We start from the raw sequence: 58,451 nt of genomic DNA on the forward strand, positions 1-58,451 counted from the left end.
CAAAAGGATCCCATAGTTCAGTTCTCTAATGATATCCCCTTTCTAATCGCAACGTATTTACCGACAGTTACACATATAGTTAGCCAAGACAAAATCAATGCCGTTACTCGCCGTTACTGAACAAATCTTTTTATATATTATGGAGTATGACCAAGCGAACTATATTTGATCATAATTGTGCATGGGATAAGCTTTTGTGTGGAATTGCACATTGGGTAAATAGCCTCCACAGCTTTGCTGAACTATACAGAAGATAAACCAGAAAAATATATTACTTTAAGCAAATGTATATAAATAGTACTTGGTCTCAGCATTCTGTTCTACTTTTCTGATTTTAAAAATGCTTACAGCAGATGAGAAGCGAACGTTCGTAGATAAATCGTATTAGAAACGTCGCTAGATCACAGAGCTATGAGCAGAAGCAAATCGGATCAGTATTATACACAAATAACAGACATGGGAAAAGAAACCTACGAAAAAAGATCTATGATTAGACGTTGACTGTGTTAGAATCACCGATAGATGAGTAAAGAGTAAAGGAGTAAAGGTGAAATGTCTGCCGTTGGACAACAATCGTATTCGAATCATTGACATATGATAAACGTGGGAGCAAATAAAATCCTTGTAAGCATCATCGAGGGATGATACACCTATAAGCAAAAACATATCGGATGAGTACGAGTGACGGCACACATAGGCGAAGACGAAAATTATACGAGAAGCATCGATTGGTGTAAAAGTAGGCACTCATCGTGTTAAAATCATCGAAAGATAAGACATAATGACAAACGCTCTGGTGAACACCACTCGAATCAGAATCATTGACAGATGGCAAGCATTGGAGCAAATGAGCATCGAGTCCAGAATTGTCGACAAACGACAGGAAATGCATCATCAACAGATGACAGACCTAAAAAAACAGAATTATCGACATATACAAGCCTACGAGAGCCTAAATTAAAGCAAAGATTGATGAAAAACTTGCGAGTGAACTTAAATCGTGTCGACAGATGCCAGATGGCAGCCATACAGGAGCAGAGGCCCATCGTATCAAAACAAAAGACATATGAAAGATATATGAGTGAAAGTAAATCGTAATCAGGATTATCGACAGAAGGCAGGTATAGAAGCAAAGGTACATCGTATCAGAATTAAAGACTTACGAGGATAAATCAAGGAATTGAAATTATCGACAGAGGATAAATGGATAAATACCGCCATAATCACCGACTATTGCCTGCATTCCATGCCCTGGAAACTGGGCAAATGCAAAATCTGGTATCTGTACTCGAAGTCAGTAGAAGCTTTAAATGGATCGGCTACTGAAAGCCAAAATCTACGAAATGAAATTTCACAAATAATTTCGTCTTTCTCGGATGGCGTTTTTCCTGTAAAAAACGTTTATTCATATGGGGAGCTCGAAATTCTTCTGCTCTTTTTTGAAAATACAAAAAAAAATTCCATTTTTTTTATTACACAACATTACGGATTGTGCAGCTTTCCTAAATCCCGAAACAGTTTTCAGCTTTGACCTTAGGTTACGACACTGTGCTCGACAAGCGTGTCAGTGAAACTGGATTGCTTCACACAATGCAATAATTTATCGTAGCTCTCATCGTTTTCAACAAATACTTTTCGCATAATTTAGTTTATTAGTTTATTTTTAGTCTTCTTTTCGGACCTTCTTTACGCTGCTCACTACTTTCGATTAATACTTTCATTGCGGAGGCAAACATCTGCAAACAGCATTTCTGAGATATTCGTTACAGAATCGTACATAGACGAAATATATATCACCATGTATATATATATGTACAATATACGAGGGAGGGGGCAAACAGCAATTCTCAGATATTCGTTACAAAATCACATATAGACGTAATATACATCTCCCTATATATATATATATGTATATATACGAGAGCTTGACTAAAAAAATCGCTATATTGTTGATTATATTACGCTTTTCCGCTATGGCATACAACGCACGCGGCGAATAGAGTTTCAAAATAAGCGATGTTCTCTTATGAACGCAATCACAATGAAATCAATGAAAAACAAAAAAAGAAATAAATAAATGAAAAGGAAGCCTTTCATTAACTATTTCAGCAGTTCGGCGGAACTAATTTTAAAGATTGTCTGTCTGTAAACATTATATGCTCAATTCGCGAAAACGAATACATTTTATTCATCGAAATGAAATCTAAGGCCAACACGTTTCTCCCCCCCTCCCCCCAATCCACCCCCGCCCTCAGCGCACTGTACTTAAAACGCATTATTTGTAGATTATTGGTAATTAAAAATTCGAAATTAATGGACTATAGACAATTTGTTTTCTTTATTATTTTAAGCAGAAAATAATAAATTAAAAAACGATTGATTATGTGGGAGAAAAGTAAGAAAGAATTCTAAAAATATGTCGATATATAAAACGAAGAAAAAGTAAAATTAGTGAAAATTAATTTTTATTTAGCTACGCGATTACCGCCCATATAAGCTCATATGTTTCTCTTTCCAACGGAAATTGAAAATTTTCAAAAAAAAAAAAAAAAGCAAAAATGAAGTTATATACGATTTAAAACGAATCTTTAAATGCCTACACACTTGTGTCCCGTTTACAAGGACAATAAAATGGAAATGCCTTTATACGATATGTAGATTGTTTATTGCAACTTGCACCTTTCCACTTTCTGGCGCATACGACATAGGGAACGTTTTATACATATCGTACATATCGTATATACCGATCATATACCGTATCAATGCAGATAAAATAACTTGAAAATGTACTTTTACGATATATAGCATATTGATATATATATATCTACGCCATATTGATCACACGTCGTATCATATGTATCGTACACGGTATATGTCGAGAATGCCTTGTATCATATATACGGCATTATACGCCCTACATATACGCCCTACAAATTTGCAGCTAAAGGTAACGATGGGACACTATCTACACGCTCCAGCAGATTGATATGGAAGTTTTTTTGGTTATTCAGGGGGACATCCGTCATCCGAAGGCAAAGAATCGCGATTCGCTACTCATTAGTCGTGGGTGCGTATCTCAAGTGCGGTAGAGTTCCTAAAAAAGCCGACAGCCTTGGATGCTGGTACTTTCGGACTTGAGTCTTTTATTAGAGAATTTATTTCTCTGCCTAAATAAATAGTAATAATAATAACATATAGGGAGATATTCCTCTTTTAGAAAAATGTAAAATTCTAATCTAAACTTCTTTACATTAAACGGTTTGCAAAATTGCGTTATTGTTGGGGTTCTTTGGTAGGTATGAACGAGCACAAGAGCTGATAGGGATAAGAAAAAAAAATGTTGAGACCAGGCATGATTTTTCGAGGAAAGCTTTAAAACCATAATCGTGTTTTCAGATAACATCGGGTATAGCCTGCCCCAATTCAAGCACTAATCAAGTTCTTCCTCATTCATATGCTATATATCCCGCTTATAATTCGTATCATAGATGGATATCATCATATGTTCAAAATTGTTGTTTGTTTAAACTCAACTCGTACGCATCACGAAAGTTTATATATCTTATATGTTGTATGTGCTGATGGTCAAAATAACACAATAACAATAATGTGTATACATTCCAAGAGACAAGTAAGCCGTCAAGCAGAGAAACGTAAATAGCTCGTTTAGTGACTATTGCTTCACAGACTATACCAATCAATCGATACGTATTACAGAAACTGTTTGCCACTGTTATTTGTATGTATTTTTTTTGTGTTCCATTCACCTAATGATTATTGTTCTAATATTCTGAGAAGGAGAACAACAGCAATTCATACTAAGCAGCGTTCGCAAACACACGTGAATTGGAATAAAAAAGAAAACAACCAAAAAAAAAAAAAAAAAAAGCGGGTGATATTAATTACAACAAAAGAAAATAATTATAACCAAAAAAAAAAGAAAAAAGAAAAAAAAAGGAAAATAGAAAAATTAAGAATAGAAAATGAATTTTTTCTTTTTTTCGCAGAAATTTTGAAAAACAAAAAAAATCGAAATAGAAACAAATCAAGCTTAAAGATTAACTAATTAAAGTTTTATTACTCTGCCTGTTATAATGTAATTAAATAACATAACATGTCATGTATTGGTTGGATGGTTTTACATTAGATGACAATTTAATTACAAGTTCATTAGCAACAATCGATAGTAATGATGAACAAAGTGATAATAATCGCCGTAAGTCTGGAGCATCTGCATCATCATCAACATCGATGGGAGTATTTCGTTCCACACATCGTCGCGATTACAGCAATAACAGCAATACCAACAGATTAACAAATACAACTAAAGCAAGTAAGTTGCTTAAGTGGGCATTTTTAAGAATTAATAATAAATGTTGCTTAAAAAAAAAATAAAAAAATACAGGTGCAAAGACTGCTCTTTTCCATTATAATTAACAAGTTTATTGCAACGCTTTAACTCAGTTGAAAATCAAATAAATGTTTAATTAAAATGCGCGAATATCGTTTCCGCTTACATTTCATTTTCCAAGAAATGCTTTTCAATTAAATGCAACATTTTACTCTGATTGGTGTTAAATATCCATTAAAAAATTAATAAAGTACGCAAAAAAAAAACAAAGCAAAGTTTCTTCTTTTTTTTTTTTTCCTTTTTTTGTAAATACTTGCACAAAATAAATATTTTCTTTATTTAATCAAAATGGTGTTTTATAACTTCAGAAAATAATAATATTGCGTATCGCGTATAAATTTTTTAAAGAAAATCGATACGATAATAAACGTAAAATATTTAACAAAGTTTCGCAAATATCTAAAAAAATACACTTTTTTAAGGTTAAGTTTTTCTTCTGCAATCGTCGAAAGGTAGTCAGCGTTCATTTACGTTAGTAACGACTATCAGATAAGGAAAAGAAGGAATTGCAGTTTAAAGTGTCTGTCTAGTGAGTGCCTGTAGTAAAATTTAATGCCTTTGACAAATGGGTTGTTTATGTGTGATCCGGTGCTCCCATGGTGTAAGGTAATCCCTATTAGCTAGTTACGTTGCTAACGACTATCAGATAAGGACAAGAAGGAATTGGAGATCAAAATGTTCGAAGAAAAAATTTTTCTCGTGGTTTAATATGAGCGTCTGTAGGAAAATTTAATGCCTTTGACAAACGGGTTATCTATGCGTGATCCGGTGCCCTTAGGAAGTAAGGTAACTTCTATTTACTATGGACCCGCCAAAGCAACTGGAGTACGAGATTGATTTAAAGTGTTTGGCCAATAAATCCATTCGGGGGAATGTCAACGCCTATCTTCATCTCTAATTATACGCCTTAGGAATTGTTGAAAACGACAGGCATCTCGATATTTCCCGAAGCTTTATACCCAGCAATCAGAAGTCCCTACCGCAACTATAAGATTGCCTCTCGTAGGAGTTTCTCTACGTAGAGATAGATAGTGCGTGGGCCACTGAGCTTAAAAAACTACAGGATTCTCTTCCTAAGGAGTTCCTCTACACACAGGTTGATAGTGGGTGGGCCCTTAACTCCCGTGAAGCTTAAACTTACACTATAAAGTCTTTAGCATTACTTTACGCGACAGCAGTCACACTTGCCTTTGGATTTACTATACAATTCCGTTTAGCCAAGTCTTTTCTTACCTATCTAGTCTATCTTTTCTTAAGGTATATATGCAAATACTATAAAGGCATTGCCATTACTTTACGTGATAGCAGCTTTTTGGTGGTAAACTATAATGTAAAAGTTGACTCTTCAGTTCCTTTAGCGGATCGATGTAAATAATTTATCAGTTTTTGAGGTTATGTTCGATTTCTCTCTCTTGACGACCAATGATTGTCAGAGTAGATTGCAATGCTGGTGCAGTGATTGTCTACGGGTCAGAACGAAGAGCAAATTGGTGATGGAGAACCCTAAGCTGAAGCTTCGCAAATAACGTCCGCAACAGAACTTGAGTTGGGGTTTTCTGCCAAGTTTACAAACATATTGTAAGGTTACATTTTACTCTTATTGAAGAATGCAAAACTGAGATATATGAATAGCTCGGTTTTCTTATTCATGCTCAAAACATAATTCAATAAGTTCGTGGGATGACGTTTGAATGTACAATGACAAACCCTTCAAAGGAAGTGTAGAAAAATTTCATGATATTTCGATCATTGGTTTACAAGTTGTAGTTAGCTTAGAGACGCCACCTTTGTGTCAATAAAGCATTGCTTTTTCATAGCGAAAAATACTGTTCAAGCAGAGTATCGGCTTAAAAAGCGTTATCGAGACAAATGGTTATCCGAAGCCGGAACTTGTTCCTGAGTGCCTAAGAAGAGTGAAGAAAATCGCTTTTGAAGATCGATAAGTAACGTTGCATGGGATAGTTAATACCTCAATGATATCAGAAGGCAGTATATTCAGTAATATCGACGAACGTTTGTCTTTGAGAAGATTTTCGGTCGAAGTGGATACCGCATCTCCGCCCTCTCGACTCAAAACAACAAGGTAACAACAGATCAAAGCGATATTTGGAGCTCTTTAATCGAACTATAGAAGACGTTTTCATGCGAAAAATTTCAATGGATCGACCACGGATTCAACATGATACTCCAGAGGCAAATCGGCAGCCAGCCGCATGAACTGCAATCGGTGGAAACCATCTAAAGCGGATAAAAAAGTAAAAGTGGAAAAGTGGGCGGGAATAATTTTTATCGACCATCTTGCGAAGCAACAAAGGATCTACACCGAATATTATATAGCATTATGCGTTTTAATGATGAAATTGCAAAAAATCCTATACACTTATTAAATGCTGTGTTAAACATTGTTTATGTGTGGGATTTCGGAAATGTCATCACAAACTTCAGGTTCGACCTCATTTACGATTTTCCTTTTTGTACTGTAATCAATACATATATATATATATATATATATTTTATTCTAGTCTGCAAAATTTTTCTACGCAATAAATAATCATCTGATTTAACGTTTGGCTAGATTGTGTTTTATACGTCTTGGAATGGAAATCCTTATGAAAAATATCCTGAAACTACAGGGATAATAACATCGAAAGGGTTGGAAACGATTGCTCAATTTTTTCGACTTTTGTTATCGACTTTTTGTTCACACGACATTTTCAGCATTGCATTTACGTTTTTGACGGATTGAATTGTTAACATCATAAACACTATCATTTGACCCGAACTTTCCAAATACATTGTGGGTAGTAACTTCTCGAAGGTCAATGTCGAAATTTCACAAAGATGCTTTATTTAGTTTTTCGTCTTTAATGAAATGAATGAATATAGAAAATCAACAACTATCCACCGTCCTCAACGTTCCCTGATTTTATAGATTCCGGATAAATGCAAGATTTCCAGCATTCTTTGCTACAAAACAAATGTCAATTTCGCATTGACTCACTCTTTCTATTTTTCGCTAACTCTCATCTTCCATCCATCCTCCCTTTTAATATGTCTTTTCCTCTACATATATATCTTCATACTAACGTTAAGCGTTTTTTAATAGTTTGAAAAATGAGCAGAAAAATATCCACGAAAACTAGGCACATGTCTACGAATGTTAAATGCATCTGGATTGAAAGTTAGCTATCCATCTTGTAAAAAGGGCGAAACTAAAGCACTTAACGATGGAAGATGGTTAATAGCGCAATTGTTGAATTGAATATTGCGCATACCAGAGAGAAGCGTAAGATTTCACTTCTTTCATATTAAAGCCGCATTAGAACTATTGCTGTGTCCGTATTAAAAAAAAGAAAACTTTGAAAATTTGAAATAATTTACATAAAGAAATCCAAAATTAGAAAAGTTAAAGCAGGTACATGATATGAGTGGCAAAAAAATAAGTTGCATGGTTCCTTATGGGTTTGTGATGTAATAAATTTAATAAATTGTATTTGAATTTGATATGCGTTATGATATGTATTGTCCCTTTTGAAGTTTTCAATTTATATATATACAAATGCCCGTTAAGGACCTATAGACGACATTCAATCCGTTCACTTCTTTAATTCTGAAAAGACTCAGTAAAAAAAAAATACCACCTTAACAAAATGGATGCACAATTTCAAAAAGATAATTTAAGAGCACGAGTAAACTCGTTATGGCAAATCACACAACCCACAATTTATCAATTACTTTTACATCAGTCTCTCTACATCTTTACCACGAATTTTCTATACTCTTGAGTGCAAATTTTTATCGGTTCATCTACCTTGAGATACGAGTAATGAGTAAAAACTCCATGCTTTGTTTATTTGTGTTCGAAAACATATGTGTTCCCAGTTTATGTAACATAATGGGCGTGATATTGTTCGCCGATACCAGACTGTTTGCAATAACTTCAATAGGTTTTTTTTCCAAATTTCAACCCTTTACCTTAACTTCTGGGATTGAGACAATGTTTACTTCACAAACTTGCCGAGACGGACAGACGGGAGAACAGGCATGCTTAGATGGATGCAATATTTAATTCTTACCAATAGCATATATAATTTGTATAATCCTTAAAATAACCTGATGCTGCTGCATTGCAAAACAACAAAATTTTAATATGTTATAATATTAGATGGGTGCGGCTGATATTCTTTATTTTTTTTTTTGCAGACACTGTACAATCATCTATTGAATATGCTTGCAAATTTGAATCGTTCTATCTGTTGTGGTTTATAAAAAACGATAGTTTTGGTAAAAGAAATGGTCTAAGGTTATGTTGTAATGTGGGTGTGTTTTTCGATCCATTTCACCAGTTTTCAATGCCAACCTGCAAACAGAAATGATCTCAGATTTATTTATTTTTGTGAATATGTGTACTACTCGACCATGCACAAACGCACATATGAACGGACGTACAAGCAGGCATATTTATATGGAATACGAGAGTGTATATGCTTTTTACCTTTCGGGCGTTACAAACATTTTCATAAAATTAACATATTGCCACCTTCCGGAGATGAGGATAACGATCCGAAAAATCGGGAAAGAAATACCATTTAGGCACCTGGAATAGATTCACACGGGTAAATCATACGAATTTAAATTTTTCCTACTTTTACTACAATTCTTTCTAATCACATTCAATTGCTTGTCAAATATTAGTATTGAGAAAATAAATGGGCTTAAAGATGTCCATTTGTTAAATTTTATAACATGCTGGCTCATAGCCATGTAGATAGGAATTATGACAAACTGGTCGATATGTTCACGTATTTCGTGGTAGCTGTGGTCAATACTCAGATGGTAAAGGCTTGGATACACAGGTACTAAGCGGCGCTAACTCTTTGTCGCCCCATTCCTTTTTCACTATCACTTATAGGGAGAATCCTTCAAGTAGTTAGTCAAGAATGAGATTACACTCGCAGATTAGGAAAATAATTCCGCCCTAAAAAAAGAAATTATATGTGAAAAAAGTAATAAATGAAAAGAAATAAAACAAGTAATAAAATTATCATCAGTAATGACCGAATCTTTTATACCCATCACCGTTATCCTAAGAAAGACAAAAAAAAGTAAAAGAACTAAGTTTTTATGTTCTACTATATGGAGTGGGCCCGGCTGCTTTCTTCTATTTCCAAAATAGGAGCTTTTGTCGCATAAGCGCGTAGGCGTTGTAGCCGTGTCCTCGGAAAAGTTGAAGTTACTTCCAAATTTTTTTGCAAATTTGTAGACGATGTCTCTAATTTCGCTAACGGAAGAATGCTCACCACAGATTCTATATAGTCGGGCACGCAGACATTTGGATGGACAGGCTTCTTTACTTGCATTCAAAATTTGAAACTGACTAAGAATTTATTTACTTTATGAAGTTTCTTAAGCTTCTCTCTATGCCTTATAAAGGTATTGGGAAAAAAATTAAAATTTGATACACCGTAAAATTGGATAGGCGTTATCAATTTTTTTCATTGTTGTACAGATCGTACAGAACTATCCATAGAACATGCGTTGTACTTTTATCTGCTATAGTTTATGAGTATCGAGCAAAAAAAAAAAATTTTTTTATTCTTTCTGAAAAAAAGAAATCTTTAGTTTACGTACTGCTGTGGGCTTGTGTTTTGGCTGATTTGACTCATTTTCAATAACGATCTACGTAAAAGAACTTTCAATGTTCCTGCCAAATTTGAAATCGATAGCTTCATTTCTTCAGGGGGCCAGGAGAAGAACACACCTTTTACAGACGGACAGACGGACGACCTTAAATCGATTTAGTATTTCAGGCTGATCAGGAATATATATACTTTATGGAGTCTCTTAGATTTTCTTTCGGGCGTTGCAAACATTTTGACAAAATGAATATACACCTCATCCTTCGGTAACGGATATAGAAAGAGTATCGTTCGAGATCACTTTTATCGTATCGCAGAAACTTCTAAATAGTACTTAGATATAGAATAGCCGGCGTTTTGTACACTACGACAGAATACCGGTTATGCTCTTTTGTGTTGCAAAGGGCTTAATAGTGTAGGTAAAAGGCGATTAGCCCCTTCTTCTCACAATTCATTGAGTATAAATTTCGAAAAGCTACTTAATGTTTAGGATTCTTATTCAGTCAGCTAAAACGTTTTCTCGTCCACAATTTATAACTGTAATAATTTACTATAAATAAATTTACTTTAAAAAAAAAGTTTATCCTTTTACTTGTTGTTTTTCTTTTCGTATCAAACATTATTTTGGATGCGAAGAGCAACTTGTTGCTCTTAGTTTGTCTACTTTTCTATATATAATTCATAAAACAAAAAAAAAAAAAAACAAAACACAATAGCAACAGCACCAACAAGAATAAGAGCTAACAATATTTGGTTTTTCTGCAATCCTCGAATATATACATTTTTGTAAACATAGGAAATTTTCACTTCACACATTTTTCATAAAATGTTTGGTTGAATGCCTATTTATTTATTATTTATTTTTTTTTTTTAGTTGTATTTCTTAACACATGCGTTACTAAAATGTAAGGCATGTTAAAACACAAAAATAAAAACAAGCAACAACGTTATGGTGAGCCAAGGTTGTACATCACCTTACAGTTAATCATGCGATTGAAATATTTTCAATAGCGCACGTCGTTGCGCCAAAATTCTAAGTTGAATAGAAGCACAAAAGGCGGACAGATAGACAGACAGGCTTACACTGATTCAGAATATGGTTCTGTATCCACCAGAAAATTGTTCTGAATCGATCGATATAATAAAAGGTGGATCTACTTGCAGTCTTCAGTGGGCCAAAACTTTACTTCACCTTCGCAGTTATCCATGTAATGGAAATATTTTCAATAGCGTTCGCTTTTGTACCAAAATTCTAGGTTGAATGTAAGAAAAAAAGGCGGACAGATAGACAGACAAGCTTGCATTGATTCAGAAAATGGTTCTGTATCCACCAGAAAATTCTTCTGAATCGATCGATATAATAAAAGCTGGATCCACTTGAAATCCTCAATTGGCCAAAACTCTACTTCATCCTACACTTATCCACGTAATGGAAATATTTTCAATAGCCCTCGTCGTTGCGCCAAAATTCTAGATGGAATATAAGAATAAAACGCGGACAGACAGACAGACTAGCTTAAATTGATTCAGGAAGTGATTGTCTATTCACCACAAAATTATTCTGAATCTGTAATGGAAATAATTTCAATAGAGCTCGTTCTTGCGTCAAAATAAGAAAAACGGGGACCAAAAATGGACAGACAAGCTTACATTGATTCAGAAAATGGTTCTGTATCCACTGAATGATGGCTCAGAATCGATCGACGAAAAAAAAGGTGGATCTACTTCAAGTCCTTGCGGGTATTGCATACATTCGCAGAAATTTAATAAATCTCTCGTCCCAAAAGTATTGTAGGGTATCATGAAAATGTATACATTTTCCTTGGCATAATAACGAGAAAATTCTATAAGCATTGCGAAAATGCGTAAAATGAAGAATTTTTTCAAATTTGCGAATTTGCCGGTTTTAGTTAAATGATCGAAGTGAACTTAAGCATAATAAAGATTCATTTTTGTAATGTTTTCTTTTTTTTTTTTTTGAAAACAAATTTCTGTACGTTTTTTTTAAAAGTTCACACAAATGCGATCACATTACCCCCATGTATGTAGTAAGCCAACCGTTGTATTTGAAAGTAGCATTAGTCCATTTTATGTTATATGGAAATATGTAACATTAATTGATTCTTAAGTGATCAAGAAATGATTGTGTGGAATTTCATCTTCCTATGTTCACTTTTGCGACTGTAACGATTAACAAAATGTACCTATTAAATGGGCGGGTTTTCGTAGAAATAAATCTATAACATAACAGCAGCAAAAGTAGGCGTGTCTCAGTGATACTAATGAATCGTGGAATTGTAGTTGTTCTTCTCGTCAATATGACTTGATATAGCTTTAACATGCGGAAAGTTGGGTGACATTAAATCTACCTATTGGGAAAAGTGCTATGAACTTTTTTCTTGCTCTTACAATAAACTAAACATCGGTATATTTTTATATCTTACGCGGACATATATAAGAAGGGCTTAAGATAGACCACCGATTCTTAATCAATTTCCGAATCGCTTCAAAGCTGTCCGCCTGTTCATCTGATGTCTGCCCATGTATTATAGTGTTCAAGTTGCAGGATGTATTCAACAGCCAGAAGAACTTAGTTTAGACTCAAGTTTTATTATATCGGTCAAATAAGAATTGTCTTCTGAATCTACGCTTTCCTGTCCGTCCGTTAATTTTCTGATGTTCAAGCTACAGGCCGCAAATTTTAATGAAATTTGGTAAACTGCCGTTTTTTGTCATATGGACCAACGCAATTGAAAATGGTTTGAGTCGGTCCACTTGTTCGACCACTCCCCATATAATGTTCTATTTTGAAAAGTCACTATGTAGAAAAAAATGGAATTTTCAAACTTTCTTGACAAAAGTAGCTGAGTAATAGCGTATTGGTATTCTGAATTGATGTGACAATTATGGATCGGCTGGGGCAATTCTGTGATTTCCCTCTCATACAACGAAATCTGAAGTTTACATGACAAATAGATCTAACTTTCAATGTTTCATGATGAAAATCAGATCATAATAGTAATTTAAGATAAAAAATTAACTGGACCATGTTTGCCTATTTTTTAAATACTTACAATTGTGTTACATACTGTGGCGTAAAGTATTTAATAGTCGGTCTAGACCGACTATAATGTTTTCACTAGTTATGTGTACCATCTAAAAACGAAGGTATGTTAAATCGATCGCTCCATCAAGAACTAAATACATTTTTGACCTGAGTCGATGGCGGTCGATGCATAAGCACTTATATATATTCTTCTAACATTGATTTAGACAAGACGTACACACATTTTTATTAATCAAGGCAAGATTTCGAAGCGATTTGTGTCATTTTCATTTGTTTGCCATTCTGTCTGTACTGTTCTGGCTTTCGAACGCTAAGACAGAGAGGAGCAATTTGTGATGCTATTTTGATGGCCATAAGTGCAGTTTGGAGATGAGTTTACTCGGTCAAGGTGGATAAAAATTTGAACGCAAGATTCATAACGCATATTAATCTAAAGATTGCTACCTAAGTATAACAAAAATTACTTTAACCTATCTGCCGACAGTCAGCTTAGGTAAAAAGAGAACCAAGTGGTAACGCAGACACACCAATTAGTGCATAGTTTCGCTCAAAGATAAGCAACCAAATTTTTTAGAAACTTTACTATGTTGAACATGCAATTAACCAAAACAATTTTAAATAAGGAAAAATTATTTTTAGTTCATTTATCAGCAAAGTTTAAGAATCAAAAGTCGTACAACACAAAGCCGTTCAGCACAGTCCACAGTCATCTATCGTTCAACCTAAGCCTAACCTATCGTTCATACTAAGCTTAGCTGGAACTTTCTTGTTAAAATTTTAAATGCCCACAAACAACAGGATACTTTATAAGGTGAAAGTATAGGTCATCAATGATCATATATGTGCCTGTGTACACATATATATATGTAAATCTAATTGGCTTGAGGTTCTGGATTGTCGGAATTACCCACTTTATCTGGGGGCTGAAAACTAACATATTGTGCAAGTGTGAAGCTTGGCACATAAGTTATTAGTTTAAGTTCACACACCCAGCTTCCGGTTAGGAAAACCTTGTTACCGATTGGTCCCAAAATGGATATAGTTTGTTTACTGTTTCCATTTCTTTTCAGATATAATGTCAAGCAAATTTTTCATAGAAGAATCGAATCCAAAAAGAGGCCAACGTTTACTTTATTTCAAATCATTATTAAATAATTTAAAATTTTAAAAATTACATCATTTTGCCATATAAGGGCCTACTTTTTATGGGAATCCTTCTGCACATACGGTTTGGTATAACTGCTTCCAATTACTGTTATAGACGAATTTTTAACAAGCATCACAAGAGCTTGATTTTTCAGAAACGATTAAATGTGAAGGGACTGAGAAAATGAGCAGATCCACCCGATTGAATTTTTTTGTATCATTTTACAGAACCGAAATATTACTCCTAAGGGATTTTTGTATAGAAATTTTGTAATTGAAATTTTTTTTTCATATAACGACTTTCTCAACATAAAGCGTTGTACGATGTATGATCGTAAAAGTGGTACCGTATCAAACCATTTTCAATAGATTCGGTTGTTGGACTTTGGATCCGTCCGTTAAAATTATTTTCTAAATTGCGACCAAAACTTTCGACAAAAATATCAGATAGGCAGATGGACAGACAAGAGTAAATCAATTCAGAAAATGATTCGGAATCGATTGGCATAAGGAAATAATATCCGCTTTAAGCCCTCCCGCAGGGTAAAACATACATCCACACAAGCTTAATACCTCTTATGCTACAAGCGCTATAGGGCACAATTATTAATATTTGGTTAATTGGTTTGCTTATTTTCCAACATAACCAGGTAAAAACGAAAAGAAATAAATTGAATCAAGTTTTGCATATATTAGACAAAAGTCTCAAGATCATAGCTGGCATATAACAAAATATTCAAAACTGGAGGCGATATAATTAAGTCAATCCCATCGTCATTGCCTCTCTAAAGCATATTTTTATGCTTTACACATAGATGAGACAAATCTAAGATATTGACTAATGGGTATACGAACTGTTTAGCTCGTACAATCGCTGAAATCACTGCGACACTAAAAGTGTCGAAGAAGACACGGCCAGGCCGACAAATGCGGCTAATTCGATATGAAATCTCTCATTATTTACACATTTCTGCAGTGTGTGGAGTACTCGATGCGGTTTTTTTATTATTATTTTTTTTATTTTAATTAGTTAAGCTTAAAAATGAAAATGGCAAATGCACATACATACGTATATATAAACATATATATATGTACACGCAGAGAGGGGTATGCGTTTTTATTTAATATGTGATACATTAACAACTGCATATTATTAATGCGAATATACTTTCGTTCTTCATAGAAAGAGAATGGAGTCTCTTGGATGCCAAAAAGGAAAAAAAAAAAAGTCAAGTTTTGTTTGTTTTATAACAATAATCTAAAACGAGCAGATGAAACGGTCTATGAAAAACATTCCTATTTGTTTGTATAATATAATTTTTTTTACGTGCGTGTGTTTATGTGTATTTGTGCACGCTTTTCTTCACATACTAAAATACCAGCTAGAGTTGCAACACTCTTAAGTATAATCGACGTACAGTAGCCAACCGTGTGCGTATGATATTAGAACGCTTGATTTTCTTAAGTATATTTATGTTTTTCTTTCGTTCAATATTGTGGAATTTATATGAAAATAATAATTTCTATCTAATCACTGTGCGATTGATTGAATAGTGTATTTAAAAAAAAAAAAAAAAAAAAAACAATTCATAATGAGTTCATTTTATGATAACGAGTAAGTGTTTATTGAAAATTTATTTCATATCACATAATAGTCATAACGTACTTATACGTTAACATGAACTTCCGGCTGTTTTTGTGGGAGAACATTTTTTTTTTTCTCTTTTTTTAAAACAGTTAAATTTTTACTTGAAAGGACTTAATTTTTAATATTGTATGTTTCATTGTGCCAGTTTTGAACACATTTTAAGATTTTTGCGTCTATGCATACATTTATTTACGCATGTAATAGCTTTTAAGGCCACTCCGGAAATCGACTGTAACAACTGTTTGAACGATCCGAAAGAAGTGTTGGCATGTACGTATACTATTCTAGGCGAGGAAATAGATTTGGAATAATAAATAGATTAAAAAAATGATACAAAAAAATTGGTTTTACTTTTTGAACACATTAGTAGTTAGGTTTAGGTTAACATAGATCGTATTTTTGACATTTGCTCGGTATTTATCCTAGCAACCATAGATTTTGAAACAGTAAGCAACACTAGGTAATAAAGAAAAATTCAAAACCAAATAGTTCTTATATACTTCCTGATCGCCTCAAACCAAAAAAACAAAAAAAAATTAAATGGAATTGGTCCTAGTTTTCGAGCACTTTAATAGCTAGGTTTAGATTAACCTAGATCGCATTTCTTACATTTGCTCGATATTTGTCTCAACAGCTGTAGATTTTTTGGACTGTAAGCAACACTTAGTAATAGTCAAAAATTCAAAGCTAAACATTTCTTGTATACCTTGTGATCGCCTCAAATCAGAAAAAAAGAGCCTAAGACGCACCACCATTTGCAGTTATGCATGTAACGAAAGCTGAAATTTGCGTTGACACATTAAGAGCATTTAAGATATACATATATATATTAATTTGTGTCGACATATTAAGAGCATGTAGACATACATATATATATATTAATATATAAAACACTTATACGAAATAAAAATTTTATAGACTGTTTTTCTGCTTGGAATTATGCTAAACATATGGATTATTGTACTTCGCATTGAAAAATGAAATGAACTTTCGAACATATTTTATGAGAGTATTAATCAATATGAAACGAATCTGTAATCCTATGTAAGCACCCATTGCGACCAATATTCCTACAACTAATGCTCCCAATTATTTTTCTGTTCCCGCACTTATCAAATATATAAACAGTTCTACCTTATGTTGAGGTCTCGCATTAGAGATCCTAGGCCGAAGGAGATAATAGGTAAGGTAGGGTAGAGAGTGACCCAGAACTTATGATTTGACCTTTCGGCAAATTGGTTTAGCTCGTCCCTTTGTTTTTTATAGGGACAAAGTACGTGTATATCCTTTAGTTGTAACAGTCTGCAGAGTGTCCGTGAGAAAAAAATTTAAAACCTTCACACATCTCCTGAACTACCTAATTTAGCAATGGCACGTGCGACCGTCTCTACATCCTGCGATCCCCTTCAATGAAAATTTAAGAGCAGCCCCAAAAATTATAAAGTCAGTAGTCCGATAACTAGAGAACCTTTCTACTGTTATATAAAAATGGCTGAACTGAAAACTAAATTTAATGCCAATATTTCGGAGGATCCAGATGACCAAGGAAATAAACTATTAAGCTGATGCGTAGTTGGACATGTATGCCTACCAAAGCTGCTACAACTGAAGCTCGGAATTGTTTTTCTTCTGTTCTCTCAGCTGCCCCGCATAAGTATCAAACGAAAATTGAAGTTTATACCGTGCATTTCGCATTGGGGAACTACTTTCCAACTCTAGCTGACGAATGTATACACACAGAAAAGCCGATAATTGAATTTCGTATCTCATTTTTTGGTTCTTCGCTTATCGTATATATGGGCAAGGGCTTCTTAAATGAATATGGAATTCCTTGAGACAAGGTCGATGATATAGAAGAAACGAACTTTGAATTTATAGATGCTTCCTCGTCGAAATTCCAACAGATGACGCTACCAAGTGTTTTGCCACATAAAACTGGAAATTGTCAAAATTTTACGAATCCATCCGAGATTGCTTTCGGTCACGGTTTATAAGAGAAAACGCTGAAGTTTATTCGTACAGTTTTTCTTTGAGTTTATTTCAAACGTAGTGTTGGGAAATAATAAGTAAATATCCATTAATATCAATTTTGTTGTTCTGATCGGTCTTTAGTCGTTTCTGTGGTATTGCTTAGACTATTGGAAACATCTACTAGGCATTGCGAACAGTTACTACTCATCTTTGCGATGTTGCTCAGAGTACCGTCATTAGTGCTGCTTGCGATTATCAGAGCCGCATTCTGTTATTCTGATCGATTATTAATCGTCTTTTTGATATTGCATAGAATTCGACTGTCACTTCCATGTTCTGACGTTGCGATCGGCCGTTTGTGTAGTTCAGAACAACGCTATTACAGCCGTATTCTGCCGTCATCATCTTGTCAAAATGCTTATGACTGTCTTGCGATTTATTCTGCCTCGGCAGTGTCGTAAAAGGAAAACAGTTCTCAAGGCACCTAACTTTCTTGTCTTCAGAAGAAGGAAAATGTTGACAAAACTCGCAAAAAGAAAGAGGAAATTTGGTTGGTATGACCTTCCTCCATCTTCTTGGCAATTTTTCAATTCTTTGCTTGCAAAATATGGTTGGTTTGGACTGGAAGAAATTTTCGACAGCCTACCTGGCTGGCTTTTCAGAATTAATTGTTTTCCATTCAGAAAAGATGGGGGTCTTTGAGGACAAGGTCCGGCGATCAAGGTGGTTGTGGTAAAACAGACCGTCCGAGCTCAAGAATTTTTTCTTGTGTCATCCTTGCTGTACGTGGTCACACGTTGTCGTGTAAAAGAAGGACGTTTTTGCGATTGATGAGTGCCGGACGCTTTTCATGATGCTTCTCTTGCACTCTTTGCATCTGCTGGATGCATTTATCCACAGTAATCGTTAAATTTGATTTTAAGAGTTCGTAATGAATTATGCCTCGACAATCACACTATACACACACTAAAATCTTTTTACTCGTAGGTAGTACATTTCTCATCGTCTGTTATAATTCTTTTTAAAAAAGGCTTCACATTTACCCGTGAGAAAAGACTTGTGGCGATTAACATGCGATATTCTTTATTCTGTTTATTGAGACTATGAGGTATCCATACTCCTAAATTGCTGATCTTCGTTAATTTCTCCACGGTTAATAGTCGATTGTAGGGTGTTAAATCTTTCTGCTATACCTCTTGTTGATTGGCGTGGATTTTACTCCAATATTGCCTTTAAAAGGTTATCGTCAACATCGGAATAGAGCAGAGATATAAGCCAATTTCTAAATGCCTGATCAGTTATCAGCCCTTCATCCTTTTTGACTCTTCATTTTCGAGGTTAAGAAAAACAGTTGAACGTAACACGCAACACAAAAAACAGTTGACACAAGCCTAACTGAATTCTCGTCTATATAGGCAAACATAAACCCGCTTGGTTCGGTGACTTATAGCGGGTGAATACAAACAATAGATTCTATCTACCTGTACCGGAAGTTACTTATAACTCGACCCAATAATTAAAAAGCAATCACCAAGTTAAAGATTTTATGTATGAACCTTAATCGACTCTATAGGAATGCAAAACATATTTCTTTACTTTCTTTCAAGCATCTTAAATGAAACAAATGTTGCTTTTACTTAATGTTTTGTCTGTTTATTAATATTATTACCTCGAAAGAAAAAAATGTGTTATAAGTCCAAGTCCTATGAACAGCAAAAAAAAAAAAGAAACAAAAAAAATGCAAAATACATAAATTTTATGAATTCATCGCCTTTGAAGAATTTTCATTGTTTACTACATTAAATTAAACAATAAAACACATATATCTACATTTTTATATTATTTGTTATTTTTTTACGTCACTGGGAAGGAAGTATTTTAAATATTATCTACTCTTGTTAAGATTTAATCAATAACTCGTTATGTTCCGCATATTCAATATGCATAGCGCTTAAAAACACAAACAATATGATGGAAATTTTTGCGTATATACACCCACGCTCGATATTCTCATCGATTAAATGTCATTGAACATCTTCTCTATAGGTTTGAAGAGTTTTTCTTTTGTTTTTTCTAATTTGAAATTTAATATATTTAATAGTGCGTTCTTACTTTAGATGTTTATATAATAAAACATATATGCAGCTTTTAGATAAAGGAAAACAAGTAAAATCATTATGACCGGGCAAGGCCGACCATTACATATCCTATCGCGTAATAAGGTCATTAATTTAATTTCATGCAACAAAAATTGTACACTAAAACATCAACTGCCGTGGCAAACTTAATTTACTCGTGAAAGATTTTATTATAGCCTATGGTGCAGGGTATACCCAGGGCTAAGTGCAGACGTATGTAGGCTGCAAAATGGTTTAAGATAGACCCACTTTTAATTATATTGATATAAGTCTGTCTGTTCGTCTGCTGCCTGTCCATGATTGTTTGCGTTCGACCTGCAAGATGTACGCCACACCCAGAAGAATTTGCTATAGGCCCAACTTTTACTATACCGTTCGATTAGGAATTGTTTTCTGAATCAATATACTCTTGCCTGTCCGTCCGTCCGTCAGTCTGTTCGTGTCGTCTTCCTGTGTTCAACCTATAGGTTGCAATTTTCGATATATATTAATGAAATTTTCTGCACCAACATTTTTTGGGCCAAGAACGAGTGTTATTGAAAATGGTTCGAATCGAACCACTTATTCAGCAACTCCGCACCTAAAGCTTTATTGTAAATAATCGCACGAAGTGGTGTAGGGTATTTAATGGTCAGCCGGGTCCCAGCACAGCGTTTTTACGCGTTTGTGATTCACTTCCACTTCCGCCGCAGTCAAATTTTCCATGCCAGAATTCTGTTTTTTAGTGATTTTTGTTAAGCAACATAAAAAAAAAAGTTTTTTTTTATGCACCTTCCTAAAAACTGACGAGGAGAGGTCCAGACGGTGCTTGGCGGATATGCTTTTAGCCTAAAACATCTCGAAAATTGCGACTTGTAATTTGAATACAAAGTACTTATCCAAAGATCATAAAGACAAACAGACATGCAATGGCTTTAAAATCGGTTGGTACATTGGTACAATAATAGGATTTTTTCCAAGTTCGTTTTGGTGTCGCATATGTCCCCACAAACTTGTAATACACACGCTTATTAATTTCTGTGTAAAAGCTGTGCTAACTTAGATCTTAGTGTTTATATTAGAAAAAAAAAAACTTCCCAAACTATAGAATTTGTCTTGTTTTCTTCTATTTCCGTCATGTCCAACCGTTTGCTGGAAACTCAACGCATAAAACATCAGAAACTAGCAAGAATTTTTTGTTTTTCTTAAATTTTCTGTACTTATTTTATTCTCCTCACAAAAAAAATTTCTTCTCCCCTTTTCAAATCAATATTTTGTCTTTTTGTTACCGCGTTGTCCAATTTATAAAACCTCAATGCACCACGTTCCCGTGAATTCGGTCTTTCTGCTTGCCTTTGTCTATACTTCGAAAACATTGTTCTCCAAGTCTCCTTTAAAGTATAGTAGGGTTAATTAAGCGTTTGCCTAGATAATGTACTCCGCAAATGTGGACATGGTAGTGGTCAGCAAGGATCATAGTTGAAGGGAGGAGAAGCTGTCGTCAACTCAGCCCAAGATTTCTTGTATTTGATCTGGAGGTTGATATTTTCGAATTTATACTTGCATCCGTATCATGTTATACTCTAACACTCATAAATATAGGGATAACTCGATCAATAGCTTTATTATGAATTTAGAATATCAGACGAGATAAAGAAGAGATTCAATTTTTTTTTTTTGAACGAATGATAAGAAATAACACGGAGCCGATTTAATTAGACCAGCGTAATAAGCAGCTAAAATAGGATTAGGGAGTAGTGTTTAAACACTTTTGACTATAGAAACAATGAACTGGAAACGGATTGTATTGTAAGTTATACATGAGAAGGCGAAAAAAGCGATTAAATAATGAAAATTCGAGGCAGAAGGTAGCGCGGTAAACAGCAAAGCCAGGGCGAACGGGTGAAAGTGCTGAAAAGAGCCGATGACTTGACTGATAAATCAATCTCTTACCTCCGAGGTAACTGGATATAAACCAAATCCATGTTCTACCGGCGCCACAAAGGCTCAAAGATGTTATCTTCAAATTCCTTACGCAATTGAGTTTTTTGCTGGATGCAATCGACCATGGGGTAGTACGCTAAATTTAGTTGCGGCATCAAAAAGAGATTCTGTTATGCTAAGAATTTTTAGTCGTTTCCCTAGTTTTAAGATTTCAAACTTTTGCTATCATTTATTTAATTTTGAAGATATTTAAAAATAGCTTCGCAAGATGTATATGGATTTCGTACGTCTTTGCGGTGACCCAATAAAAGACAGAACGTCTTCAGATACGATCTCCTTGTAAATACTTGGCTCACTCATAAATTGTCGCTTGTACTTTTCGCTTGTAGAAATCATTTTCGTACGTCATTTGAGTTTGCCTTGAACGAGTCAGATAAAAAGATAATTTTAAGTCAAAAATACTCTCTGAGGGAACGTCCAAGATGATCTGTCTGTAGGTTTGCATTGACATATGATAAAACTGTGGAGCAATGCATGTTGGCGATCCGGCCGTTTTATAAAGACAAACAACCTCTATACGATTATAAGTATTACCAGTTGCTTAATTGTTAGGATCGGGAACATAGCTCATAGCATAGTCTATTATTGCGAAGATCCAATAGTTTTCGAACAAAACAGTTGGAATTTATCGCAGATGGTGTTATAATACCCGAGTATAACAGTGTTATGAATAATTGTGAGATATCAAACTCTATAAACTTCAAAAGAAGTTTTTTTGTTGCCATTTACCCGCAAATCTATGCGACTGAAAATTGTAAGGCTAAAGGCAAGCATGTCGTTGTATACTAAAAAGCCGGTACATTTCTCTAAAACGAAATATCCAATTGTCGTCTCAAAATGTTATATGACATCGATCATCCTGACTTTATATCTGAATACAATATTTACTCCTCAATAGCCGAAGTGAAATTGGTTGAAAATCGCTTCAACATATGGACATACTTGGAATGTAAAGACTACATACGTTGTTTTGATAGACGTCGCCTTTGGTTTCACATTCGCAACGATATAGATGAAGGCAATCACTGTCGAGGGCCAGTTTTTTGCAACTGTCGTCTCACAGGAATTGTTAAGCCATGCATACAGCACCCACTGTATGCACTAATACTTATGAGTTACGTAAATAGATAAATTCAAAGATGGCTGAAAAAAAATCGCGAGAAAAAGATATTTCGCTGGTAGAGAAGAGAAACGGCAGACAATCAATTCAACAGAGACCCCACAAAAAAGCAGGAATCAAAACATTTTTCAAGATGAAATTATTTTCAATTATGAAATTATTGTTTAAAGACGAAGAGGAAAACCCTTTCAAATGATTAGGCGTACCATTCTGCGTGCACACCCAACATATTACAAGTAGATTAAAAAAAAAAAAAAACACACATGAACATGAAATCGTGGGAGGTTTTCCCCAAAACTGTAACTCCATAAAGAAAAAGAAATAAAAGAACTCAATATGCGGCAAAGCAATTCTATTGCCAAAAAACAGCAGGACGACACAATCTAACGAATGTAAGAAATTTTTAAAATCCAATCCATTGCGTAATTGTACTGAAATTTTGAACTTCAATTGAAAAAAATTACGCCTATGTTTCAGAGATGCGTTCTTTAGTTCTTTGGAAGCAAATTGTTGTCATAACCCGGTCATGACCGTTATGTTGATTGTAAACAAATCCCGCGCAGGTGTCATTTAGGATTTATCAAAGAGCAACATCGATTCGTCTTCCGCTTATTTATAATCTTCTTTGCCACTTCTTTGAACTACATATGTATGGCGATCATTTTTGGGCTGCATAACAAAGATACATTACAAAGATTGTTATAACGTTGATTAGTTCTCCAGCTCTCTCCTTCCGAGTCTAATTTGGACGAATTTGGCTTAGGTTCACTTAGGTGGATTCATGAGTTTTGCTTTTTGGTTCAAGAAAGGTGAGAACTTTAAAAATGGGAAAGACACTCTGCGACTTTTGCCTGCAATTTAATAAGGAACAATTTAAGACCACGCGTAAGCATAGCCGTTAACGTAAGAAGAAAACAAAGGTATCGTCGGAAATGTTTTTATAACACACATACCATCTATTAGCCTATAGAAAGTTTGACGACAACTCAATACCATACATATAACTTCTTAAGCAAATGTAGGGGCAAACGCTTTAATATTGCAAATATGTCCGCATAATGCATAATCTTAAACATACTTGCTGAAAAGAGACAAAAACATTTTGTATATAAATTCGAATATTTCATTAGCAAGTGAAACAAAAACATTATGTATATAAGTTCGAATATTTCATTAGCAACATCATTGCAATATTTTGCCTTTACGTTCTTGGGTATATGGAGGGAGCCGGTTTTTGGCGAATGTCGAGGTGATGTCCCCTAACCAGGGTAATGAAATTAGATTTTTCTGATAGGTTTTAGCGTCCTTTAAAACATATCAAAAAACTGCGAGAGGGTAAAAGGGTGCGGACTTGAGGTAAACCAATCCTTCATAATACCGATCAAATTTTGTCTGTCCGTCTGTCTATCCTGTCTTCTTCTGTTCAGTCTACAGATCGCTGCTTAATGGGATATTTTGATGACTTTAGATGTACCGGCGTGTTTTGACCCAAGTATGAACGCCACTAAAAATGGCTCAAATCGGATCACTTTTTCGTGTGCACGGTAAATTTCATAAATGGAAGTGTGTTTATCAATACGAAAACGAAATGCGAAATTTGATGCTTTTTTTTTGTAGATAAAAAAAAGAAGAAGACAAATTACTAAAAAAATATTTTACGCACGAAATTTACTTTCCAAAGTTCATTATTGCATATAGGGAAATCCCTTAACACATTAACTTAAACATCGCTCTGAGATATAAATTAATTTCACTAACATGACATGACTTTTGTTTTTTCTTCTTCTTCTTCTATTTTTAAATATTTACTTTAAACTATTCACGACTTTGTTGTTGTGCGCCTTATTTGGTAACTGCTTACCCAATTGCTATTTTGTTTTCTTCTTCTCTTCTATTCTTTTTTGTTTTTTTTTCTTTTTTTTTTTTTGATTTTTCCTATTTATACTTTTTGTCGTTTTGTTTATTTTTTCGGTTATACATTTTTGTTTGTATATTTTGCCGTATTATGGGAATTAATAACGAACGGCAATGCTACGAGAACGAAGACGGCATGCGCATTATAAACTGAACAGCAGGTAAATTTAAATGTCTCTATCTATTTATTACATACGTATATATATATATATATATTACTCTTTAATGTTTTCAAAAAAATTTGCTATATATTCTCTCATTTAAAAAAAAAAAAAATGTACGGAAAAATTTGCTTTGAAAATTTTACTTTCAAAGAATGATAAGCAATAAGAAAAAAAAGAAATTTCAAACCGGAAGAATTAAAAAAGAAACAATTAAAAAAAATAAATTCGCTCTGAACCGAATCTCTTATACCTACGAGCGTTATTCCAAAAAAGAAGTAACAGAACAAAATTTTCAAGCTCTATAATATGGAGTGGGCGCGGCTGATTTCTTCCATTTTCAAACTAAAATTTTTTTTCGTGTAGGCATGTGGGCGTTGAAGGCGTGTCTTTTGTGAAGTTTAGGTCAATTCCAAATTCTTTTGTATATTTTTAGGCTAACGGGAGAATGTTTATCACAAATACTACAAAATTACGTAGACAGACAGATGGACAGACAAACAAGCTGTCCAAGAATTTCCGTACTTTATGGAGCTTTTGAAGCTTGTTGAAGCTGCGTGCTATAAATGTATTCAAAAAACAATTAAATATTGATACATTATAATATTGAGTGGGCGTGGTGAATATTTTCTATTTCTGTGCACAAATGCTACAGCATCGCCCATCGAATATGCGTTCAATTTTTGTGCATATGTCTGGCATAGTTTATGAGTAACGAGGAAAAAACCAATTTTTCATTCCTTTTGGAAAACAGTTTACGTGATATTGTGGGCGTGATCTTGCTTCGGCCCATTTTCAATATTAACTTGCGTGTAAGAACTTTCAATGTTTCTACAAAATTTGAAGTCGATAGCTTCATTTTTGCGGCCAGGAGATTGTTTACAATAATAATTACGTAGACGGATAGACGGACGTGCTTAAATCAATTTAGAATTTGATGCTGATCAGGAATATATATACTTCGTCGGACCTCCGTCGGACCTCTGATGTTTCTTTTTGGGCTTTGCAAACGTTTTGGCAAAATGAATATACCCCTCATCCTTCGGGTATAAAAGCACATTGGTTTTTTCTATTTATTAAACATAGAGAAGAATAAATAGCTTTAAGAAGGTAATAAATTTAAGAATTTTAAAGGAGAATATTTTCGATATACGTAAATATTGAGTCTCATCGCAAGTTTCCGCTGCCGAAAGTCGAATGTGCGGTATTGAAAAGCAAAACACGTAAATGTCGAATTTATGTCCAATACACTTCTTGGGAACTCATCGGCACCCAGCAGAACAGCATTTTGGCAATATAGGTCTCAAGTTCTTTGCAAGGATATTTCGCCAACTGTCCATTTTTCTATCTTTTCTCAATGCATCTCCCGTGCGCCTTGTCGGTTAACATCATGGGTAAGACATTTCAAACCTCTATTGAGAAGAAGCGTACAGATGATTATCATGACATTAACTTAGCCAAAAGCATTCCACACCCGTCCGTTCTTAGTTTATGAAATCAAAACTGTCTATCTGTCCATCATGTCCATCATCTACATCTAAGCTTGTCTATCCATATGTCCGTCTTAATCTATTGAGTTCGACCTACATGTCGCAATTTGCGAGAAATTTTGATTTAATTTGGTATACCAATGTGTTTTGGGCTCGAAGGCGACCGCTATTGAAAATTGTTGAGATCGGACCACTTTTTCGCCACTGTAACACCAATATAACGCCTTGCTTTGAAAATTCGTTATATGAATAAGTGCATTAAGCAAAGTAATGTAGGGTATTTCATAATAGGGCGTTGCCCATTGTAAGGTTTTTGATTGCATTTCTTGGCTTCAGCTTTTAAAAGGACTTTAAAAACATATTCAATACTAGGAAGCATTGAACGGCAAGAATATCAGAATCGATTCAATTATTATATTAATTTTAAGGTAAACCCAGCTGTCGTGATACCGATCGATTCGGCACCTTTTTTCGAATCCATCTAAGCCTCTTTATATACCGGTCAAATAAGAACTTTTTTCCGAATCTACGCCTTCGTGTCTGTCCTTCTTATTTTCTTATGCTCAACCCACGCGTCGCAATTTTTCAGATATTGTGATGAAATTTGTTATAATGACGTGCTTTCATCCAACCACGAAAGCTATTGAAAATGATTTGGATTGGGCCACTTTTTCGACCACTCTCCTTATAAAGCCCTATTCTGAAAAGCCGTTAAAAAAAGAAGATAGTGGAAGAAGGATGTGGAAAATTTGGACCGGCTGGGGTAATTTTTGGATCACCAATCAAAATTAGATCGTAATAGTAGTAATTTAAAATAAAAAAATCAACCATACGAATTTTCGATTTTACCCTATGTAGAGATTTTCACGAAAATTAGTTCATTGTCAGGCAGAAAAGTATAAATTTTAATATGTTATGATGAAACTTAACCCATAATAGTAATCTAAGATAAAAAAATTACCGTACCAAATTTGGACCACTGTACATAAGGAGTTTTACGAAAATTTTTGTTTTTCAAAGAAGAAGGCTTTAATACGTTACCATAATAGCAGTTTTATATAAAAATTAACTCTACAAAATTTTGATGACGGTTTTTGGATCTTATCCTATATTAAGATATGCACAAAAATTTTTGTTTTCTAGGGCAGAAAAGTTTAATCTTTAATATTTTATGATGAACATTGACCCATGACAGCAGTTTGATCTAAACATTAACTATGCTGAATTTTCAACAGGTATCACAATTTTTTAATCTCTTTGGCACAACCATTCTTAAGGAAAGTGAGCCTTTATTTGCTAAGAGGTATAATTGTTACTTTACACTTCCGTAATAGTAAAAAGGGTACAACTTTGTGTTCTATGGCAAAAATAAGAATTGTATCAGGCAATATGGCATAGGGTACTTAAAAGTCGGTCTAGTCCGTCTACAATGTTTTCACTTGTATTTTAAAATATGCAATTGTTGCTCATAAATTTTTTCTAAAAGAAACTCATGAGCATAAATTCTTTTCCCACTTTTAACATAAAATTTTCGCTTTAAACTTTTTTTTTATTAAAATAAATCGATTTTGATACAGATCGTTCCATATATATTGCATATCATATTTCGTATATATTGAAAACCATGGACGTATAGTCGGTTAGTTTAAAGTTAACCTTCGCTTTCGTTTTCACTTCTTTAGCAAAAGCAGCAGAAAACGAAAGGGAAAGTCAAAATTTTTTATATGTGCTTGCTCCGCATATATTTTAAGGAAAATTGGCAGCATTTTTTAGGTAATTCTGTAAATTAAAAACAAGTAAGTATATACTGCTACGACCCAATTTTTTAAGTCCACTCTCCTTATCTTAAAAAAAAACCGAAAAAGACTAATTTGCATTAATCTCTAATCGAGGATGGGCGTGGCTGATTTTTTTCGTATTTATAGAATAATACTTATGAAAAATGTATCTTTAGCTATTGTATTCAGCCGGCTGAATACAAAGGCAAAAGCTGACTGTCACTTACATGATTACTACCCTGACTTATAAATTTATGCTGGGGATTTTAGTTAGGCGTTTGGAAAATTTTAAGACCAAATATATGATTCTCAACTTACGTTGCAATCGTAATGTACGAAAAGGGGAAAATCTGTCGGCAGTTATGTTCATTATGGGCAGATTGCTGTAAAAAAAGTTCTAAGACTATAGAAAACATGTTATAAATGAAAGGGACTTTTGGTCCCGATTTCGCAACTCAAGTTGACGAAAAATGTAGCGTCTCCTACTGGAATCTCCTCTAGAGTAGATATAATACCTGCGATAACTAGGATGCAATATTTTAATACAAGAGTAGAGTCCAGAAATTTGATATTAGCTTATTTTGCTGCTATTTCGCAAGAACAAGAGTACGTTATTTATTGTAGATAGTTGTAACGCGTATAGGGGTTATAATTGCTTAGAAAGCAACTTATAGGATGCCTTATCTAAACGAAACGCTGCTAACTTTGGGCGTGTCAGTTTATTGATTGACTTTTCTTTTGCTTTTGGATGATTCCAGAAATGATTTGTATCATGTTTGAAATTGTTTTTGCCATAAATTATAAATTATTGTTTTTCGTGCTACATCACAGGAATTGTCAATAGCCATAGGCATAGTTTTGAACCAAAGTTAATTTTAGATTAATAGATAAGTTTTCGTATATTGTGATTGTGATTACATGGGAACGTTGCAAGCTTAATCTTCGACTATCTTAAACGCATTTTTTCTTCTCGCAGTAGAGAACAGACAGCCTCTTTGTCGAACCGATAAATGGATAATGTGAATAAATTTATTTAAGATCTCAAGTAGATTTCAAACTATGGTATGTTCTTTTTTGATTAAAAGGCAAACAATCTGCCTTTATGGATTTATAAGATTAAATGAAAAAAAGTTTCCAACTGAGCATATACTTTATATTTCTATGTGTGAGGAACCAAAGAACCACTAATTATTATGTGGCCTTTTAGCAAAAGATGTTATATTAAATTTTCCGGCATGTTCGGACCGGCAACGTATAACCGCCTTTCAGCCGATTCGTGCAACTTGTAAAAATTAGTACATTTTCGATGACATTTGCGATATATACGCCCTCTAGATCTTGCTTGATGCACGAACAAATCCATATTTATTTCATTTGATTTTATTAAGTAGCTAGGAAGCCTTAAAGGCCTATGGCCTAAGAGCTAGTTACATAGACGCAATTCTTATGCAAAAAGAAACTACAACATAAGTGATTGTACAAGTCAGTTAGATGGCTAATAACGTAATCATATTACCCTAACAAGCTTTCTTTAAACGTATTCAAGGGATTATCGAAGGATTTCAAACTTAGAGGTAATATATTTCAATGTCTAGCAATGAGTACAATAAACGGCCTTTCGACAGATGAGTTGGACGGACGGGTTTCTATACGATCTAGGGAACTGCAGGCTTTCGCTTAAAAGTCCTCCGGATTATCCTGCATGATAAAGACAATTTTCATTCGACTGGTTATACAGATAAAACTATCGCGTGTAGGATTAGAAAGATCCAAAAGAAACAGTGAAATAAGCTCTTCAATCACAATGTGTAACAGTTTAGTTCGTTAAATAAGTTGCCGGCATAAGTCAATCGTAATTTGTCTTATATAGTCTCTATAATTACTGGGAATGAATACGTTATCGAACGATGTCGACAATCAGTTTCGAGCCAAAAAGGATGTAATGAATATAAGCGATGTTTATTTTTAATTCGATGGCGCCATCTGCCTTATATCTCCTGAAACAATGGCGCTTTTGGATGATTGATTTAAAATGTAACACCCCTTGTTAAAAAAACTCTGCGTATTTCCCAATTTCCAGTGATGAGTATAAAAATAAAATGAAATAAATATGAAATCGAAAAAAAAAAAAAGCAAAATACTGATGAAAGAAACCTGTTTCAGTCGATAGCCAAAATATGCCTTTCATTTATAACAATGTATCTTGCCAACGTACGTGCACTACATGTGCCTGCTTTCATATTCATTACAAAGCGTTTCATCAAGTTTGCCAAAGTCTTGTATCATATCATTCAAATACACTTTGAGTAATATAGAAATATTCCTTTAGCATGAACACGAGATAATGCAATAGATTGAGCCGTTATTTGTTATATCAGAGAGTAAGGATTATCATTAATCTTTACTCTGGCTTAACTTAGCCGATATTACAAATTAAAAAAGTGGAGTGAAAGGAAGAAGAGTTAAAAATATACAGATCTGTCCGATATATTTCAAATTTTCATATATAACATGGCAACTGTCTCTTCGCTTATCGTCCTCTGTGGCACATCTGTCCATGGGCTTTTGGTTAAACCTACGATCCGTACTCCTGCTGAGCATATAACTTTAATTGCCGCACTTTTAACTCTACCTACTCGGTAACCTAATACAAAATTGATCTTACTTATGGGCTATTAGCTATTATTTCATGGCCTACCTAGACGCATCGGATATGGCTAGGATAAAAAATTAATGGAATAAAAGAAATTCTATTGATTTCACGTGAAAATAACGCACAGTATCCGGTAATGATATTTAGCTTTTATATTACTAAAATTACTTTAGGTGATGTACGGTAAGGATGCCATTTCCTTCACAGATCTCTTTTTCGATATGCATACGAAATGGCCGATGCGATACTCGATCGGTACATAGAGTAGGATTTAGATAGCACAATTGCCTTAAGTGTTGCTAAGCTTCATGTTTTGAAATATGTGCACGCGAGAACGATAAGATGTGCGATTGATGTATCCAATGGTATTTTGAAAGCATAACTACCTTAGGTGACCAACTATAGATAGCACAACCATCTTCAGTGCTGCCTAGTTTGTATGTTTCGTAATATATGCTTAGTGCGCGTTATCATGTACGATCGGAATATAGAGGGGCGTTGAGTCAATACAATTACTTTATATGCTGCCAAGTTCCCGACTTTGAAATATATACAAAGGAGGACGATAAGATGTGCGATTGACGTATCGAGTAGTGTTGTGACAGAACAACTACATTAAATGCTGTCAAGTTTTGAGAGAGTAGATAGCAGATTTGTCTTCAGTGCTACCCTGTTGAATTTTTTTAATATATATGAGGTGCTTGATGTCTTGTACGATCTAGAGTGCGGTTAAGTATAAGTATGTTTTGAAATATATAGGAGACGAGCGTAGCTGGGTGGGATATACGGTTGATATGTCGCATGATATTTTGTCAACATAATTACCTTAAATGCGATCAGATAAGATGCTTTGAAATATACGATCGACATATCAAAGTTGTGTTGGCATGTTTTATATTTTGAAATATGCACGAGATATATGATAGAATTCTATAGAGTAAAGGGACTTTTGTTTAAAATATTGTATGCTAACAGCTAACGGTGATAGAAAATTCGACCCAAACCGAATATCATTTCTGTATAATTTTAACAATCAATTAAGTTTTTCTCATAGAATTCGAAATAATTGTAACAGCATGCATTCCATCTTATTTCTCTAATAAATACCGATGTTTACTTAAAATGTAGATTCCACCACAAGCTGGACACATGAACGCAAAATATTTTATGCTTGAAAGTTTTACAAAATCGAGACTGTTGGTAAAAGATGATTTTGCATTTGTTGGTTTTATTCGATATATTGTTTTTATATCCAAGTATTCTTTTATTCTATCTTTTTTTTTTCTTTTTAAGTCATACATGCACATACATCTTTATAGAATATTAAAACATTTGCGTGTTTTTTTTTTTTTTTTCTTTTAATTTATTCTTTTATGGTGTTTTCCTTTTTTTTTTTTTTTTTTTTTGTTTACTATTTGACTCAAGTTGATTTCTTGTTGTTGCATGGCAATGAATTTTTAGTCCGACACCAACGCCAAAGGAAAATTGATGAAAATTATTATTTGTAGTCTAATGCGACCAGCGTATAGAACATGAGTGTGATGTAAATATCGAAAGCACGCATCTCTATGTTAGACTACATTAAAAAAAAAAAAAAAAACCAAAAAAAAAAATATAGTGTAATTCCAAAAAATCTATTTCTCGTATATAAATAATAAATAGAAAATACATAATTTTTTTTTAAATGAAATCTTTGTAATAGGCTTTAAAACAAAAAAAAAAAAAAAAAAAAAAGAAAAAAGTTTTTTCAAAAAAAAAATAAAAAAATTAAAGAAAAAAATAAAAATAAAAATTAATAAAAAAGTATTTTTAAATACACTTTAAAAATACATATCAATGGCTGAGCAAATAATGCTTTAGTATTGGCAGTGATTGAAACGTTATTGTATACATATATACACGCAATATATACATGCAACACCAAGAAACGAAAGCTGTGATCGAAAAAAACAAACAAGATGGTCTCGATTATGTAACATTGAAATAATTTTAATTGATTTATTCGCAAACGAAAACGTAAACAAACTGCCTTTATACCTTAAATGCATAACTCAAACTATGCACGTCAGCAAAATGCAAATATTGAAAGAAGGTTTAGTAAGCGTTCAGAGAAGGCAGGCAAGTAAGTCTAATCTTTCTTTTTCTTTTTCTAAAGTTTAACTTAAGCTTACAAGAGCATAATAATTATGCACGGATTTATACAAAATCCAGCAGAAGTGATACAAAATCACTTTTTGAATCGATGTGACCTTGTCTGTCCGTCCGCCCGTTCGTCTTATTTGCTTGCGTTCAACCCATAAGTCTTACCTTATGAGATATTTTGATGAAATTTGATTCACTGACTTGTTTATCTGTTTTTTGCTGTCTATTTTGGTCCAAGGAAGAACGGTATTGAAAATGGTTTAACTTTTTTTTCGACTACTTCTCATAAAAAGTCTATTTTGAAAAGTGCCCTCTGCAGGGTATCTACTGGCACACCTTAACACACTGAAGTGTTTTTACTTGCCTTAAAATCCGTTGTAGACAAAACGATTTCAAAAGAAACGCCGGGAGAAAAAATCTATATATGCTTTAGAGGGAAGTTTATCTTCAATTTCATCTTTTTAATAATTGTACTCTGTAAGAGGCCAGGACTAGTAAGTTATAATTTTTTGGCTTAATGTCGTGGGCATGGCAGTGAGCGGTTTGATTTTTTTAATTCAAACAACTATTGAGTCTTCTTAGAATCTCATACTGATCTACCAGAAATATATTTCATGAGAGAGAAAGATCTTTCTATCCCACGAAAGGAACGAAATTTCTAGCTATCACCAGTTAATGTACGATATTTAATTGCAAAAATGGACCAATCGATTACATTGTATATATTTCAAGTCTTCATTTTATAGGCATTTATTTAAAGTAAAACCGATAATTAGTATTGCGCTACAAGAGTATATTAACTATGTGTGGGTATACGCAATATCCAGAAGAACTTTAGATAGAGTCATCATTTGTTATAGTTATAGTTAACTTGACTCTCCATCTGTCCGTCTAGTTTATTTGTGTTCAATCTACAGGTCGCAATTTTTAGAAATTTCGATCGCTTCAGTATTACTTTCGGGTGCATTCTAATCTGTCCCTCTGTCCATCTTGGTTTCTTCGAAATTTTTGAGATATTTTGATGAAATTTGGTAAACTAACGTATTTTGGGCCAAGTATGAACGCTCTTCAAGATGGTTCAATGCGGACCACTTCTTATTTGAAAAATTCGTTATATGAATAACTTTATTAAGCGTCTAGTGATGTAAAGGTATTTCGCTTGCCGCTACTGTATCATTTGTAATAACTCGACATATAAATGTGCGTCCTTTTAGTAAAGTGACATCTCGGCTTGTATTATAAAACAAAGGACGTTTTTAATTGATTTTAGTATTAAATTATCCAAAATACTTTTGTACAAATTTTATAATGGTTTTTAAACACAGAGATTCGTTCTTTTTTTGCCCCCCTTTCTTTTTTATACTTGAAATTCATATTAATGATATCTGCCATTTGTAAGAGTAGAGAGAAAATTGGGAGAAAAAGAAATTTTTTAATTAATTGCAAATCGTTTTCTATTGTTGCTCTTCTTTTTCATTTTTTTTTTTTTTTTATCATGTTGAGTATTTATTGTTTGCAGATTGGACAGAAAGTCATCACGTGGCATGATTTACGAAAATGAAGAGTTAAGATTGCGTACCATCAACATTAATGCTGAAGTTGAAAGAGGTGAGTGAAATGATTGATTGGATAAACCGTTCGTCTACTCGTTTATATCGTATATCATAAAAGCAATTTTTAGACGAAAGAATGAATGGTATTTTATTAACTTGTTTTTTTTTTCTTTCCTTAATTACATTTGTAGTGGAAATCAATAAATTGCTATATCAAAGTATGCTTTTTTCATTATTAATTAAATTTTTTCTTGCATTTGTGAACAATTATAAGTTAATTATAGTAACTTTTTAAAGATTTAATTGATTTTCAAAAAAAAAAACGAGTATACTCGACATAAGCAGGATAAAGTACCCATATTAGGTAAAATTAATTAATTACGACTAACTAGTAAAATTCCCAACAGTGGGGCGTCGCTCACCATTTTGCTTAATATGATTTTCAAAAGGAGCCCTTACATTAGACGTGGCCGAAAAAGTGATCCGATCCGAACTAGTTTTAATGGCGTTCGTCCTTGAATAAATTTCGCCACAATATTTCGAAAACTGCGACCTGCATTTTCAACGGAAGAAAACAAGACGGACGGATGGACAGACATGCTTAGATCGATTCAGAAAATGACTCTGAAAGAAAGAGATTCTGAATCGATAAGCATATTAAAAAGTGGGGCCGACTTGAAGTTCTTTTGGATGCCCGCACAAACTTAATATACCTTTGTAAATAATTTTACAGAAATTATAAACTTTTATTTATTGCTGACAAACGGAATTTATTTCACTGATAAGAGATATATCGCAGAACACAAAGCACAAGGAATTTCAAATTTCTGTGGTATGAATAATATGGGAGCCTGGGAATTAAATTTTGCGATATCTATTAAATTGGATGAATGTGGCAAATTTGTCGTAATATGTGCTGAAATTTAAGAGTTCGTTTTGTTCCAAGGTTTAGCCTCAAGTTATTTTTACGTATTCCTCGTTTATTAAGTTCTATCTTGGCGTTTAAGGTCTTCTTCTTCTGCAAATTAACAACTGGATGTGTAAAAAAGTGTTAAAGTATGTAAAAGTAAAGTATGACATGGAATTAGAAAGACTATTGCCTGCGAAGTCGGCTCGTATGGCTTCGAATTGGCGACTATTGTAACGATTACCAACAGAGACCTCTAACGGAAGCGAGAATCGCATTAAGATTTCTGGCTTCGACAAGAAGATTGGCTTTTTTTCTTTGGATCCCATGTCGGGGAGAATATCTCACATGTTTGGAATGCCCACGGGCAGCAATTGATGAGCCAAAGCTGGGTCTTTGCCCTATCTGATAGGAAACTGAAATTCCACTTTAAAAAGAAATAACGCCATACATCGTATGCCGTATACCGTATTGTGTGCTTACAGAAAAAAGACTTTGGACATATTGGCGCAGGTGCAGAAGCCTAACGGAAGCAATCCATTTTCAAAAAGGCGGCAAAGAGACAAGCGAGTCCCAAACCAAAGTTCTAAGGCCAAGAAGCAAGAATTGCTTTCGAACGGATTCAATTGGCTCTACGTAGCATTCGTTGGAAAGAGAGCACACCATGCAGGCATACTCCAATATTGATTTGGCTTAGCTCATGTGTTATTTATTTTATCCATAAATATCTGAGGAAAGTTTTGGGTGAGATATTACAAAATATCGTTAGTAACTTTGCGGAAATTGTTCCTATGTTGAAGAATTTTTACATATTTATGGCGAATAGTTTCTAAATAATGTTGAAATTATTAGAATTCATTTTTGTACATAAAACAGATTTTAAAATTATAAAATAAACACATAATAAGATGATGAATTACTTATGTGCGCATAGGCAATCTGTTATTTGATTTATATACGCACGAGGTATCATGTTCTAGGAAATGAAAGCGAGAAAAAGTACATGTGTTGTTGTGTGAAATTTTAAACATATATATACAAACGTATAAATATTATGATAATATAAATAGTTTCCTAAAGCAATATTTTTTCGATTATAGGTCAATCCGATATTAAACGTTTGAAAAAAGAAAATGAGTTATTACGACGTGAAATATGGATCTTACGGGATGAATGCGACCGTCTTAATAAAACAGTTAAAGCGAAATTCTTGGAGCATGATCAAGGAGGTTGCGCTATACGCTGTAGTGGTGCTAGCACTAATGCGACCAATGAACATCATTGCTGTTGCAATATTGACGACGGTGAAGCTGGGGCTAGGATTTGCGGTTGTGAGACTATGCATAACAATTATAATAGTGAGGTAAGCAGTGACAGATTTATGATTTCATACGTTACCTTGTCGCTTATTATTAATAAAAATATTTAAATGATAGGATTCAGATTCCTGTACTGGACCATGTTGTTGCGGTGATGATGATGATGATGCTGCTGAGGATATTATTAAAGCGGAAAATTCCAATAACGAGGAGGAAAGTGCAGCAAGCGAAGATGTAAAGCTCACAACAACAACAACGATTTGCAAGACCGAAGAGTCGGCAAATAAAAGTATCTTTGATCATTTATCGGTTGTATCTGAAGAGACTCTAAGTAATATTGAGCATACACTCGCCCAACAAAATGAAAATCTTTTCGGTTATACACCCGATATATACGGTTCGGAGACGACACTTCCTAGTTTTGTGGGACCTTTAACTCCTCTTACTCCTATTGAATTGGTTGCAAATGAGTTAAGCGATTTGCAAGCTACCGTGCCACCCTTGTCGTATTTTGAAAATATTGTCTCTCAGCATTTAAATCCTAGAAATGGTATAATTTCTTATAAAAACATTCGACTACATTGGATGATGTTTCTAAAGTCTTCTATTATCTTCTTTTTCTCTCATTGTTTAGAAACTTCTGGAGAGAGTCCTTCAATCGCCGGTGCCGAAAAACCTTTAGTACGTCATACCAATGGTTGGGATTATAACTTACAATCTCCTTTTGCTCAAAAACGTTCGACCGCACAAACTTTAAGTACTTTTCAGCCTGTAAGCGGCATTACCGCCATCGCAACTACAGGTCCCATAGCAGAGAGCAATGTAAACGAAATAATCACAACTTCCTCTGCTTCGCAGCAAACTGAAACTGTTGCTATTGTGACAGTATCTGGCATCGATAACGTGGAAACCCCTAAACATTTCTTTGCGCCTTTACGGCCAAAGCTTAAACTAAATACAGCGTTAGCAAATCAGCGATGCCTGCCTTCTTCGTCGATGCTTTTGGCTGCGACATCGCCGACGACCTTTAGCAACAAATATTCATTACAACATGAAAAGAGGAAATGTGAACCGCCTGATTTGTACGTAACGAATGGTCTAGCTACACCGTATCGATGTACGAAAACATCTATTTCCTCCCAACCGCCACCAGTACCTCAAAGAAAACAATTCCCCGCAGCACAAGTAAGTCCGCGTTTCTTTAGACGTAAAAATCCATTTCAACATCAGCGCTACGAGCATCACGAAGAACATATTAACAACGCGGGATGCTCGCTTAAGAATACCTATCGTAGCAGTAGCAACAACGCTTTAAGTGTCAATCTGATTGAAAGCTCTGCTGCTTGCAATTCAACCCTAACTGCCGCTTTAGTGGCCTGCAACGCGTTAAACTTACAGTTATTACCTTTACATTTAAGGTCTACCACATGTCTTACCTGCACTGTAGCCATTACCACTACTATCACTAAAACTACCACCACTGCTTTTACTACCGCAAACGCTTGTACTAAAATTGACGGCCATCGGTCTAACTTGGTGAACTCAAATCATTTTACTAAGCCCCATGAGCCTGTTTATGCAATCGCACAAAAATCTGGTCATAATTTAATTACCGCACCTGCAGTTACTAAACCTATCATGGCAACAACAACGACAACAACAATCATACCGTCTATATTGGTATCAGCGTCATGTTATACTTTAAGAGCAATGAAAATAGATAAGTCAAGCAATAGCTTTGCTATGGATTCGGAATGTCAGGTGAGCTTGAAGAGAGGCTCAAAATTTGCTTTTATTTTTTTTCTTTTCTCTAACTGGATGCTACAAGATATGTATTGAGAAGAATTTCTACGAATTGATTAGGGAGACTTACTGTGGTGGTAAAATGTCGACTTTGCGTACTCAGTAACTGGAGTACGCTTAAAAGCCAAGTTGTGTACGCACCTTCCGTACATTCAACTTAAATGTAAGAACGTCTGGAAAGCGGGTAAAGATGACTATGGACAGATTGTCTTAACAGCGCATAGCGCTGTTAAAGAGGAACTTGTCATGGTAATCGTACAGTCGTACAGTATGTTGGCAACCCACAAGCAAGCCGGACACTTATTTTAAAGGCGTTATCTCGATAGAACGCTTGCTGTACATAGGTATAGCAAGAGTGTCGACGATAGTGGTTCACCATATGAGGTTCTAGACCTTTTGGGATTAAGTGTCTTTATATATCTTCTTAAGCGTCTTCTAATGCATACTTCCTTGTGCTTACGTATTATAACAGTTTTTAGTGAACTATTACTCATTGGCCATGATTATATGGACTAGCTTTTCGTTTAAATTTATGGAATTGGAAGACGCTTAAGATAATAGATAAGCAAACTAATAGACGGACGATCAGGCAGAGAAACAATCAGACGAATTGGCGCGTAGACCGATGAACATGTTCAAGAGCCCATGTTTTGCTAGAAAGATAAGAAACAATTGTTGCCAGCAAGGGTCAGTAGTTTGACTAAAATAATTCGTGACGTTTTTTAAAATTAATGTTCAATTTTTTTAAAAATTAGTTTGTGTAACTGGTCGTGCAGCAAGATAATCTTGTTTGAACATTCTTGTGTGAATATGCGTTCAATTTATTGCACTCTTATTATGAAATAACCGAAGCCTTTAAACAGCTTAGTCACAACATTAATAGCCTAAGCTAAGTTAGAAATATTAAGCCGTCCTATTAATAATAATTTCCTTTGATTTATTCAATTAATTAACATCGACTTACTTTCATTTAACCGTAATAGCAAAAGTTCAATTGATATTGAGCGCAGTGAAGAGTCGGTTGTGCGAAATAAAAGCTAATAATCGCCTTCCCATTAAAGCAACTACTCCTCGAGCACAATGACGTATAGGAAGACCAGTAATTAAAATGTAATAACAAGATAACAAAAATACATAAACCTTGTCCTTCTCGCTTTTCTCTTTTTTTTCCTACATAAGTAAAAAAATAATGGCAAAGCAGGGCCTGCACTACTCTACAGTTATTGATGTTTAATGCTTGATTATTTGTAAAATAACTTTTTATGTGGGAAGTGGTCGAAAGAGTGATCCGTTCCGAAAGATTTTTTTCCTTGGGCCAAAACATAAGAAATTACAACAGACGAATGGACAGACAAGCTTAGATCGATTCTGAAAATGACTCTTAACCGTTCAGTAAAATAAAAGCTTGCGTCTATACTAAGCTATTCTCGGTGTTGCATGCATCCGCAAAAACTTAACGTACCCTGCAAGTGGGGCAGAGTATGAAAAAAAAGTTATATCAAACTCATATGGGCGCGCTTTGAGGTCACCGCAAGCGAAACTGTAAATCGGAAGCAGTTGATGGTATTTTCTTTCCGGATACCTAGGCTTCGTTATCCGAAAAGAAAGTTTCTTATAAAAACGGAAATTTGATTTTCGCAGCATGCAGAGAAAATTTCATAAGCGGAAGTGTGTTTCTGAATTTACTTCATGGCATCCCTCTATCTGCTTGCCCAATGACTTTTTCCCTGCAAGGAAAACCCACTATGGAGAAGTCGTCCGCTTGCAAGTCTAATTTTCTTTTTACTCAGATACTACGATGCCTAAAGTTTTATCGCAGATTTCAGGCATCGTTCCAGAGAAGTAGTACTGTGATTGCATGACTAGCATTGATCTGTCTGATCCTTACACATTTAAAATCCGTAAGGAAAAATGTGGATGAATTATCCTAATGCTTGGAGTATCTATGAGAAAAGTGGAGCAATGGCATTGTAACCCGAAATATGGGTGCATGGAGAACTTTATAAGTCGCATACCCAAGGGATGGCCTTTCTATTTCTTAATGCGCACGGAAAGTCGGCGTGGGAGAGATAAAGACATCGAATGCTGCGTACAGAGTTTACCGTGCCCCAAATTCACGGGTACAATAGACAACTAGACATGTTAAATATCCGGAGGGGGGGGGGGGGCGCCCTTTGATTATAAACAAATTCTAATATGTGATATTCCAGCTTTAGTATAGGCCCTCTAAGTGATGCAGGAATGCCGTGGAACCTGCGGGGCGCAAGCTATCGCTAACATGTAACCAATGGGTTTCGTCTGGTTAATTGCAAACCTTATCTGACCAGTTACTATACGATATTAAGAAAAACATTTCAATCGAATCGAATCGAAACAAAGTAAAGATATTAAACGCTGTTGAGTTTTCGTTACGAAATGATGGCAAAATCTTTGAGACCTTAATTTTGAATTTTTTTAATTATGTTTTACTTTTTCAGACGGATTCAATTAATTTGGAAGCGATCCTTAACGATATCGACGCCATTTCGGAGGATATTTTAACCTTGCAATTGAAAAAAGATCAACCGATAGAAAATCTAAATCGAAATTCTCTTGAAGTTACTGAAAATAAAATCACCTCGTTACAGCAAAGCAATAAAAATAATAAACCTTACAAATCCGAAATGAATTTATTATTGACATACGATGGTGAGACACCGATTATAAAACCGACAAAAGTGACAAATTTAAATACGACGGCGTCGTTCGTATCAACAGTGAAAATTATATCAAACGATAATTCGAGTAATTGTACAACTTTGAGAAGAACGCGATCGTTGGAAAAGGACCGCACAAACAGTCCATCGCCAAATGTACCCGATGCTATGCTACCCTTTCCTGATAATCGTGAATACTTATCAATTGATCGTTTAAGCGAAGAAATAATTAAAAGAAGCACTTTACCATCTGTGGCAGCCACAGCCACACAAACCTTACCCGTGATAAATACTCCGCAAGAGGAAGGCGATTTGACACTATCTCCGATAAAAATAAATGTTCCTGCCGATGAACAATCTGTTGCGCCCGCACCACAAGAAAGGGTGCATACGTCGCCTCCGGAATTAGCACGCAGCTATTCGGCTACGAATTCATCTCATTTATTCAGCGATACCAATAACTCTAAAAATCCGGTATATTCATCGTTAGCTGGGGCAGCAGCGAAAAGAGCTTTATTTCGCTCAGCCCCTAGTCATCTGACGAAATCATTGGATATCGAACCAATGCATGATGATGATAGTTGTGATGGTAACGGGATTGAAAAATTCGGTGAAACGGTCAAAAGTTCGGATGAAGAAGTTTTGCAAGAGCCGGCAGATATAGCGAAACGGAAATCTCGTCGTGTTTCTATAGTAGTATGTAGTGATACAAATAATGCAAACTCTTCGGCAAATATGCTCGCGGTTAGGAACCAGAGTCTTAACACAAATGGAGTAAAAACAACGACAACAACGAATAGTTGTTCTGATTTGCCTTCAATAACTCCGAATCCAACGCTAAGTAATTTAAAGCAAAGTAGTCATAGTACACCAAACTCTCCACATTCCGTGCATAAAAATGAAGAGACGAGGGCATTCAACAAGATCACAACACCAACTATATCAATAAATAGTCCAAGTGCATTTTCGCATAACCGTGCATCGGACAGTAGTATACCGCATTATGATGGTTGTACGCAAAATCAACGTAAATCTAATCACGATACTATCCGAGCTACGGCCGCTGAAATGGCGTGTGCTGCTGCCAATGTAATGCGTTCGAAATGTGCACGTCGCCATTCTGACGGTACCGTAGCCCACAATAATCAACGCGCGAGTGCTGTTAGCACAAGCACTACTCTTCATCATCATCATAATCATCATCATCATCAACATAGTTCTTCCCTGACGAATAATATAAATACTCATCGCGGCCATCATGCACGACAAGATAGTAACCATGAAGTTGTAGTCCCATGCTCAGATCGTAATTCGAACAGTTTAGCCTCATCACGTGAATCTTCCACCAGCTTCAGTATGCGCTCGCAACGACGTAAATTATCAGTTAGTTCTCATACAGGGGGTAAAATACCATGGTGTGCTTGTTGGGGCAATGGTTGTTTGTAAAAAAAAATAAAAAAAAAAAAAAAACAAAAAAAAAAAAACATGTTTTATAATAGTACGCTTTATACAAATACATACATGCAACAGACTTTTATATGTTATCCGCACAAGCTTTGTGCAATTTTGTAGTTGCGTTTATATCTGATTTTGAAAAGTTCGCCATCGACACAAATGTATAGTTTAAAATTTAAAAAGTATTTCTTATGCCCAAATTTCTTGAAATCACGCGTCAAAATTAGGCGTCAAAATATCACACTATCTGCTAAATTTTCCAACTACTCGTTGAGCATTCCTAGATAAGTGTTATTCATAGCGCAGTGCGATAGCAGCTGTCAGCTTCCAAAGGGTTTCAAGTCGCTGTCGTAGCATTATTATTACGTAATGTTTCGTACGTACATACCTATGCATACATAAATATAAAATGTGTCTTTGTGCACGTTTTTAGAGATTTAGTTCATTAATAAATGTTAAGGTTATGTTGGGATAAAATTGATGCCAATGACGATTGACCGATCAGGGCGAAATGCTTGGACCGTAAAATTTTCATCTTCTTTCGCTTTATTGAATCTCTTCTTACTGATGATTGCGCTTAAACTGAAAACTTGCGCTGCCTTATTATCTATCTATACCGGTATAGGTTTTTGTTGTTTCCTTTCGCTTATCTTACAGAGTTCCTATCTTCCTATAGGCATCCAATATTTACTAGGTCATTGGACCTTTCCACTCAATTTAGCGAATCATCTGTTTGTTGATTTGCTAACTCACAGAAGAAGGAGATATTATTAGGTGCTTCCATGCGTTTTGATAATCTTTTACTTCAACAAGACATTTATTGAGAAAAACTGGTATAATATATATTAATCAAAATATTTTCCAAAGTTGTCTACAACTTTTCCCCATCTGTGGGGAAGCGTGCCGACACCGTCTCCAACGAAAGATATTGATTGGATCACCACATCATCGACCCATTTCGGCATTTCGAACCACGTTGCTTCAATCTGAACAAGAGGTAATCAGAAGGGACTATATCTGGTGAGAACGCTGGATGTGGCAGAGCTTCCCTATCGAGTTGCAAAAATGTATCCTTGCAACGTTTGGCCGAGCGTTGTCACGCAAGAGGATGATTTTGCGTCTGTTAACCACAATGGGTGGTCTTTTTTACAACAATGCATTGTTCAATTTGTTTAATTAACGTCGGCAGACATTCGAAGCAACAGTTTCAGCTGTTCTTAGCGCATCGTAATACATTACACGTTGCTAATCCCACTATATGCAGAGCAAAACTTTAAGGCTATGAACACTCCTCTTCGGTGTCAATACGGGTGGGCCCCCTGGATCCAATTTTCATTGCCACAAAGTACTCTTCTTTTTTTTTGCCTGATGGGCAATGATGTTGCTCGATGTTGAAGCGGTTCGAAATAGCAATTCGGTTGATAGCCGTTTGCCATCTTTTGGATCTTTTTCATCGCACGTAGACGTGCTAACTTCCTGGAAGTCGGAAGTTGATTAAGAGCTTCCACTGCGTTTTCTTCCAATAAGCCTTGTAAATCATTGTCTTCCAAGTCCACTGGTCCTCCAGGTCGTGCTTTGACATTGACATCAAAATTACCACTTTTAAGCCACTTTGAAACCAAGACCGACAATTGATTTATGGGCGTATGGGGATATATGATGGTTGGAGCAGGATCACCATAAGCTTCTAAAAGTGTTTGAATGGTGAAAATGCAATTTTGACCTTCCCATTATCAACGTCTGCGTCCAATAATACTAAATAGAAAATGGAAAACTGTTGTTCTCTGTATGGAAAGGTCAAAATCGTTCAATTTAATATTTCGCATTATTTTATCATTTTTACCAATAGATGTCGCTGATCGAAATACGCGGAAACATCTATTAATCAATTAAAGCATTTGAAATCTAAGATGTCTGTAAAGAAAGTTAGCGAGCAATTGATATAAAAATACCACCAAAGATTTCTGAGAGTTTCAAAACAGTTGATCTTTTAAAAGTGATGTTCTTTCCCGTGGAATATAGAATTTTTAAATTCTCGATAGTCTTTTCGCCTACCGGGCATAAACTTTTTGAGATGGCAAAGCATTTCTCCGTCGTTTCGAAACCCAAAAAGGTAAAATCCATAGGAAAGTACACGTTTACCCTTTCGATTTTCGAAACATAACTAATCGTATACAACCCGGATTTCTAAAAATATGTCGCATCTCTTATACATAGGCGCAATATATTATCGGTATAAATGGACCAATTCAATCAAATAGTGGCCTTTTAAGCGTTCCATGCCGTACCCTTAGGGGTCTAAATAGTTTTACATTATATTGGGTGTTCTATATGTGTTTTTACGTTAGAGTTTTAAAATATTTCTAATATCAAATTTCGATAAAAAGTTCATTATTATTATTTAAATATTCATTTTTAATCCTCTTCATTTAAATGAGCCTAAGAAACAAATATTGTTAGGTTTGTATTAAGAGTTTAATGTGTCCCATCGAAAATGTAGTGAAGAATTGCCTTAAAAAATGCCTATAAACACCACGTTCGGTTGGATTTTGTAATTTATCTGAAATTTCTCAAAATTATTTTCAATACGATTTCCAATAGAATAAATCTATAAATCGATCACGTAAAGCTTAAGTAGTATATAAATATTTGTACATACGAGTATTACATGCAAAATTTGTTATAGATTTACTTTTATGCCTTTGTTTTTTTCTTTTTTTTGTTTTTTTTTTGTTATTTTGTAGATAGTAAAGTGAGAATTTTTTGTATTACATATTATTTAAAAAAAAAAAAAAAAAAAAAAACAATTAACGAAAATCTAATGTAATAAAATGTGAAACTATGCCAAATAACAAATTCCATGCATTTTAATTTTGTGATCATAAATAAATTTCGCTAAAGAGCGCTAAGAATCTTACCCTAAGGTAAACGTCTTTTCAGTTTTTTAAATGTATTAAATATATTCTTACATATAGTCTTATGTGTAGTCTATATACTCTTAAATATCTTCTTAGCAATAATCAAGACTTCCATACCACATACTTCCAACACCATATTAGCAATGATGAGTTTCGTGAATTGTTAAGTTTTCTTCCTAACTCCATTTGAAATTAGGTTCGTGTCGTTGAATTGTGATTTTTAGGATAGTCTAGGTTTTATTTACAAAATTAGGAAATGTATTTACAAATTATTTACAGGAACTTATATTTACAAGCCTATAATTCTCGTTCTGATCCGGTTCATTCGACTAATGCAATTCAACTCCCTTGACTCGACTTTGACGATTCATTTTTGGACTAACTCGATTCACATTTCGGCTCGTTTACGATTTTTTATCGACTGATTCTGCGTTCCGCAAATATTCTCCTTATAGACTCTTGTACAAGCATTTTGCCGTTTTTCCGCTAAATTTCTGCATTTGTAGTTAATCTTTGCGGCAGTCGCCAGCTGCATGTCGCAGGTAATGCGCCATGAATACGTACTTCGTTTTCTCCTTCTTTACAATTGAATTTCTTAAAAAATCGAATAATTTTCATGACGACTCAAATTATTGTATATGGCTTTTTTGTAACAATGTACGTAACGAGACATGGGGTTTTGAACACACTCGAGCCCTTAACGTGAACTATGCGAGAAGAATTTAGAGCCTTGTACTTGAATCCTTTTTTTTAGCACGGTCAACCAATTACACGACAATGATTTTAATAGTAAAGAATAAGAGGAGTGCCACTTGGGTGCTTAGAGTTGACGCACCAAATCTCAGTTGCTGAAAAATTATAAAAGTCAACCTTCCTTAACCGTATGAGTCTTTGAAGTTCCCTTTGAACTTAAGTTCTTTGGTTATTTCACAATGCATTTCTTAAAAAGGTTTTGAAGGTTCGGAATCATTTTCTTCTTCAAGCGTGAATGTTTTCTTGTGTTCAGCGTAAAGGACCAAGGCCAAAAAAGAACGCTATTAAAAAATGATTTGGATCGGACCACTTTTCCACTTCTCTCTTATATAACGCTTTGTTTTGAAAAAGTGCGACTGCGCATATTGATAGTTAGGAAGAATTACTGTTCTTGGGGATAAGGAAACTGATATGATGGTTGACACCACACGTTTTTGGTCTGAAATTAATATTGCAGTTGTGGATGAGGGTCCTTTTTAAAAGAAAAGTACCACCACTCTCAACCAAGTAGCCAAATAGATAGCAGTCGTGATTATTTAGTCAATGTTCACGAGTTGAAGCCTCAGTACAACAGAGCACTGTCCCATGGGCGTAGCTACAATAAATGCTTAATCGGCGAAGACATTGCTTAAATATCGGCTCAACTCCGGGCACTCTCTTCTCGTATCTTTCTTTTGATCCACTTGTTTTTGCTTGTCACCGCGGTACAAGTGTAGCGCTTATCTTCTGAATAACTGGGCAGATTAGAAGAAAAAAAAAACAAACACACCTGAAAAATTGTAGACGATATTCCTTCGATATGATCATGTATCATGTAGTATCATGTGTGATACTTTATCATAACGTAAACATATCCTGTCGTCATGATTAATTAATTCACCAAATTCGAAACCAATTCCAATCCAATCTGTGGTACATAACAAAATATATTACGACAAGATTCTTTATACGCAAAACATGTCCAAAAAACCCCTCTCCTTATTTTCCATTTGTGACCTTATCTTGTTAATAGCCTCACTCCTATACCAGTAAATAGAAAAATTCTTCTAAGAGCATCGACATGTTGCTTCCCTATGATCCTTAAAAAAAACGAACAAAGTTCTGCAAAACCTAAGGCATATCTCTTCTAAATCAATGCCGATCCAAGCTATTTTAATGTTCAATTCTTGCAAAATATTTCCTGAAGCATAAATAATACCCAATGTTTCTAATTCTAATAATATAATATTTCGATATAAAAAAAGCTATATACAGGATGATATTTCAGGCATTAAGCCCAAGAACGTTCGCATATAGGGATCATATGCTTCATATAATTTGCTTTTTAACAATTCGGAAGACTTGCTTTCTTGATTATCAAAATCAAAATTCGCAACCTAGCAACCTAGCTTATCCATTTTCAGAAGGGATTAAGCTATTGAAACAAAATCCTTAATGACCTTTTTGAAAGAGGAGGTAAAAAGAAGAAAACTTTGAGCATATCGGGTACTGAAAAAAATTTTACATCTGGTGATGGTCTGAGTTACTGACAATAAACAAAATGTATGCCAAAGTATAGCACCCACCTACATGGCTGTGCCAAACAAAGTAAGCGATTGATCGGCTGAATTATTGAATAAGAGATTCTGATCAGTCAGGTCGTACCGATTTTTTTATTAGCAAATTCGTTGCATGGTCGGGATTTCAATCTATAAAACTTACGCTTGTGAAAAGTTACAATAAATGAAACTGCGAAAATGACAAAAAAAAAAAACATTTAGTTTGACAAAAATCGCTGTTTGGCTTTTTTTTTGCTAAATACTTTTTATGGAGCATCATGAGCCGCATAAAAGGAATCGCTTGTTAAAAGCTCAAAACTCTCAATTCATATATACTAACGAACGTATTCTCGCAAAAAACGTTAATATAAATATTACATTTTTTTTAAAAGGCATAATTTTCATAATATTTCTTAATTAAGAGATTTCATGACCTTGCATTATATAAAAAGAAAATAATGTCAGCGAATAAAATGTAAATAAAGTTTTAATGAGTATGAAAAATACGTTGACCTCAGTTGATTTTCTCTTTTAATACACATACACACACACACACACACACACACATACACACACACATTTACACACGCTTATATATATTTATTTTTTTATATATAATTTAATGAATAGTTACATCCTTTAAGGAACAAAAAAAAAAAAAAAAAAATTTATTTATCAAATGTGCGCATTTCATAAGATATAATACAATTGCAAAGGATTTTTTATTTTGTATTCTTTTTTTTTTTTTTTATTATTATTTTATTCGAAAATGAGACATTTTATTTACACATTAAAAACATTTACATATGAATAGAGTTTTATAAAAGTTTCTTTTCTATTATATCTATTCATCATAGAATGAAGTATACTAAATGCGTCATCTCGTTTGTAACATAGGAGAAATAGTGCGTCTATATGTGAAGCATAGCCCATATGCACTCTGAGTTTGACTTTCTTCATCAGAATGTCGTTGCTTTAAATGAAAATCTCCAATTGACTAATGGATGGGTAGATTTACGATTTGCAGATCATTTTGGAAAATTTATTTCAAAATGGAACTGGATTAGGTTAAAAGCTAAACCAAACAAAACATATCCTCTTCAAGGATTAAATGAAAATAAGAAAACACATTATAGTGAGCCAGGGCGCATTATTAAGCACCATGCATCACCCTAGTCATTCATATGACGACTTCTCAAATTAGCCGTTCTATGGGAAACGGTCGAAAAAGCGTTTCTTTCCGAAATACAATACAATAGCATTCGTCTTGGGTCCAAAACATGTCAGCGTAACAAATTTGATTAAACCATGCCAAAAATGTGGCCTGTAGGTTGAAAACCAGACGTACCGATGGACATGGCATAAAAATCAGATCAGAAAGTGATTCTGAGTCAGTATAATAAAATGTGAGCCTATTTCAGGTTTTTCTAGGTGTTGCGCAAATACTTAACATACGCTTCTACCACAATAAGTGGCATAAAAACAGAATTTTTTGCCCTATTGGACTAAAGCGGCATTATATAAAATTCCAACAATGTCAGGGACCGGTTGAATTCGATGGAAGGCTTTATGTGCACGATCAAAATGAAAAACAATTTTCTTATGGAGCATAAAGGTTTTATTGAGCTATATATTTATGCTTATAAATAGTTGAACACGAAAAATTTCAAGGTTATTTGGTAGTTTGTAATATTTAAAGCATTTATTTTATCATCATCAACTCCAATTGGCCCTTCAAAAAGTGAGGCATCTTCAATATGAAAATTGCGTGAGAGAAATTTTGAAAAATCAGTTTCCACATTACTCATCTCAGTATATTTTTTCAATAAACATCTAACACTAGTTTCTCCCTTGAGCAGCATTTTCACCTTTTCGATAACAAGAACGGTACAATATGCCGAAAATGTTGCCTTCGAATTTCCATGTCTGATCGGACATTACACAAAAGCTAATGCGCAGGATTCGGGACATTTTTCCACGAACAAATCATCCTACATCAACTGTCTAAATGCCAATATGCCCGAAGTGAGAAGTTTGCTATGAAAAATACAATTAAGTCCCCCTTTTGAAAAAAGAACGAAATCACTCTTTTATGTCTCTGTTTGATTCGTTTGCTTTAGTTTTTTTTTCTTTCTTTTAGGAATGTGGTAGGTTTTCATATTACAATCGCTCTTCGTAGCAAAGTAACCAGCAGGGCAAGTGTATGATGCTTCGTGCGACTCTTTGATGTTTATTTCCTGGAATCGTAAGCTTCGCCGCAAACTACTGTTATAGATATCGTTTTAATGCTTCTTTCGAAAAATTTGCCGTGTTTATATATAATCTGCAACGATCGGAATATTTTCCAGATCGAAGGGTGATTGACGGTCCTATTGCAGGAAACAGCCACTCATTAACGTTCTGAAGTAATAATAGGGATTATTTTTCAGATCGAAGCGTGATTAATAGTCCTCTTGGAAGAGAGAGCCAACCATCAACGTTCTGAGAGGAGTACTTACCTGTCCGCTTGACAATTAAAAGAAAGGTGTGCGGTCGCGCGCGAATTTTATAGCTATCGATTGACCACGCTTTCTATGCCTTATGAAGCTGGTAACACATATCTGAGAGATTTGAGAGAAAGCTATCTAGCAGTGAATCTCCAACTTATAATGCTGTGTTATAATGAACGTAAAGCTTAATGGTTAGCATGTCTCTTGACATTTATATATCGCTGCTATCAAGGGCGTTTAGGAAAATTCCCATCACGTGAACGGCAGAAACCGGTTCTTAATACCTATACCGTTCTCTGCAATGAGCAGTTGTGAAGCGAACTTGTTGCTTGGGTTCCAGTAAATTATAGTGAATAGCGAAAAATCAGGCAAACTTCACACGTGAAATGTCTGCAGAAAATTATAAAAATACATTTTTTTTTTGTTTTGGTTTGCTTTGGTTAGCTCTGTTGACGTAACCACTAGGGTAATAAGTTTTGATTCTTTGTTGTTCTTTTGCGTTAATTTTTTTTGATTTTATTGAGCTTATTGGTTATTTAATTTACCTTCGTAAACTTTGAGGTTAGATTCTCTTTCTTTTTAATTTAATGCTTATTGATTGTGAATTTTTCTTCAATTCTGCCTTAGGTGAGCTATGCGCTGAAATTGGTTGCTTTCGTTAACGACCCCGTAAAAAGTGCAAATAATTGTAAATATTTCGAGTTAGCCAATATTGAGCGTAAGCCCAATCCCGACTACTATCAAATCACAGATGCAGTTGATTGGAAATTTAATTACAGAGATACCGAAGAAAATTTTCTGTGTCACTTCTACCAAGATCGTTCGTTTCTGATAAACTTTTCATTTTGTAGTCTCGCGATGCGGTCGAAGCAAATTGTTTTTCTTTCCTTCTTAAGCACGAAGATGGATAAATATTGCCGTATTACCTCGGCACAAATTTCTACTTTAGGTCTGGCATTCCATATATTTAATGAAAGTGTCAATGGAACAAAAAGACTATAAATGACGTCTAACCGAGTTTAAGTACCAAATAATGCTTGGGTGAAGGAACCGTAATAGGTAGGGCTATCAATATGTGAAGGTGAAAATTTTATTTTCTTTAATATCTTTTTTATTACTCATTTATTAAATAATTAAATTCTTAATAAAAATATTGAAACAATATTTCCTTACAAATATAAAAATATAATCTTCCCTTCTTAGTCTAAAATTAAAATAATAATAATAATAATAATCTTCCCTAATAATCTACAAGATATCAAGTATCAATTTTCATTAATGCGATGCAATTTCATTATAGAAATATGCATTTTCTTAATAAGTAATTGAAATACAAAGGGTTTAGTGACAAGCAGATTATTATATATATATTTAATTTCTTCAATTGATTTCTCAATATTTTTTTAAATAAAATTTTTTCCATTGAATTGATGTCAAAGAAATTCGTTGGAAATTTATTCAAGGATTTCGTATGACATTAATAATGGCATCTGCACAGAATTTGTAAAACTTGCAACATTTTGCCATAAGTTTTTCTTTGCATCCCCAAAGCACTTGTAATTAATTTCATTCTTTATATAGTATTTAATAAAAATTATTTATTAAATAAATTTATTTATTTCATAAATTCGTTAGCAAAAATTTACAACAGTTTGAAACTGATCTTTAATTTCAAAGCCAAAGGACTGAAGAACCGGAAATCTCTGTTAGACGTCAGCCGCACTTGAGTCAACTTCACGAAGGAACGAAAAACTTTTAATAACAATATTCTATCTTTTTGCTCGAGGTAAGCTTTACAGCTTCGAAGATCGCCTAGTAATACTTCGAAGAAACAAAATCTCGCCGCTGTTTCAGATGTAAATTTTTAAATTGCTTCGAATATTGCTGGTTACCACGTGGGACGGGAAAAATCTTGCCTCTTTGTCACGGAAGAGGCTTTACAGCCTACTAAGACTGCGGACAAACGAAATATTGCCTTCCCTCTCTCTCTCCCTCTCACTGGCTTAGGGGAAACCTTACAGCTACGAAGATTGCTCATTGATATTTCGGAGAAAGAAAATCTTGCCTCTGCGTCACGGGATAAGCTTTACAGATATGAAGATTGCTTCTTACGACTTCGGACGAAATTAAATCTTGGCTCGTGAAAAACTTTACAACTTCGAAGACTGTTCGGTAAGACTTCGGCCAAACAGAAGCTTGGCTCTGTGTCGGGGCTAAGTTTCACAGCTTTAAAAACCAGTTGTTCAAGCATTGGACATATAAGACCCCGACTCAATGGCGGGGTAAGTTTTATATCTTTGAACATTGCCGTCTAGCACATGGAACAGAAAACATCTTGCCAGAGTGTCGGGGGTAAATTTTACAGTTTTGAATAATGCCCACTAAGACTTCGGACAAAAAAAATCTTGTCCCCATATCGGTGAGTAGCTTTAAGGCTTTGGATATTACTTGTCGAAGCTTCTGACTTCACCAAATAAGCTGAGGTCTTATAAAAAAGATTTCTTTTCTTTATTGCCTTAGTCTGCACCCGGAATCTTGGATTGGCTTAAATTCACTTTCGATTTTACCTTTCAAAAATTATTCGCTTATTCTTGCCCGATCTTTATTATCACTTGTAACCTATTAAATTGCGCATGCGTGCACTTACTCGATTGATAAGGCCTTACTTATCTATAAGAACCATATAAGAACATTTTCTAATATGTCTTCTCTATGCTTGATTCAGAGGATGAAATTGACTACAATTGCTCTGCACTGTTCGAAGACTGTCGTTACTTCCCATTCGAAGTCGGACCAGGTTTGAATTTGTATGAAGTTAGTTTAGAAGTTTTATGTGTAATAGCTTACTAATAATGTGGTGGAGTGTCCTTCAACATCAACACGAGCACCGGCTTTGCTACGATAGAAATTGAAGAAATCAGACCCGATTACCTTTATTTACTAGTGATCGCCTTGCTTTAGTCGTACCATGTTTTTCTATAGGAAAAAAGAAGTTATACATCCTACACCATTTGTTAAGTTCGTGCATACGTAAGCAATACACAGCAGAACTTGGAGTAGACCCACTTTTTATTATACCGATTTACACAAGAATCATTTTCTGAATCGATCTAAGCTTGTCTGTCCGCCTGTCCGTTTTATTTTCTTGTATCCAAACCTCTAGTCGGCAACTTTTGTCATATTTTGATGAAATTTGTTATAACGACACGTTTTGGCCCACAAACCTATGCAAAATGTTTTCGGACCATTTTTTTGAACCCTTGCCCTATACGACAACTTTCCTGTACAAAAAGGCTTAAGCTTTCTAAGTGAAAGTATAAACGTGTTATAGGTAAAGCAACACCATGTAGATTAATAATCACAAATAACGCCCTTTATAGCAAGCTATAGGACGTTACATGTTCAGGAATGCAGAAAATGTTAACTAAGATATGTGACAAGGAAGACCAAGAGAAAATCCACTGGCTTAGCGGTTAGTTGCCTGTTAATAAGCGAGTAAAACGGCCAGCACTGTCATTGATTTGCAAAAACCAATGGTAGAGCGTACCACAGTTTGATAGCATGCATATATAAGAAGCGTCTTTTCGGTAAGAGGCTATAGCGTCTTCATGCCCCTATTGGTGGCTGCGAATCTCAGCTGCTCATATAAGCATCCTAAAGGCTGCCTAGCGAAACTAATTTCAAATAGCAGTATCAGGACTTTCTACTGGAGCAAATTTTCAATAGTGGCAGTCAGGAATTGAACTGTAGGGTATTTAATGATTTATAGTGTTTTCATTTCTAATTTAATAACAATTCTAGCGACCTATATCGGTTAAATTTGTTACAAAAATTCATTAAAATTGAGTAAAAATTCACGCTTCCAGTTAAATTATGTTTAAAGGCACGTACGTATGCAGCTTTTTTTAAATCATTTTACCTAAATATTTATTTATCGGAAGAGCACGCAATAACTTGTATATTTATGTAACGATGTAGATGCAGGTGCTTTGCAGGTACATACTTTTCTACTATTCCTGTTTATTTATAATTTCCTATTTAATGCTGAAATATGTAACGTATATGTATGTATGCAAATGAATATGTTTCTGTTGCTGCTGCTTCGGTTTTGCTCTTTTTTTAATTTTTTTTTTCCTTTTTTTTTCCCTGCAATGACAACATTTGTGTATATTGCAGTTGATAGCGTTATCAGGAGGCATTCACAAATGGCAGCATATAGATGGATATATCTCTCTTGTATGTTTGCTTGTTGCATTATATCGTAAGGCAAGTCCATATTACGAGTTATTTCTAAATAGCTTTCACAAACATACATATGTTGAGAATATAACTCTTTACTTGATATTAAGATATTTTACTGCTATGCTTATATAATTATATGTATACGCATTTATGTCTTTAAATAGAAATTCAACGGATGTTATGTCAAGTATGTAACGGAATGCATATGACATTAAAATAGCAACGTTTATATAATTTAATATTTTAACTTTTACCAACTATGCAATTGTGCGCAGACATATATCTATATACATATATCCATGCACACGTATATATATATACACATATATATATATATATATATTTGTATGTATGCATTCAGCATCAATGTATAGTTTATCATATAAAAGGCTCCTTTCAATTCCTTTTTCTATTCGCATCATATGCAAAAAAAAAAAATAAATAAAAATAAATAAATGAATAAAAAAAAAATTGAACATATACATATGTATATATATTGGGTTTTTGTGGTATTGTATTTATTTAATAACACATAACATACGAGCTTGTCATCACACATATTAACTCAGAGCTCGTTTATTGAAATATTTTTTACTCAAGTATCATACATTTTACGAAATTAAAAGAATTCCTTTGGGTTGAATTACTTATTTATATGGGAGAAAAAAAAATAAAGGGACAAAAAGATAGCTGCTATCGGTGGAACAGGGGGCGGGGATGTTTTTCAAAATCGAATCTTTATGCAAATGCATCGTGGAGTTGTAACAGCGGGGAATTCTCTATACTGCAAAATATTTTTCGTTGAATTAATTTCACTTGACTTTAGATGCATCTTGGATTCAAACCCGCACTATTGTCTAAACTAAACTAAAATTCTTTCCCATTACAAGAGTGACTCCCACGCAATATTTGCTTCAATTTAAGCTCATTTTGTAATTTCTTTAGTCCGCTCTGAAAGGCTCTGTTTCTAAAACCACTTTTTTATACCCATCACCGAGGGATGAGGAATATATTCAATTTTGTTAAAACGCTCACAACGCTCAGAATGAAACGTCAGAGACCCCACATATATATATATATTCTTGGATTCTAAGTCGATTTAAGCATATCCGTCTGTTCGTTGGTATGCCTGTCCATCTGTGCAATGTGTGTTATAAGCATTCTCCAGGTCGTAAAAATGAAGTCATTGACTAAAAATTTAGACAGAAACATAAAATGCTCTAGCATGCATTGTGATATTGAAAATGGACCACAGTGCCAAGTTAAGGAATCGAAAATTTGTGGTTTAATCATTGCTCCTAAAGTACGGCAGAGAGCAAAGCAGAGAAGCAAGCTTCGAAAACCCCTTAAGCTATATAAATTCTTGGCTAATTTCAAATTCGGAATACACCTAAGCATGTCTGTCCGTTCATCTGTCCTTCTATCCGTCCACGCAACAGTGCAGTCTCGGCGCTTCTCAAAAATGAAGATGTCATCTACAAATGTGTTACACCAACCACACGCCTATGCAACAATAACTGCGCACATATTTGTTTTGCGTATTTTTTGCTTGTCACTCATCAACTGCAACGCGTACTCCAACACGATAAAGTATGAAAACTAAGTTTGCTTCATTTTTTTAGTGAGTGATGGATATAAAAGGTTCGGTCATGACCGATGACCGAATATAATTTTCTTACCTGTTCTTCTTCTACTTCAGTTTTAGATGATGTTTTCGTCTAATGCAACCGAAGTAATCGATCGTCTTCTTTAAAATGCTATTAGATCAAGACATTCCACTTAAAGCTTCAAGGTAGAACTCATAAAAGTTTGAAAATGAATTCTCAACCGAGATTGTTCTGATTTTCAATCTTAATATAACAAGAATCCTAAGAAAATACCTGAGGTACGCATGCACGGTAAATACTCATCTCTATTTGGATAAACGGACGAAAATGACAGAAATGCAGGCAGATAGTCAGAGAAAGCGAATCCATTTCGTTATTTACGCTAATCAAGAATCTAATGACTTGTCGTTGATTCATATTCGATCTAATCGGTTGTCTAATCTAATACAATGACTTAGGCAGACGTGTATGTATTTCCACCCATCTCCGGACGGAGGGAACTAAATGAGAATATTTATTCCTCATTTCATAATTCATTGGAGATCTATCACTATCAACATGAAATTTTTAATTCGTATGTTCATCCATTAACTTTACTGTTAGCCTTAATGTTCCGCATTGTTTGGACGAAGGTGATCACAAATTTAAAATAGAAAAATCAAATATACATATATACTCATACTCGTCCGATTTGAAAATGATTATGATCTGACTCCACGCATACGTCTACAATAATCAAAATACAATTATTTGCTGGTGCGCCAACAAATTGGCCAGTGACCAGCAGGGTCAGTCCGAAAGACAATCGAATAATTTCCAATTCTAGCAGAAGACTTTCTTTTAATGATGCTTATTCGGATTAGTCAATGTTTTAATTGAATCTTTAATTCATTATCCGTGGGAATATATTCAAAGTAATCAACATTTATTTTATGCAATAGATCTGCCGGAAAATTCTAGTCGTTCTGATTCCAAAAATTGTACATTCATATTTCTTTCCCTCTTTTTATCACTGAAGATATACATGTTGACCTACTAAAGAAACTAAAACGAAAATGAATCGTGTTAGTATAAAGTGAGATGCGGTCATGTCTACTGATAGAGTACTGATAGAGTACTGATAGAGTAGAGAATGCTATAGCAGCATGTAGAAATTTATTGAAAGCCATTGGTGAAGAGACAATTTCTGACGGAGCGTGCCGAAGGTGGTTCGAAAAATTTCATTCATGTGAACTTTCTTATAAGGCACATTCTGGGCGACTAGCTTTGATCGACGGCAATATTGTCAAGATCATGTTAAAGTAAAATTCTTTGTTAACAACACGGCAGGTTATGGAAAGTCTTGATGTAGTACAAAAAACTATTTCAGAATTGTAAAAACGGACCGAATTTTCCGATAGATCAATTATACTATACTTTTATGATATAATAATATATTCAACGAACGAGAATATAACATAGAAGACGACATTAAATGACAATGTTAGATGCAGCAAAGTTTCATATTCGCACTTTATCATACATAAGCGTAAATTAGTTTAGTTTGACTTTTTTTTTTGAAATTTCCGCGATAGTTTACTTTAGTTTGCTCTCATACACAAGTTGCAGACTGTGCAAACTCCAGGTGTTTTATAACTTCAAGTTTTTGATTAATAGTTAAATTAATTCTATTCAGTTTTCATATCATCCTTATGAAGAGTTGCGAATTTTCATTGCTCTAGTAATTACTATTACGTAAACTTAGTTACTCTCTCTTTTCCTCTGCAGCACTCCGCCAGCACTGCCGAAGTAATATCGTAAAGATTTAATCAATAATTTTTCAAATTGCATATGAGTTTAAATCATTAAATTATTTGTATATGTCTTCTAAAAATACTCGCATCACACCTTCTCGTTTATTCATTTCATTC

The 58,451-nt window shown here is 34.4% G+C and overlaps 1 protein-coding gene across 5 annotated transcripts; it reads left to right on the forward strand.

The window, feature by feature from the left end:
• Positions 1-3,987: 3,987 nt before the first annotated feature.
• Positions 3,988-43,007, forward strand: LOC119639858. Of its 5 annotated transcripts, none has more exons than XM_038037533.1 (7): positions 3,988-4,333; positions 25,162-25,198; positions 34,781-34,869; positions 36,822-37,084; positions 37,158-37,590; positions 37,675-38,801; positions 41,321-43,007. In XM_038037533.1, the coding sequence occupies exons 1-7, from the start codon at positions 4,120-4,122 to the stop codon at positions 42,983-42,985; spliced, it is 3,828 nt and encodes a 1,275-aa protein (XP_037893461.1). In that variant the 5' UTR covers positions 3,988-4,119; the 3' UTR covers positions 42,986-43,007. The 5 variants fall into 5 exon arrangements, with proteins under 5 accessions (XP_037893461.1, XP_037893466.1, XP_037893463.1 ...); XM_038037538.1 differs by having other exon boundaries at positions 37,675-38,225; XM_038037537.1 differs by lacking the exon at positions 25,162-25,198 and having other exon boundaries at positions 4,284-4,333.
• Positions 43,008-58,451: the final 15,444 nt, after the last annotated feature.

Source organism: Glossina fuscipes, unplaced genomic scaffold, assembly GCF_014805625.2.
Source record: "Glossina fuscipes isolate IAEA_lab_2018 unplaced genomic scaffold, Yale_Gfus_2 114, whole genome shotgun sequence".
Taxonomy (NCBI): domain Eukaryota; kingdom Metazoa; phylum Arthropoda; class Insecta; order Diptera; family Glossinidae; genus Glossina; species Glossina fuscipes.

Bases quoted from the DNA above. Each gene is read 5' to 3' on its own strand.
- LOC119639858 (XM_038037533.1), top strand. From the start codon at position 4,120: ATGTATTGGTTGGATGGTTTTACATTAGATGACAATTTAATTACAAGT. The intron at 37,085-37,157 runs GTAAGCAGTGAC...TTTAAATGATAG, and splicing joins ATAACAATTATAATAGTGAG to GATTCAGATTCCTGTACTGG. The intron at 38,802-41,320 runs GTGAGCTTGAAG...TTACTTTTTCAG, and splicing joins CTATGGATTCGGAATGTCAG to ACGGATTCAATTAATTTGGA.